Source organism: Photinus pyralis, unplaced genomic scaffold (assembly GCF_008802855.1).
Source record: "Photinus pyralis isolate 1611_PpyrPB1 unplaced genomic scaffold, Ppyr1.3 Ppyr1.4_LG1, whole genome shotgun sequence".
Classification (NCBI taxonomy): Eukaryota; Metazoa; Arthropoda; class Insecta; order Coleoptera; family Lampyridae; genus Photinus; species Photinus pyralis.
This window is the reverse complement of record NW_022170249.1, coordinates 40,940,734-40,996,657: the sequence shown is the minus strand read 5'-3', so window position 1 is coordinate 40,996,657 and position 55,924 is coordinate 40,940,734. Positions and strand designations below refer to the sequence as shown.

At 34.6% G+C, this 55,924-nt stretch overlaps 6 protein-coding genes across 9 annotated transcripts; all 6 read left to right on the top strand.

Annotated features, from left to right (window-relative positions):
• Positions 1-804: 804 nt before the first annotated feature.
• Positions 805-2,134, top strand: LOC116158945 (putative nuclease HARBI1). The gene is made up of 3 exons (XM_031471822.1): positions 805-834; positions 890-1,103; positions 1,166-2,134. Exons 1-3 carry the CDS (start codon positions 827-829, stop codon positions 2,057-2,059), a joined length of 1,116 nt encoding a protein of 371 aa, XP_031327682.1. The 5' UTR covers positions 805-826; the 3' UTR covers positions 2,060-2,134.
• Positions 2,135-7,413: 5,279 nt separating this feature from the next.
• LOC116161296 lies at positions 7,414-9,037 on the top strand. Its single transcript, XM_031474616.1, has 7 exons — positions 7,414-7,600; positions 7,658-7,774; positions 7,873-7,986; positions 8,094-8,315; positions 8,451-8,653; positions 8,708-8,867; positions 8,919-9,037. Exons 1-7 carry the CDS (start codon positions 7,414-7,416, stop codon positions 9,035-9,037), a joined length of 1,122 nt encoding a protein of 373 aa, XP_031330476.1.
• A 2,271-nt stretch (positions 9,038-11,308) lies between these two features.
• On the top strand, positions 11,309-15,151 carry LOC116158962. Of its 2 annotated transcripts, none has more exons than XM_031471841.1 (4): positions 11,309-12,782; positions 12,850-12,859; positions 14,630-14,699; positions 14,966-15,151. In XM_031471841.1, exons 1-4 carry the CDS (start codon positions 12,052-12,054, stop codon positions 15,133-15,135), a joined length of 981 nt encoding a protein of 326 aa, XP_031327701.1. In that variant the 5' UTR covers positions 11,309-12,051; the 3' UTR covers positions 15,136-15,151. The 2 variants fall into 2 exon arrangements, 1 of the variants encoding a protein (XP_031327701.1); XR_004142867.1 differs by having other exon boundaries at positions 11,313-12,782; positions 12,850-13,308.
• Positions 15,152-15,713: 562 nt separating this feature from the next.
• LOC116161285 (KRAB-A domain-containing protein 2-like) lies at positions 15,714-16,676 on the top strand. Its single transcript, XM_031474604.1, has one exon. It carries the CDS (start codon positions 15,714-15,716, stop codon positions 16,674-16,676), a length of 963 nt encoding a protein of 320 aa, XP_031330464.1.
• Positions 16,373-17,689, top strand: LOC116161277. The gene is made up of 4 exons (XM_031474593.1): positions 16,373-16,968; positions 17,040-17,345; positions 17,409-17,445; positions 17,497-17,689. Exons 1-4 carry the CDS (start codon positions 16,779-16,781, stop codon positions 17,687-17,689), a joined length of 726 nt encoding a protein of 241 aa, XP_031330453.1. The 5' UTR covers positions 16,373-16,778.
• A 16,121-nt stretch (positions 17,690-33,810) lies between these two features.
• LOC116178053 lies at positions 33,811-40,038 on the top strand. Of its 3 annotated transcripts, none has more exons than XM_031497344.1 (10): positions 34,086-34,186; positions 37,472-37,696; positions 37,986-38,132; positions 38,187-38,265; positions 38,318-38,448; positions 38,498-38,596; positions 38,838-38,909; positions 38,966-39,180; positions 39,639-39,798; positions 39,850-40,038. In XM_031497344.1, the coding sequence occupies exons 2-10, from the start codon at positions 37,480-37,482 to the stop codon at positions 39,948-39,950; spliced, it is 1,221 nt and encodes a 406-aa protein (XP_031353204.1). In that variant the 5' UTR covers positions 34,086-34,186; positions 37,472-37,479; the 3' UTR covers positions 39,951-40,038. The 3 variants fall into 3 exon arrangements, with proteins under 3 accessions (XP_031353197.1, XP_031353204.1, XP_031353212.1); XM_031497352.1 differs by lacking the exon at positions 34,086-34,186 and adding an exon at positions 34,215-35,285; XM_031497337.1 differs by lacking the exons at positions 37,472-37,696; positions 37,986-38,132; positions 38,187-38,265; ... (4 more) ...; positions 39,639-39,798; positions 39,850-40,038 and adding an exon at positions 35,101-37,460 and having other exon boundaries at positions 33,811-34,186.
• The last annotated feature ends 15,886 nt before the right edge of the window (positions 40,039-55,924 follow it).

Sequence of the window (55,924 nt, the reverse complement as noted above, 5' to 3'; positions counted from 1 at the left end):
AATATTGCAAAAACATCTCGAGTAGAACAATACGAGTATCACCTGGTATAGAGATGCTTCTTTGGAAAGTTCTCATCGTTTCTAGAGCTTCATTTTCATAAGGCCATCGTATAATACCATACAATCTATTCACCTCTAATAATCTATGTGCAGTTCTTTGCAGGACATCCCAACATGTCGATTTACTTACATTGAATCTTGAAGCCACTGACCTAGTCAAAATGTTATTCCTCAATACACAATATTTTTTACCTGTACTTACCTGAAGCTTTCCATATTCGCTAAGTACCAAATGGTAATTAGTAATTGTTTATCTAAATTTAGTTCAGGATGACCATCAATGCGTTTGTGTTCTGATAATCTTACTCGATGTAAGTACCCCAATAACTTGTCAAATGTAGCAGGCAGCAATCGAAAGTTTTGCTTGAAATAATATGATTGAAATCGAGGAACAATTTCTTCCACGAAATTTGGAACCTTTGGGATTGTATGTAGCTTTTCCCCATTTTCTTCGTCATCAGATTCATCATTAAAAAAAATTTCGTTCGAGAAATTAATTAAAAAAGGAAGGAGCTCGCGATTCATACCACGTACGTTCAAAACAAAATAACTTATTCTAACCCTACTTCCTTCAATCAGCTGTTTGAAATACGTGAGCTCGCTCAAAAATATCGGAGCAAACGGAGCGCGATCTTTCTGCTCTAGATCTAGTTATCGAACGATGCGCATCTGATCCTAGAGGTAGTTTCCGAACGATTTAGAGCAAAAAAATCGATCCGCGCTCGAAACCGAACGCACCTTGTGTTGTATCGTCCCTAGTTAAATTATGGAATGGTATGTTCATTGATTTTTTCTTATTCCAAAATGATTTCCTACATATTACTTACAGGAAGCGAAAATTATCTGCTGCCCTTGCGGCGGTAATAGCTATGTCCAGCTCAGAGGAAGTATCTAGCTCCGATGAAAGTTACTCAAGTGATCCTGATTCTGTAGATGAACAGCAAAGTAAAAAGGCTAAAATAACCGACTATATGACAATTATACATCAATACACAGATACAGATTTTAAGTCACACTTCCGTTTGACTAGGACTCAAGTTGAGGTACCTAATTATCTTGGTGCATCAGCATATGGCAGGATTAGTGTGTTCAAATTCTGTTCCAGATGCTTATATGTTTAACACAACAAAAATATGTGTCACTTGGAACGAAAAGTGTACTTTCTTACGAAACGGCATTACTAACAACAATTTGGTGTCTTGCAAACCAAGAATGTTTCCGAGGCATTGCCGATAGGTTTGGACTGGGAAAAGGAAATTGTCATGAAGTGGTTATGAGGGTAATGAAAATCCTATACAATGAAAGAGGCAGGTTTATACTTTGGCCAAACGATTATAAAAAAAATGTAGACGAATTTAACCAATGTCGAGGGCAGAACAGTTTTCCTGGTGTGATAGGATGTGTAGATGGAACACACATTCCGATACCTGGATCAGGAAGTGATAATTCCTATTACAACAGAAAAGGTTTTCATTCTGTCATCTTACAAGGTGTGTGCAATGCCAAACTGCAATTTATGGATATATTTTGTGGTTTCCCGGGATCATGCCATGATGCGAATGTTTGGAAGCAGAGTCCAGTGTATGAGTTATTGAAAAGCTCTAATATACCTGCAGATTTACATCTATTAGGTGATTCCGCTTACCCTTTGGATACATTTTTAATGTGCCCATTTCGAGATAATGGCCATTTAACTAATGCACAAAAAAAATTTAATGTCACATTAAGCTCGACCAGAGTTGTGATAGAAATGGCATATGGCCGTTTAAAACAGAAATTTAGAAGATTAAAATATTTACAAGTTGAGAAGGTAGAATATGCAAAATACTACATAATGGCTGCCTGTGTTCTACATAATGTTTGCATCGATGAAGATGATAATCAAGATTCTTCATGTAGTAATGCATCTGAAGATATAAATGCAGATAGTGTTGGAGAGGAACTAGTTAATAGCGCAGCAAAAGAAAAGCGTTTAGAAATTATGCAAAACCTTCTGTAACACACTTACTTGTCTATATTATTTTTATTAAACTATATATCATAACAAAAAATATACTCTATCATAAATAAAAATAAAATATCATTTTGACCCAGAATATAAAATAAATACCATAATTTATAAGCTGTCACTAATTTTTTGCAATATTTGTAATTTTTTTCTTCTCTTTCTTCTTTCTTTTGAATATATGTTTCATAAATTTTCAATTTTTGCCGTAAATACTGTTCTTTGGAAAAACGTTTTTTAATTTGAGGTGTAGGTATGGTAGACTCGACTTCTTCAACGTCAATTGTGGATGCTAAAGTATTTTCAGGAGGTTGAATATTTGCTTTACAGCCAAGAACGCTATCGAAGGTATCAAAAAGTGGCCAGTGAACTGTACCCTGGCCAGTGGAATTCTTTTTCTTTTTATTTGCCTTATAAGTATATAACAGGTTGCGATATTTGTTGTCACATTCAGTGCCTGTAAATTCTATACCACATACATTGGTCATTTGCCTTGCGATGTCATTCCAAAGTTTATTTTTTTTTACATTTGGGATTTATGAAATCCCTTTCTTCATCTAATCTTTTTGTCACAAGCAATATCGCTCTTTCTTCGGTCCACTTTTTTCCAGAATCTCCTGAAGGGGTTGGAGATTGCTCCTTGAACTCTTCACTCTGTTCTGCATCTACATCTTCCTGCAGGGGAGATGAATTTTCCTAAATTATTCGACTAAATTGTACTATATCCTTTGGTGATATTCCAAATTGTATTAATTTCCCATTTTTTACAATCTGTGTAATGAATTCTTGAGCAAATTGGTCATCTAAAAATATATTTCACAAGAATAAATTTGATTTTTGGACAAGTGTTGTAAAAACGCAATAGCATTTAATACTTAATAATTTATATTGTACCATTATTAAAACGTTGTACAACAAGTGTGTCTTCATTCCACTGCAATATTTTTCCATTAATTTGGACTTTTAACATCTTTTCTGTTGTAATTGTTGTATACTTCGGCGCCAAAAGTTTGATAATAGTGAGGTTAGTTCAGCTTACATCAGTTCCATCTAAAAAATCGCGGATGGATTGATGCATCAAACGTTTTCCCGCCAGTTGAGAACGGAACGCGTTGCCGTTGCACAACGTTTGACAACAGAACCCAGTAAACAAGTATATAAATTTTATATACAAATTACAGATTTTTCATGTAATTTACTTTATATAATAATATTTATATAGCATATCTATACAGTTTATAGATGATAATATGCCTACATGAACTGTATACAGGGTGTTACACGACCGTTCGAAAAAAAAAAATCGGGTTGTAGAGGGCATCAAAACAAGCACTTTTTCCAAATAAATCGAGGGTCCAACGTGTTTCGTTTGGGAGCCACCCCCCAAAGAGTGTTGAAATCTGCATTTCTTCTTTAATTTTTTTTCTCAGCAACCATAAGAGTTACAAAGTCGGGTGGCATGTCTTTGAATAGGTTTTTGGGTATGCTCTTTCCGATTTTGCAATTTTTTTTCAAAATTCCTACCCCTAAAGGGCGCACCCCTAAACTAGGGTGCAAAAAAAAATTCTGATTTCGACGAAATTTGGTATCTGGGGTTTTTTTAACATGAAAATCACGAATCTGAAATTAGTTTTTGAAAATTCGAAAAAAAAAAAGTTCCACTGCAATTCTTGGCGGGACAACGAAAATAGAGATAATTCCACGAAATTTGTTGTGTACATACTAAACGAGTTAAGGAACGAAACTGTCGAACAGTTTTTTAAAATAACTTTTCAAACAAAAGCTATACTCATTTGAATGTTGGTCCTTCGGGTCGCGAAGTGTCCCAAGCCTACTAGTAAGCCATAATTTCGCATGTGTTGGTTGACAATGTCGCAAAAACAAAAGATTAACGGTTTGAGTCGATATTTTGTTATTTGGAATTAATTCGTAATCGTAATTCATTAAATGATTAAAAAATTCGATGTATCGATTAAAACACCTACCAAGGTATCTTAAAGCGCTGATCGATTATTTATTATCTAAATAAGGTAGGGGAAAAGTCAAATCACTTTCCGTATGATACTTTTTCACTATGATCAAAAATTTTCATAATCTTAGGTTGAAAAATAACTTCCAAAAGAACACGCTCCTTTCACATGCGAAATTATGGCTTACTAGTAGGCTTGGGACACTTCGCGACCCGAAGGACCAACATTCAAATGAGTATAACTTTTGTTTGAAAAGTTATTTTAAAAAAACTGTTCGACAGTTTTGTTCCTTAACTCGTTTAGTATGTACACAACAAATTTCGTGGAATTATCTCTATTTTCGTTGTCCCGCCAAGAATTGCAGTGGTACTTTTTTTTTCGAATTTTCAAAAACTAATTTCAGATTCGTGATTTTCATGTTAAAAAACCCCCAGATACCAAATTTCGTCGAAATCAGAATTTTTTTTTGCACCCTAGTTTAGGGGTGCGCCCTTTAGGGGTAGGAATTTTGAAAAAAAAATTATTAAAAATTCAATTTTTTTCAATATTCATTCATTTCAAAGACATGCCACCCGACTTTGTAACTCTTATGGTTGCTGAGAAAAAAATTAAAGAAGAAATGCAGATTTCAACACTCTTTGGGGGGTGGCTCCCAAACGAACCACGTTGGACCCTCGGTTTATTTGGAAAAAGTGCTTGTTTTGATGCCCTCTACAACCCGATTTTTTTTTTTCGAACGGTCGTGTAACACCCTGTATATATTATATGTAATATGTAAAACATATTAAATACATAAAGCACGTGATGTATATTCTCTGCATCTATATTTACATAAACGGTATGCGTTACTTATTACGTACACTGTACGTAATATTGCCTACATAAAATATATCACTAAATACAGTAAAACTTTAAGTTGGTAACGTAGTGTGTTACGTATGTTGGCTACTCTGTCGACTGTCGTTTTTGCGGTTTTAACGGTTATTTTTATTCAATGCGTTTCGTGTTTTGTGGTTATTATTGTTAAGGCTAAAGGCGCCCAGCGTATCAATTATTGTGTGTTTTACTGAAGCGGTTTTGTTAGTTGTTTCAAGGTAGGTAGTATACCTATTTCTTATAAGTATTGAATGCGCTGCATGTATTGTCATAATTGAATGTTTCATTCGCGTGCAGAGCACCTTAGATGCGTCTATCGTTTTAGATCAAAAATGAATCGAAAAAGAAAAACTAAAGATTTCGCTGATTTATCCGAGCGTCAAAGGAGGCGTAGAATTTCTAACCATCACCTATCACACAAACTGAAAGATAATAAATGTAGTAAAATGGTTTCCGATAATATAGCAACTCCCTCAGCATCGAATATTGATATCTACCTCTGAAAGTGTGAAGTTAATCTTTGATAATGAGATTTTGGATGAGACATTATCTGATTCCTTAACATCTTCATCTTTTTCGCCGTCAACTATAAACTCTCCACCATATGAGTTTTCAAGGGCGCAGACATCACAATCAGTGTTTGAAAATGAGCTACGTTCTTTAATTTTAAAATATAATGTAACACATGGCTTTGTGAATGAACTGTTACCTTTGTTACGAAGTCATGGACATGTATATTTACCTAAAGATGTGCGCACTTTTATGAAGACCCCTTTAAAAACTTCAAATCTGATATCAAAAATTGCAGGTGGTGAATATATACACTTTGGATTAGAAAAAATGTTGATTCAATCAATGCTATGTCATAATTACAAAACCGAAATCGTGGATGTAAACTTTAATATTGACGGTCTTCATATTAGCAATAGTTCAGGTGCACAATTTTGGCCAATTCAAGGTGCAATTGTTACAAAAGATTTATATACCTAGCCTTTTCTTGTGGGAGTGTATTATGGGACAAAAAAGCCTTCAAATTCAAATGATTATTTACAGCCATTTTGTGATGAAGCTCAACATCTTTTAATAAACGGTTTTTATTTGGATAATAATCACCATTGTTTTAAAATAAATTCATTCATTTGTGATGCACCCGCTCGAGCTTTTATTACAGGAGTTAAAAATCATAACGGATATTTTGGATGCTCAAAGTGTACAACTGAAGGGATATTCGTAGATCATCGGGTTACATTTCCACAAACAGATTCAAAGTTGCGCACCGATAATTCATTAAAAAAAGTCCATGAAGAGTACCAAGAAGAGCATCACACATATGATAGTATTTTAGAAAACTTAAATATAGGCATGGTTTCTCAAATTCCAATTGATTACATGCATCTTGTATGTTTGGGAGCTATGAAAAGATTGATTCAATTTTGGATTAAAGGCAAAAAAGATTTGCGCTTAAATGAAGCAGCTATAAAAACAGTTAATGCAAGATACATATCTTTCCAAAAATTGATACCTTGTGAATTTAGTAGACGGCCAAGAAGTTTGTGTGATATTGATAGATGGAAGGCTACCGAGTTACGGTTTTTTTTGCTGTACGGCGGACTAGTGGTTTTAAAAGATATTTTAAGAAAAAAATATTATGAACATTTTTTGTGTTTAAGTTTAGCTATAAGAATTTTAAGTAATATAATGAACTAATACAAGAGTATAGCCACTATGCCCAGGAACTGCTTGTTTATTTTGTGAAATCATATTCAACCTTATACGGACCACAGTTTGTTTCCTATAATGTCCATAATCTTATGCATATATGTAATGATGTTAGAAAATTTGGATCATTGGATAATTTCAGCGCTTTCAAATTTGAAAATTATATGTACAAGATTAAAAAGAAAATTAAGTCTAGTCCAAAGCCATTAGAGCAATTATATAATCGTGTTATTGAGGGTAATTATGTGCATCACAAACTAAACCCTGCTCATTATCCTGTGATTTTGGAAAACAATGGTCAAATCGATTGTATTCATTTTAAAACGTTTACAATTTCTTCAAAAGAGCCCAATAATTGGTGCATATTAAAAAATGGAAACGTTGCAAATATTAAACATACTTTTAAAACAGATGCCAGCATTAGTGCATCTGTTAATTTATATACTAACGTTAAAGATTTGTTTACTGTACCATGTGAATCTCGAAATTACAATATTTTTACATTCCCTTTACATCATACAGCTTCAGTCGAAGTGCCAATAAATCAGATAAAATTGAAATGTGTTATGTTAAAAATAAGTAACAATAACAATATTGCACTCCCTATTTTACATACTGATCAGTGATACTGATAAAAGAAAAACTTTTTTACTTTTAGGAATTCACTAAGTTTAAGGTTTTTAATAATCATTTATGCTTAACGCTTTAGTTATGGATTTTTGTATAAATTGATGTTATTTTATTGTTTTATTATTATTGTACAACTGTATTTATGTGCACTAGATGTATGCTGTTGTGAAATTCATAAACGAAGAAGAATCATATTCTGAAATTCCCTCAGCTTGGATTGCAGAAGATAAATCCTTCTGCTACTGGCCAAACCAAAAGAATTGTGGACAGTTGATGATCAAAAATGTTCTACCAGAACAAAATTGGAAAAAGGAGCCAATAAATATCGAAGGGCTTTATGGTTTGTTAATACAACTAGTCTGTTCGTCTTTTGTTAACACATCCTATTTTCATGCAGATACTTTGGAAAAAGCTAGGCGAGTTGCCCAAGATCCTGACTATACGTCACAGGAGGAGGAGAGTCGAATAAGACATAAACCTAAACGTTGGGTGGACCTTGAGGGAAGTGACGAAGGTAAAAATATTTTTATTTTCAATCTTTTATATTTAAAAAAAATTAATTGGGTTGTTTGTATAAAATATATTGTTCATTGTAACAATTTATTTTTGTAGATTCTTGTGATGATTTTGATAAGCCTCCACAATTACCTAAGAAATACAATAAAGGTAATAAAAATACTCGACCCGTTACATCAGCATCTGTTGTCAAAGATCAACAACAATCAAGTATGTATCCAAAATATAATTTTCACTGTGCTTTCCAATAGTGTAACCAAATAATCTGTTAGGTGTAGGCAACAGATGTTCATAATATAGTACCATTTTATTTGCAGGTATCGTAGGATGCTATGAAATAATTGATGGGATATTAACCAATATTAATAATAATATAGAAGTGACTCCAGCTATTGCAAAGCAGGTCGTTTCCCTACCCCTAGATGGAAAGAATGTTACTCATCAAACACTTGACGTAGAAGATGACAAAATTGAGGAGGAGCACAGTACGGAAGCAAGTGCTGAAGCTGATGATTTTGAATTATTAACAGCACAATTAGGTATAGGATATATAAAGATTTATAAGTGAATGTAGAAACATATATAAATCAAGCAAAAAGTTAAGTGCATAGTGGGCACGATTGTGACTTGGAATATATAAATCTAAGTTTTCAGTTTTGTATTTGATTTTTCAGAAAAAGTATATAAACTGCAAGTGGAAAACAATCACTATTTAAAGGCTATCATGACAAAACTAAATAAAATAGAACTGACAAGTAGCAACAAAACTAAATCCTTGAAAACGCAAGAAGCAATTATCGAAAATTTACCATTTACAGATACTACCAAATGGATAGATTTTGAACAAAATTTAAGTGGCAAGGCGAAAGAAGCTCTGGTATGTGGTTGCAACACTTTGCTTTTTAAATTATTAAATTAGTACCTTCTACAGACAGCATATATTGAGAAGATTGGAGGTAGAAATGTTAAAGACAGCATTCATCGATGTCTGAGGGCAGTATATTCAAACGAAATGGCGAAACATTGCTCATGGTTAGGACAACGTGGTAATTTTAAAATAAAAGGAACCATAACAATGGGTATCATAAAAGGTAACTGGCTGTTTTAGTTTTATAGAAATTTTGAGAAATTGTTTGTTTTAGCAATAATTGGAGAGCACTACCACACCATCACTGATGCAGATTTTGAAGCTGTGGTGAGCGAATGGTTTCGATTGGCCTCCACCAGGCTAAAAATGAAGAAACTACGAGATGAAATATAGTTGTATCTCGAGTTGTATAAATAATTGAATATATATTGTTGTTTAAGCTTCCACGAGTATTATTATTGTATAATCAAGACAATTCTGGAGCAAAACTCGTGTTTTATTGTTAAAGTAACAATGTTGCTAGGTTTCGGTGGATTATCTTCACCATGTTTATCTCTTTTTGATAAAGATGGTGAAGGTAAACCACCGAAACGTAGAAGCATTGTTACTTTAACAATAAAAACACGAGTTTTGTTTCGGAAACGTCTTCTTTACATCATATCTACATCATACACATTACATAAAATATATGTAAAGTAAGCATGAAGATGTACCTCTTATATACATACATTATACCATTGTATATACATTGATTATACATAAAAGGTACATTACCTGTACATATATGAATGTATGGCTCCATACATCAAATATCTACATATATAATAGAGGAAGAAAAATGCGGACATTAAGATGAAAAATATACTTACAAATCTACCTTAAATTGATATACAGATGTATGAGTAGAGATATAATTATTACATATAATATCTGTAAATTTGTTTACTGGGAATGGATTGATGTGGCATCAGTGGTCCACCAATAGACAACAGAACGCACCCATGCTTACGCGATCCAGTAACTGCTGACGTAACAAATGACGTTTTATGAACTACAAATTGAAAAATTCTTGAAAGTAGTTGTTCGCCAAAATATAACTTAAACTTAACTTAAATAATTTAAATATGTAGTCATCTCAATAGTTTCAATACTTTTATAAGTTTATTTTTCCCCCCGGTTCTTTTGAAATGTGTAAGTACCCTTTAGATAATTTATTTTTTAAATCTAAAACTTTGTCTATTTTTAGGTTAAATTCAACTTTTAATGTAATAATTCAACCCTCCGGTTGGTTGTCTTAACAAGGCTTGATAATAATTCGTTTTGAAACTTAAGTTTCCTAATTAGGACAACCTTTCCGGTTTAACCACCCTTCAGGTTTTTTCACTTGGCTTCGGCCAGTTAATAATTAAAAAACAACATGTTCGTCTTATTCGTCTTCAACGTTTGTAACTTACCGTTTTCCTGTTAAATTTCACAATAAGTACTAGCTCTTAATGTTTTCAAATTTGCTATATTGTGATAAACTTCTAGTCGCCTGATGATGGCAGTACGCCGAAACTATAGTCGCTTTTATTTTTAAAAACTTGAACGAATAAAAACTATATGGGGAAGGTTTAGAGAGTTTTGATCACACAATACAAACACCAACTTTGGAGGAGCGAAACGTAAGGGTACAGGAAACGTTTATACTAAATTGCAAAATAAATGAAACCATAAACTGATAGGAATTGGGTGCGCGGCACATATTGTGCACAACTGTATACAAAATGCAGTAGACAAATTGCCTGTTTTAGACGTAGAATGTATTGTTGTCAAAATATTTAAATATTTTTCTATTTATACAGTAAGGACATAAAGACTAAAGGAATTTTGTGAATTTGCTGGAGTGGAGTACAAAAAAGTCCTTTGTCATTCAAGCACAAGATTTTTGAGTCTCCTTCCAGCAATTCATAGAATTCTTGAAATTTTTGATGGCCTTAAGTCGTTTTTCTTATCTGAAGAAAATTGCCCTAACATTTTAAATAATTTTTTTAAAGATGAAAACAATGAATTTTATTTGTGCTTTATACATGGTATATTGGAGCTCTTTAACAAAACTGTTTTGAAAATGGAAGGAGAACAACCCACCGCAATTGAAATATTTCTATGGTACAAAGATTTACAAAATAAAATAGAAGAAAGGCAAAAGCAAAGATTTGTACCATTCTTGGCTCAACAAATAATATTAAAAAATAAAGACCTTGATTCTCAAAAGTTACTTCTTGTAATTGATACTTTTTACCAAAACTGTTTAACATACTTGAGTTTATGGGAGCATAATTTTGAGGAAATTAGGAATTTTGACTTCGTGTTATTAAAATCAATAAAACTGGAATGGCCTTCTGTAAACCGTGCCGCGGGAATAATTAATACATATTTTAATAACAAAACACTAATCAACATTGATGATTTATTTGATGAAGTCACTGAAGTTAACAATATTTTGGAAAAAATTTATACAGAATTGCAAAATTTAGATATTCCTGCAAAGAAGTGGAAGAGCCTTTTTGATGTTTCGGAAAATAATAGTTTATTAAATATAAAAAAGCTTGTTGAGTTTATAATTTGCCTTCCCGGCACATCTGCTACTGTTGAAAGAATTTTTTCATTGATGAACAATATTTGGAGACCAGAGAGAGGTAGACTTGCTATTTCAACAGTAAAATCATTAATACAAATAAAAGTTAACAGATATGGACTGTATTACTTACTATAATGAAATAAAGATCAGAAAAGATTTTTTAAAAAAAGTGTTATCATCTGAAAAATATGAGCATTGATACTTTTAAGTTTCTCCTTTCACTATTTTTGTACATCACCATGTACATTTAATCAAATTGCGTTATACGAAGCCAACGAAATTTTTTCGTGCCATCTAACTTTGTACATCACAATGTACATCATAGTCGAATGTTTTTATGTGGGTAGTATACATGCGGCAAACTGTTAACATCAGGTCGGGCAAATTTTATGCGTGGTTATGGTATTCTAACATAAACAACGTTTGACGTGACATTTTATTTTTGCAATTGCTGTTGAATTTTTGAAAAAAAATTAGTTTTGTGATTTGTTACTGGTAAGTATGCATTGCAACGTCAAAGTTCACAACTTTTTAGAAATTTTTATATTATACTTGATGAACAAATGAAGTTTGAATTAGTATGTACATCAGGAAGGACAAACGCAGTTCAGTGGGTCTAATGTTTGTTGTTGTAAAAAAGTTACATTTTTCACAAATGAGATAAATAATTTGTAGTACTGTAAATACTCGTAGCATAATGAACTGATTTGGTTCTATCCCTTCAAATTTGGCTATACTTTGTTTTTTATCGAAGAATTTGTTTTTTTTATCGTATTTTCTTCAGATAATGTCAAATATAAGAAAAGATAAGGACCCACACAGAAAACTTACAGAAGCGGAACTTCTTTATTACCTCGAAAATGATATTTCTGATATCGAATTTTTGTCAGATGATGAGTTGGAATTAGACGAAGTGTGCAGAGACCAAACAAATGATAACGTTTTAGATGGAATAAGTACTGAAGATCGAGAAAATGAAGATGAAGATTTGGCAGATGAACAAGAAGGGCCGGAGGAAATTGTAATTGGGGAAAATGACAAAGATGATAGAGGGCAATTCGAAAAAGAAAAAGAAAATTTTGCGAAAATCCATAACCTAACTGAAAAATCAAAAATAAGGTGGATACAGAAAGACAATATAGAATACGAAACAAGGAATATTCACTGGCATGCAAGTCAACCATCAACCTTAGTTGTAGATTTGCCAGCTCCAGTAAAATTTTTTACTAAATATATTCCCGATAAAATACTGCAACAAATGGCTGATATGACAAATTTATACGCCACGCAGCAAAATACTGCTAGGTTTCCCTCAACTAGTTTGACTGAAATCAAATCTTTTATAGGAATCCATATTATTATGGGAAATTTACAGTTTCCTCGAGTCTCCATGTATTGGCACCGTAGTATGGGAATACCATTAGTGAAAGATAACATGCCTCTATCTAGATTCTACAAGCTGCGCCAGGCAATACATATAGTTGACATTACCAGCCGCGAAGAAAACAACCAAGATAGGTAGGTATTTACTAAGACCACTAAATTGGAACAAATATGACATTTCATTTATGTTTTTTTGTTACAGATTGTGGAAGGTAAGATGTTTGTACGAGTCTGTAAGGAGAAGATGCCTCAAGCTTCCACTAGAAACTAATCTGTGTGTCGATGAACAAATAGTTCCATTCAAGGGACAAATCAATATCAAACAATATGTAAAAAACAAACCCACAAAATGGGGTATCAAAATCTACGTCTTAGCCGGCCAAAGTGGCCTGATATACGACTTTCTAATTTATCAAGGTTCGACAACGCCCTTCAGTCCTATATATGTAAAATATGGGTCGGCGGCTGCCGTGGTTATGCAACTTAGCGAAAGAATATCTGAATCGAACCATGGCCTTATGTCAGTTTGACATTTACTTTCACACCATTTAAGGAAAGAATCATATGCGGCTTCATATCTACTTTTAAATTTTTCGGGAATGATCGATGCGCAACCAATACTCCATGCATCTTCTATTTCGAAATCTTCTGAATCATTTAGGTATGTTCACTTAGTCTCAACCAAACCACGTTTCGCGCACGTGTTGTTTTGTTTTCAAAAACAGAAACGTAACTGTAGCAACCCACAAATTACTGAACCCATTGTGATGCTACCACATTGATACATTCGAATTTAGTTTATATCAATTATAAATTGATCGTGCAAAAAATAGCGTAAGCACCACGGTCAGTAGGTGCTTAACCGATTTCGGATAATATTGCAAACCTCGAGCTGCGCTCTCGGTTTGCAATTATTATCCTCAACCAGTAAAGTACACCTACTGACCTTAATACTTAATATACTATTGCTGTAATTTTGAGATAAGGAATCCCGATTCTTACAATGACGATGTGAACTTATCAAACATCAATAACTTGCCATTTCGTGGAGTAAAAATTGAGTCAATATTTAATTCTTTGAATTATTTTCACGTGGATGCACCCGGTTTACCACCTTGTATGGCACATGACATGCTGGAAGGAGTAATACAACGAGATGTTATGTTAATTCTTAATGATTTGTTAAAAAGTAAAGTAATTTCTTTTGACATTCTTAACGATAACCTAAAATTGGTTAAATTTACCAACGAACCGACCGTTATTCTTCCAGATGTAAAAAAACACGATAAGCTTGTTGGTACAGCAACTCAGAACATGCGGTTTTTGCTGGTTCTTCCGTTCTTTGGTATTGGAAGAGAACACGTAATTCAAACAGAATTATGGAAGATTATACTTCGTTTACATAAGATACTGTTAATTCTTTTAGGTTTCAGAATTAGCACAGACCAGATAGCTCTTGATAACAATAATTTATGAAAACCTTACATTGCACGTTGTGTTTAAATGTTGCTTCAGTTGATCCACCTATCACCATTAGTATGTCGGTGTTTAGTACACACAAATTTCCCTCGAGACCATTTTTTGGGTATCATAACTATGATACAAACGAGGATACAGAAATATGGACTGAAGGTCAAATTTCCAATTTTTTGCAACAAGTTTGAATTTTATGAAGTTGTTCAGCTTTTTATTGGAGGGTATAGGTACTTATATCTGATTGCAGGTATGTACAGTCTGAATAAAATTTTTATTTTTAAATTCTTTATTATATTTTCTTTAATCAAAAAAAGAAAGGTTCAATTCAACCTGTACATACAATCAAATATAAGTCCCTACTTTCAAGCATTTACTTATACTACTGTACACTGATACAGATGGGCCTCTGTCTACTACTCGTATATATCAAATAAATCAGATTTGAAATTTTCTCCCTCCTTGTGATAGTTTCGTATCGTGGATGCATAAATTTTTTTTTGTTTCAGGAAGAAGATTTTGCCGAAAACAATATAAATAATTTAGTCGAGATAAATTCTCCCTGCATTATTGAAATAGGTGAGTTTCTGCCAAACAAAATTAATTACCAGCATCCCCCTGAGTAGGGGTAAAAAGTTTTCTTGTCCGTTTCGGGTATCACACCGGATGATTCAATAGAAGTGATGATCGTGTTTTGCCCATGCGCAATAAACATTTTATTTGTTGCTGTACGGGCTCGTAACGTCTGTACGCAAGTGCGGTTTTGATTATATATTGTGTGGGATTGTTTGTTCTAGGTTTATTTTACTGTTTCCGTATCTTAACAAATTCTTTTTTATTTTTAGATAAACCAGAACCGAAAGAATATTGGGTCATACTGGAGAGGAAACCATTCAAATGTGTATGTGATTTAATAATTGCAATTGAAATTGCTTTCGGATTACACTACATCTTTAACTTAGCATATCCAAATGAGGTGTCCAACCTCTTGGAAAAAATACAGATATTTTCTTAAAATTAACCCCGACCAAGGAAGTCGTTCTAAAAAAAAACAGTCTTCTAAAACAAAAGTCATTAGTCTCCTACATAAATTATTATAATGTTAAGTATGTACCTATACCTATATTATCTATACTCTAAGAAGTTTTACTTTTATTTTTGTAGATTGTAAAGAGAGAGGAACACTTAATTTATGTGTTTTTTTATCACCATTCACATATATATATATATATATATATATATATATTATTATATATATATATATATATATATATATATATATATATGTTACGGGCAAAGACGATAATCCGGCCAATGACGATATTGGCCGGTCAATGACGATAAGGACCAGCCAAGTTGGACATTCTCCATAATTACCGGGCGATAACGTTAATGACCATTAGATTCGGCCAATGTTGTTAATTCATTACACAAGCGCGCTATTAACATCATTGCCCGGGCAATGTCGTCATTTCCCGTTGGTTAACGGCCAGTGATGATAAATCAAAAAGTTAGGTTATATGTTTCTGTTGTGTTTATTGTGGGGTTACTCTATCAGTGTAGTTTAGTTTAATTTTTTAAATCGAATTCGTCATGGATCACAATGAAATGCGCCGCAGGTTTACTAAAAATATAAACGCTATCATAGAAATCAAACGCGATGACAATAAATCTTTTTTAAGCGTTGACGAATATAACAAACGTATTGATGAAGTTAAAGAGGCAAAAGCTTTACTGTCAACACCCGGCTCAGAAAAAGGCATGAAGCACTATAGGCGGGTGCGTAAATATGACGTCATTACAATAGGTGGAAAAGACCGTCTAATTAAACCTGTTGCTCAAACAGCTGAATCGAAGGTCCTGTACTACGTCACTAATGGAGAATTGTTTGATATTATTCATAATGCTCACTTAGCTATAGGACATGGTGGAAGAAATCGAATGATTGCTGAGATAAACAAACTCTACTGCAACATTACCAAAAAAACGATAATGGTATACCTACGACTCTGTACTCAGTGTCAGAAAAAAAGTAGTACTCCAAAGAAAGGGTTAGTTCCTCGACCTATCCCGCATTCCAATTTAAATTCACGTGCTCAGGTTGATTTGATTGACATGCAATCGCAAAGTTACAACGATTACCGTTTTATTATGGTCTATCAAGACCATCTTACAAAGTTTGTTTTGCTGAAACCGTTAAGAACCAAAAGGGCAGAAGAAGTCGCGTTTAATTTATTAGAAATATACACTACCTTTGGAGCACCTTTAATTCTTCATTCAGACAATGGTCGAGAGTTTGTCAATTCAGTTCTGGTAGATTTACATGCGATGTGGCCAGAGGTAAAAATTGTTCATGGCAAACCTAGACACAGCCAGAGTCAAGGATCGGTTGAGCGTGCCAATAGGGATATTGAGGAAATGTTAGGCGCGTGGATGGATGAAAATCAAACAACAGACTGGCCTTCAGGAATGAAATTTATCCAGTTCAAGAAAAACCGTGCACTTCATTCTGGTAAATGGGTTTTATGCAACACAACAAAGTTCAGAAAAATTTAATCACCCATTATAATACATTTTCTTCAGGTATTGGGAGATCTCCGTACGAGGCCATGTTCGGATGTCCGGCTAGAGTAGGATTAGCCTCAGCTGGCATTCCCCATGATGAAATTAATCATTTGTCCACTGAAGTCTTCTGAAACTTTGATAGAAGAAATGGGACGAGAGTCTAATGACCTCGAGGATCCTAATCCGCAAAGGGAAAGAGGAGATGAAGAAGGGATAGTTCCACAAATCATCCAATTCGAATATGAAAATGGAACTAATGATACTGGAAGCGCGACTGAAAGCAGTAAGTTAATTCATTCAATACAGTTTCAACTTATTGTAAATAACTAGCTATACCCCCCACCGACATTGTAGCGTACGAGGATAGAATAGTTTGCAACCAGTGCTCTACAGTCTTACCACTTGGCGAAGAAGCTAGTAATGATGGGAAGTGCATTCATTGCGAACGCCAAGAGAACATTGTTAATGAGCGTAAAAGATCCAGGGAATGTTTAGAAAAACAAGCCACCAAAATGCTGAAACTGTCTAATCGAAAATTCTCCGACGTTCAAGCTGGAACTACCGTTCGTGTACCCATACCAGACGTAGATAGAGCTCGTGGTTCTCCCCGTAATGTACTGGCTGTTGTTAATAGTGTAGAAGACGGTTTATATAAACTTGGTGAGTTTTACCATGTTTTACTCAGTTGGCAATGTCAATTACGCAATAATTCCGACATTTTAGGTACACCCCATGGCGCGTTGAAGCATAAATTTACCAGGTCAGAGTTTAATCCTTGCATTGAAAAGTTTATTCTATTAGAGAACCTTAGCGATTCCGCAAAAAATAAAGAAATTTCCCTGAGAGAAGTGGCCGCTGAAAATAGTGTTTTAGGGGGACAGGGTTACAAACGTTGTCACTGCAAGGGCGGATGTAAAAACAATAAGTGTGCTTGTCGCGCTAACAAGAAAATTTGCAATTCGAAGTGCCATGGATCTCTCTCATGCCACAATAAAAATGATTAATTATCCTTCTTATATTATTTTGTACAAACTATTATTATATAAACTTTTTAATACAGTTCAGAATAAAAATAAAAAATTGTAGTGATAAGTACCTACATTATATCTTACCTGATGTTACCATCAACCATGATTAATAATTATTTAAAAAAAAAGATAATCATACCTAACAACATTCTCCAGAAAATCTTGGGCATTATCGTTAATGACCGGGCACAGACGTTAATATGAAAATAAGATTGGAATAGTAACAACATTACCCTTGCGCAAAGGTCCATAACGTTAATTCCCGGTCATTAATGATAAGGACCAGGAAAAATGGGCATTCACATCATTGTCCGGGCATTATCGTTAATGTCCAATTATCGTCTTTGCCCGTAACATATATATATATATATATATATATATATATATATATATATATATATACTTAATAAATGGTCTCCTTATATCAATATTTTATTGACTATTCAATTCATCTAACATTTGTCACATTTCAACCAGTGAAATGTCTCGATTTCAAATTGCTGCGCCAATGGGAACGAATTATAGTGATAATTGCACGTGTGGTATTTCAGCGATAATTTCACGTGTGGTATTTCAGCGACAATTCAATGCGATTATTCAATGACATTTGTCAAACTTCCACCAGTGAAATGACGCGAAATTTTGTCGTATTAACCGGAACATTCTTCTTAGTTTGTTAATCAATTTCGACAACCGACTTATCACCACATCTTTTAATTTAATCACTCATAACGAATTAGTTTGGAGCACAAAAGTTCGAATAGAATCAATAGCAAAATGAAAAGCAACTTCCATAATTTATTTTGACGTTTATTGTTGTCATGGAAATACATTCGCGTGGGTAATTATGCTTAATTTTTCTTTTGATTCATTGAATAGTCCTCCGAATACCATTCGTAGTCGAAGTATTTGTAGATTATTTTTGAGCTGCTGCTCCACTCATGCTAGTTACGCTTTTTAATACCACTCGCGCAAGCGCTCGTGGTATTAATCAGCGTAACTAGCATTCGTGACAGCACCTCAAAAATATTCGACAATACTTCGACTACTTATGGTATTATATATGAAAATTGCCCCCTATCAATTTGCCACCAAATTTTTGCACAAAAAATGTAAAATTCCTGGTGAAATTAAAAGAGAAAATTACAAGTATACTGGAAAGATACTGTGTAGTTTTACGGAGCACGAGTAAATACCCATATGAACATACCACAACACAATTAATTTTAAAGATGACTTTTACATGTAATATGGTAAAAAATATGTAATGTTACATGATTGCTGTATTTGATTCGATTACATCATGTCAGGAAAATTACATTTTATGAACAAATGTTACACAGGGACAGTAAATTTACTAAGATAATAATAGGCAAGAATTAAACCAATGATTATTATGGTAAATTTACAGACACTGTTTTTTCAGTGTGCGCTTGTTTTTCCTAGAAAAAGAATGCGAGAAGAGTTGTACAACGGGGCTCCTGCTGGAACCTTGCCTCTTATATCGGATTCCGGATTTATTAATAGTGAACTGTTTTTACAATGGATGAAGCATTTTAAAGATTATGTTAAACCAACTGAAGAAAGTCCAGTCCTGTTAATTTTTGACAACCACGTTTCTCATAGAACATTGTGATTAATTATTACTGCAGAGATAATTTCATACACCTCCTCTCAATACCCCCACATTCAAGCCATAAAATCCAACCTTTGGATAAGGGATTTTTTTGGACCATTGAAATCGGCTTACAGCCAACTGTGCGGTAACTGGTTGGTAAACAATTCTGGGAAGGCGATTATCCAAATGCAGGTCTCTTCCCTATTCAAAAACGCTTACTACAGGGTATCAAGCGTTGGAACTGCAGTGAACTCCTTTCTTTCGGCTGGTATATTTCCGTATAATCCACAAGTATTCACTGATGAAGATTTCGCACCATCTCTCGTCACGGACAGAATGGAAGAACCGGTCATCATCAACAGAGTGGAGGAACCGGTCGTCACCGACAGAATGGAAGAAAGGACCGTCACCGACAGAGTGGAGGAACCGGTCGTCACCGACAGGATGGAGGAACTGATCGTCACCGACAGGATGGAGGAACTGGTCGTCACAGACAAAATGGACGAACCGATCGTCACCGACAGAATGGATGAACCGATCGTTACCGATAGAACGGAAGAACTGGAAAGACTAGACCTACACCGTATAAATGATGGGACTATCGTTTTAGAAACGCGAGAGACTCTTGGTAAAGATTTAACTATTAGTAATAGGCAACATACTGTAAATGTGTCAGCTGAACCTTACACTGTCGAAATAGATGACATTGAAATTTGCAAATATGACCAAATTATACACGATAGGAGAGAAAAAACCCCAGAAATGCTTATACTTCCAGTGGAAACTGACGTGTTGGTTAATTCACGCGGTAATGAAGAAATGAAGGCAAAAAATATGTCCATAATGAGTCCACACGAACTTCGACCATACCCTAAAATTACGACAAAAAAATGCTCAGAAATCAGAACTTTTAACAAGCACTCCGTATAAAACCATGTTGGAAGAAAAAGAAAACATTAACCACGATGAAACTTTAAAGAATAATAAACTCTCGAGTAAAGTTAAAACAACAAAAAGGCAAATAGCGGAAGGTACCTCAAAAAAACGTACTACGATCACTAAAAGGAAGAAAGTGCGTGAAAAAAAAAGTGTGGAATTAGGTGCAAAGAGGAAAGATTCCCATGAAGAGATTCATTGTCCAGGTTGCAATGAACAATTTATTGAGCCACCCACAGAAGATTGGATTCAATGCTCTAAATGTATGCAGTGGTGGCATGAGGCATGTTGTTGTTATTCCGGAGGCGAATTTGTGTGTGATATTTGTTAAAATTATACATGCGTACTCTTAAGTGCCCTTGTGCGTACTCTTGCATGCAAGTACTTACAAGAGTACGCGTTTGTGGATTTGCACAAAAACTTTTTTATTTAGAATTTTGTTTCCGTTATGTTGCTTTTACTAGTAAAAATAAATAGTAGATAAATGTAGTTAATAGCTTTTATTCTAATGCCTCACCTTATACCAAACATTAATATGTACTATGGCATAATGTCTTAAGTGCGTACTCTTAGGCTCCTTTAGACCTTTACCCTACTAACTTAACCTCAAAACGTAAATAAACATCTATCAGTGCTCCGCATCGTTCCATTTGAAGCTCTACTTCCTCAAATGGAACACTATTTCTGTAAGCGTTTGCAGTAAAGCATTTGCATTTTTGGTAGCGCCAAATGGAACGTACCCTATGAAGAAACCAAAAATGTAGAGGAAAGTCCCCTAATATGAGGGTACCTCCTAATATGGGGTACTGTGGTTTTTAGTTTACTATAACCATACATATGCCATCTATGGCATAATTTTTGCATCAAATACTTTGAAATGAAGCCAATTAAAGTAATCTACATTGTCATTATATGTACGGTTTGGGCACGGGAGGCCGCCACATAATTACGCATGAGTTAATGTTTTACGTGCACGTTGTTAGGAGCAATTTAACTTCTGTGTAAAAGTAAGTATTTACATCCATTATGCATGTATGATAAACTTCTTTTTACGTACTTCACGATAGTACATTAGTTCTTGACTAAGTAATGTTTGCTTTCGCAAAAATTTAATCTAAACATAAAATTTAATTTGCTCCCAATATGGGGTACCAGCTGGTTATTATTTTGGGGTACCCCATATTAGGAGATAACCTTTTCGGCGCTGCATTTTTTTTTGTATCTAATGGGAGCATCTTTGCAGATGCCACCTAAACGTAAGTCTTGGGATAGAGCCAAAATGTTATCAGCAATTAGTGCGTGTAGGGATAAGAGGATGGGATATTTAAAAAGTTCACGTGCCCATAATGTGCCTCAAAGTACCTTAGAAAGGTACGTCAAAAAGGAAGGAACTCCTGAGGAAGTGGTGGATTCCAGTTTAGGTAGAAAAGTAGTTTTTTCGCAAGAAATGGAAGCTAAACTAGCCGAACACTGTTTAGAATTAGAAAGGAAATTTTTTGGTATCACAAAGAGGGACGTCTGTAGACTTGCTTTTAGTCTATGCAAAGCGAATAAAATAAAAAACCCATTTAATTCCGCCAAAGGATGTGCTGGGAAAAAATGGTTTGCTGGTTTCTTAGCAAGACACAAGGAGTTATCACTAAGGATGCCCCAAGGAATATCCTATGCTCGAATTAAATCGTTTACGAGAGAAAACGTGGACGCATATTTCCAATTGTATGAACCTCTGCTAGAAAAGATAAACTACAATCCAGCAAGACTCTTTCACTGTGACGAAACTGGGCTAACTATAGTTCAATCTTAGGGTGGTGGGTAAAAATGGAAAGAAGCAAATCGGCGCCATAACATCGGCAGAGCGGGGCTCACTGTTAACTACGGTGATGTGCTTCAGTGCGGCAGGTCAGTACGTGCCTCCTTTCATAATATTCCCACGTAAAAACATGAAATTGGAATTAATGAACGGGACCCCACCTGGTACACAATATGCGTGTCACATCTCTGGGTGGATCCAACAAGAAATATTCGTTGACTGGCTTCGCCATTTTATTAATTTCGTTAAACCATGCCCTGAAGATCCCGTCGTACTAATACTTGATGGCCACTATTCTCATACAAGAAATTTGGAGGTTATAACTGTTTCTCGTGAAAATTTTCTTCACATTATCTGCTTACCACCCCATTCTACACATCGTATGCAGCCGCTGGACGTGGCATTTATGTCACCCTTCAAAACATTCTACGCCCAGGAAATATCAAATTGGCTCAAACTCCACCCCCGACGAGTTGTAACGGCATACCAAGTAGGGGAGCTTTTTGGTAAGGCATATGTAAGGCCGTAAGGGCTGCCACAATGGAAACAGCCATCAATGGATTTCGGAAAACTGGAATGTTTCCTCCCGATAAGAATACATTTAAAGGTTACGAATTTGCAGCAGAGATGAACGAGGCTCCTCTAAGGACAGATGTGAACGAGAGTCAGCATAGGGAAAATACTCCTGAAAATGAGACTCCTTTAGAAGATGATGCGATCGAGATTCGGCAAGGAGAAGTCACCCCCGAAAAAGAAATCTATCCTGCAAATATTATGCCAGTTCCTTCCATCACGAAAGATATTGTGGAAAAGAAAAATGCAAGAAAGGGTAAAGCGGTTGTGGTAACTAGTACCCCCTACAAGGAAGAGTTGGAAGTTAGCCTTAGCAAGAGAAATTTACCTTCTACTTCTGGAGTTAAGAAAAACCTAAATGGTCCGAAGGCAAAAGCTCGACAAAAGCAGACAAATCCAACATTACAAAAAAGAAAACAATTGGCCACCAAGAGCAGAAAAAAATCAACAAAACCATGTTCCCCAAGCTCTTCTTCTTTAGATTCGGGATCTGAACCGAACTATCAAGATTCTGACGACGCATCGGAAGATTTTCAGGAAGACGCTATTTGTATTTTCTGCGACATTCCGTTTTGTGAAGATGTACGAGGAGAAGAATCGGTAAAATGTCAACAGTGCTTTAAATGGGCTCACGTTGAATGTGCCGGTTTCGAAGGATTTAAATATGTCTGCGATTTTTGTCTTTAAAATAAAAAATTGCCTATATCTTTTCGTATGTTTTGTGAAAACTCACAAAATATAAGACCCCATATTAGGCACTTAGTGTGCCCCATATTAGGAGCCCATATGATCCCAATATGGGGTAGGTAGGGTTTTTTTTAAAAAATCATAATTTTTAAAATTTTGTACTTTTGAGGACGTTACTGAACATATGCCTCAAGGAAAAGCTAAAGTAACACCCTATCATACGGAGTCCTTTAAATACAAAGTTAAAAATTTTTTATGGCCATTTAAAAAAAGTACCCCATATTGGGAGACTTTCCTCTATTTGAGATAGTTCGGTTCTCTTAAGTTTTGTGCAACAAACGACTTCAGATGAAATCAAAACCATTGAAATAATTGGGCAAAAGGATCACCATGCACAACAGGAACATGGAAGATAATGAGCCTAAGATGTGGACCGAGGCCAATACAAAATTGCTAATTGAATTGTATACCCGCTTTTCAAAAGAATTCGACACCAGCATTAAAAAAAATGTTTGGGTGAAAGTTGCTAAAATTATGTCGGAGAAGATAGGTACACAGGTCTCAGGTGTACAATGCGATACAAAATGGAAGGGTTTGTTGAAGCAGTACAAATCAGTAAAAAAACATAACGATACTTCAGGAAATGAACCCAAGTATTGGAAATTTTTTGATCTTATCAACAATATCCTCCACAGCAAACCGGAAATAGCACCTGTGGCCACATGTAGCAGTGCAAGAGGTTTACAAGTAAATGTGGAAAATGGTAAATATAAAATTAAGATTAACACCTTCTCACTTCATTTGATTACAGATGCAGGTAGTGAGTATGCATCCACTTCAAGTGGGTCAAGTACGCCAACCTTTAAAAGTAGTATTAAAAGAAAAAAAAATGTGGATAACAGTATAGAAAGACGTCACCAAGAAAGAATACAACGTCAGGATAGATTCCTAGATATAATGCAGGATATTGCTGTTAACATAAAAAAGACAAAGTGTGACTGTTCAAAAAAACAAGAACCATCTGATAGTTAGGTTTATTATACATATTTATGAGTTATAACGTTTGTTTTTTTCGTTAAAAACACGTGAAAAATGCAGCACAAGTAAGCGTTTATTTTAATCTATTGTATCGCTACAAGAAAGGAAAACTCTATTCTCTAAGCCTGCGGCGTGCTCATGGCGTACATCTACACAAAATTCCCCTCTGTTCGTGTCCCTGGCTAAGTTGGTTCCAACATCGCTCACCGCAGAGTTCAATTTAGCGCCTTAAATTTAAACTTAGCGAAGTATTCTTCACACTCCCTCCCTTCGCTATATTTAAACACAAATATTTTAAAATATATAATAATTCTAACATTGAACAGAAATGAATATAGTATTCTTATAATAAAACTATAACATTAAATAAATCTAAAGAGATTGTATAATAGTTTTAGAGTGTCTTAATCTTTGGATTTCTCGGAGCCTGTAAAGAAACTTTAATTATTATTTATGGTTTTTAAAGTCTAAAACATGATTTAGAATTAACTCTCTAAGATAAACGTGTGCAGCTGATGGCAAAGGTTTAGTCATTATATCGGCTAAGTTCTCTTTGGTATTAATCTATTAATTCTACTCTAACAAGCATTTGATCAACACATGATTTCACAAAGTCACCATTGTATCGGCCATATGCTTTCGATTACCTCTAATTTCTCTTTCTTTTAAGTCTTTATTGATTTGATTTAAATTGTCATCGAACATTTTTAATTTATCATTTCCGTCTTTCTTTGTGCAATCTCGAGCTGACCGATTATCACACCATATAGTCACAGGAAAGAATGTTTTTCCAATGATATATCTAATACCTTTATCCAGCGAGATAAGCTCTTGACAAGCTTCACTCATAGCTAAATATTCGACCTGGCATGTAGATAGAGTGACGTACGATTGTTTATGACTTTTCCAGCCAATCGTATCGCCAAACAACCGCACAATAAAACCACTGCCCAGGTAGCACACTCACGTCATGTAGACGTTAGATATTGGTAACTTTTGGTCAATGACGTCACTTTCCCTAATGGGTATGTCTTGTTGACGTCATTTAGAAAACGTCAAAATGATGTCAGTGTGATGACGTCTTATTTTGGTTCCATATTCGTAAGTTAATTAAAGGATTATTTCGAATGGACTACCAAATTATAATTAAAGTAAATAATTGGTGAACAGTTGGTAATTACTAACTACCAAAGGTCAAAAGTCTAAAATGCCGGCTCTGTTACTTAAGCTTCCCGCGCATTTACGTTGCGCACATCATTGTGCGTCGCATCGCATGGTAACCTCCCGGCCGGCGACTGCATGGTCTGTGGCGACTGCCATTTCCCATTTCAATTAATGCACGTGCTCAACGTGTTTTATTCTTTTTCCACGATAAAAATAAAAAGTTCAAATGCTTCAAACTTCAAAACCAAAACCTCTTGATGCATATCTGGAAGAATCCCAGCAAACATTCATTGTTGCTGTTATATAACTGGAAAGTACCAAGTTATATAACGGATAATAGATAACATACACATATCTGCAATTGTTATGAAGTAATATAAATATGAATTATGTTGTTCGATTATGGAAAACGATTTTTAAAAACAATTTTTATTTTTATGACAACGTTACAATGAGAATCCGGACTGAACTTGACTGACTACAATAATGAAAAACTACATATAATTATAAGTTTCCTTATCGAAGGAATGTGCTGATGTCGGTGCTGATGTCGTGTGAAGGGCTACCATAACTCCTCCATCCTTAAATACAAATCCTAGGGTTAGGATTTGTTAACTTTATATCGGGGGTTTCTTCTTTGGGTTTAGAAACCTTAATTGGCAAAATGTTATTTTTGTAGGCATAAGCTATGAAAATCACAAGTAAAATTATAAATACATATGTTAATATTGTCCAGATACTAATGTTATTAAAATGCACTGTTTCAGTTGACATCGCGTCGATTTTGTTGTGTTGCACTTCTAGAGCACTTTGAATGTTTTTTACTTCGTCGAAATTAATTATGTCCATTTTTATAGGTTTAAATTGTAGCTGTGATTCTTGCAATTGAACTGTATCATTTATTTTTAATTTTGGAAGTTTGATTATTTTAAAGTCGTTTTTATAGTTTTCGTTGTTTTTTATTTTTATATCATCGATTTGAATTTCACAAACGCGGTTTAATTCTAAAACATATGCTCCGTTAAGCGGTATGTTGTCTTTATTTTGACCACACTGTTGAATGGCGACAATGTTCGTGGGCGTAACGACGATCCACTTGTTATCTTCCACTTTTTGGACTTTTACATTAGTGATTGACACGGGTATTTGGCGGCAATTTGACGTATTTTGGGAATATGTTAGCATTTGGACCTCACATGGGGCATCTTCTTCTTTCTTGATTGTTACTGGGTTGGCTTCTTCGCAGATGTATTCTCCTGACGTGATTTCTCGGCACTTGTTGTCGAAGAGCATATAGGATTTTTTGTTAAGGATTAAATATTTGGATTTTGGAAATATTGCTTGGAATAGATTAACTGTGGGTACCGGAAGGGAATATAGATGGTAATAATTATAATTTTCTCTTTCTACTAAAGGAACTTGTAAAACAAAAACGGTTTCGTTTCCCTTGCTATAGCTTTTAACTTCAATGATTTTTTCGAACAGTAAAATATTGACTAATGTGGGTTCAAAGGGGAGTTTGTTTTGATACATTTGTTGATTTATTAAATTCATTTCTTGTAATAGGTCATTTGGATCGATAATTGAATTATGAAAAGTATTTAATTTCGAAAACGTAATAGCTGTCTCGATTTTCTCTAAAACATCGTATATAATTTGAAAAGCTGTTATTAATTGAGATATTACCATTTGAATCAGAAAATAGCTGTGAGTTTCAATTTGTCCTAACTCGATAGTTTTAAGAACGTGTTCAATTTGCATTATTCTAGATTTCAAAATATATTGATTATGTGCCAGTTTTTCAACATTGGTCTTAAAAAGGTTAATTGAATTTTGTAAAAGTGTTATTTGTTCATGCATAAGGGTTTTTATTTTTTGTTGGTTATCTGATAAGGTCGAAATCGATTTATCGTATTTTTCCGCGTCTTCTTGATCAAGGTTTCCTGTCAAAGCTTTTATTAGTGTTCCTAAGCCATTAATTAGTCCACGTCTTTTCCTTTTATGATCTGAAGGATTCAGTTGTTTAATTTGTGTGTAAATTTTTTCTTCTAAATTATTAATGAGATTGTACGAATTGTGAAATTCGTTCCTATACCTAATCGTATTACTAGTGTTGGATTCTAAAGCATTTTTAAGCATTGTGAAACTATTGCGAAGCGAAAAATATTCCTTAATAACTAAGCTTATATCGTAAATTTGAATAAATGACCAATGGTCTATTTTATTTTGGGCGTTACCTATTTTTAAAGGTAGTAAGCCAGGGTTGTCGTTCATTGGGATGAATTTGGGGGGTTCTTGTCCGTTTGTTCCGATGAGGAACCTGTAACAACAGGGGGTCTTTTAAGTTCTTTTATATGCACTATCTCCCTTTTGTTTTTGTGATTTATTTCGGCACGGTTTCTTTCTAAAAGTCTAGTTATTGTAAATGGTCCTAAAAATTTGTTATGCTTTTTACCGCGGGAGGATTTTGGATTTTGTTTGAATACTTTCTGTCCGACTTTGAACTCGGAGTTGACGTTTCCTTGGTTATTATGTTTGTCTACTATTTCTTGCTTTTGTGTTTTAAGTTTTTCGGTAACATTTTTGTAAACGTGTTCTAATTTTTGTTTGTGGTTCTCTGCATAATCAGAGTAAAAACTTTCGGGTAAAAATATTTCTTCTGGATTTCGGGATTTTGTATGTCCAAAGGTGAGTTCGAAAGGTGTAAAACTTGTTGAGCTGTGTATTGAATTATTATAGCCGATTATTGCATAATCTATCAAATTCTGAGTATCGTTTGGATATTTTTCTTGTAAGATTCTGAGATGTTCAATTAATGTGGAGTGAAAACGTTCTATTGGGCTGTTTGATTCGTGATGTTGAGGAGTAGTAAAATGAACATTTATTTTGTGCACTTTTAAAATTTCTTTCACTGTGTCGTTATTGAATTCTGTGCCTTTGTCAATTATAATTTTTTCGGGTACGCCAAAAGATGTGAAAAATTTGATTAAAGCGTTACTGATATTGATCGCGGTTTTTCCTTCAATTGGAATCGCTTGTGCATACTTTGTAAATGCGTCTATTAGGGTAAGAAAATTTTTGTTGTTATAAAAGAATAAATCCAAGTGTATATTTTGAAAAGGTTTACTAGCAGTTTCGGTTATCATAAGTGGAGTGTAAGGGGGATGTCTACCATATTTTGTGCGTTGGCATATTTCACAAGAATTGATAAAGTTTGTAATTGTGGGTTTCATATTTTTCCAATAATAATTATTTTTAATTTTTTCGAAAGTCTCATTTATACCTCTGTGATTGGTTTTACCTTCGTGGTAATTTTTTATTAACATTATTTGTTCGTCTGGGTCTGTTATCGTATTGACCATTTTTAAACAACGGAATAATTTGGGGCCTTTTTCTGAAAAGTTATCTATAAATACTTTACTAAAATCTTCGTACAATTGGTCTGTATGGAAGTACATGCAATATGTTTTTTCTGACATAGTGTATTCTTTCAAAAAATCTAAAATAAATTGATAGTTGTTCTTAGGCGGGATTTTAATTGTTATTATCTTATGGTTTTCGTAATTTGATAGTTTAACATTAAGTTTAAAGTGAACATTTGGGTATACTAAAATTTGGTTTACCTTGTTATTAATAATTTCGTCAAAAATTTTGATTCCAGGATTTGTTGTTTCATTAAAGGTACTGTGTTGGGTTGTTGAGATATTATCACTAGGTTGAACAGGGGGTTGTATTTGTATATCTGATAAAATTTGAATTTTAGGATTTTGTCGTTGGTCATTAATTGTCAATTCACTTGTACTTGGTTGTGGTCATCAGGAGGTGCGGGGAATTCGTCTAAATTTGTCATTTGTTGTTCCACGTAATTTCTTAAAAATTCTAAGGATTCTGCGTCTATGTCTCCGGGGTTATTAATTACTGATTCGGTTTCAAAAGCGTTTATCTGCACGCGCGACAAGGCGTCTGCATTGGTGTTTATTTTGCCGGGTTTATAAATAATGTCATAGTCATATTCTTCTAGCTTTAAGCGCCATCTAATTAATTTGGAATTTGGTTCATGAAGCTTAAAAAGCCAAGTAAGGGGACGGTGATCTGTATATATTGTGAATTTTCTTCCGAAGAGATAAGGTCTAAAATATTTACATGCCCAAACAATGGCAAGTAACTCTTTTTCTATGGTGCTGTACCGTTGTTCGGATTCGTTTAGGGTTCGTGAGGCAAACGCGACAGGTTTGTCGGAGCCAACTGTTCCTTGGGAAAGAATAGCTGCAATTGCGACATTACTCGCATCTGTAGTTAAAATGAATTTTTGGGTGAAGTCAGGGTATTGAAGAATAGGTGCGTTGATTAATAAATTTTTACAAGTATTGAAGGCGGAAATGAATTTGTCATCGTGAATTATTTTTGAGTTCTTCTTGAGTGATTGCGTTAGTGGTTTTGTAATTTTGGCAAAATCTTTTATAAATTTCCTGTAGTATCCTACAAGACCTAGAAAACTTTTAATTTCTTTTTGAGTGTTTGGAATTGGGAATTTTTTTATAGCGTCAATTTTGTCTGGGTTTGGTTTTACTCCATCTTTAGTGATTTTGTGTCCTAGATAGGCGACTTCTTGGTGTAAGAATTCTGATTTGTCAAGTTGTACTTTAAGGTTGGATTGTCTAAGTCTGTCAAAAATGTGTTTTAGTCGATCGATATGTTCTTGTAAGCTTGTACTGAAAATTATGATGTCGTCGAGATAAACAACACAAATTTCGTTTTGTAAACCTCTTAGAACGTTGTCCATAACACGTTGAAATGTGCTAGGAGCGTTTTTTAAACCAAAGGGCATTCTTTTAAATTCGTAATGTCCATTTTCTGTAGAAAAGGCTGTTTTTTGTATGTCTGTCGGTTCCATCTCGATTTGGTGAAATCCATTTGCCAGGTCGAGTGTACTAAAATATAAACTTTTACCAAGTTTGTCTAAAATATCGTTAATGTTGGGAAGTGGGTATTTGTCGTCGATAGTCTTTTCATTTAATTTCCGATAATCTATTACTAAACGCCACTTGCGCTTACCGGACGCGTCAAGTTTTTTTGGTACTATCCAGATTGGACTGGAATACGGTGAAATGCTGTCTTGTATTATGCCTTGATCTAGCATTTTTTGAATTTGAGATTTCACTTCTGGTTTGTGAACTTCGGGGTATCGGTAACTTTTGGTAAAAATAGGAGTTTCGTCAGTTACATTTATTTTATGTCTGATTTGATTTGAAAAGGTCAAAGGTAATTTGTCACAGTAAAATATGTCTCTATACTCGTAACATAATTGTCGAATGGCTTCGTTTTCTTCACGGTTGCAATGATTTAAACGGAGGTTTTTTAAATTTTGTTTTTGTAAATTATCAATATGCTGATTTAATTCAGTATCGGTTTCCATTTTTTCTATAAAATTAAGTTCGTTAATGTTAAAAATTTCGATGTCTAAGGGTTGGTTAATTTTTATTTGAACGGGGTGTTCATTTGAATTTGTTATAGTCGTTATTGCGTGGTTGTCTATAATGTTGACTAAAGCTCGGGGTGATTCTACTCTATCTTGATATTTTTGGTACTCTAAATAACCTACTTGATTTTTTAAATGGGGATTGCAATTTTTTATGGGTACCTTAACCACTTGTTTTGTTCTACTGGGAATAAAATAGTCATAATCAGTTTCATGGGTTTTGTTTTTGATAGTGTCGATGTTTACATTTCGAATTTGTTCGTTTTCAAAAATGATAGGTATTTTAACGCATGGTGTTACAAGTAATTTTGCATTGATATCTACATTCGCTTTAAGTTGTTTCAAGAGATCCATACCAATTATACCATCGTATTTGTTACTAAAATTGAACAGATAAAATTTGTGTGTTTCTTTTAAATTGAAAATTTTGAAGATCGGTATTTCCATTACTTCGTTATGATACGTTATGTTATGGGCGGTTTGAACATTGAAATCTTCATTATAAATAAATCTATGATAAAAGGTGTAAGCTAATTTTGGATTTATCATACTTCAGGAACTACCTGTATCTATTAGAAAATTTGCATTTAAGTTCGGTATGAAAATGTACGGTAAGTTGGATTTGATATGATTAAGATTAATTACGTCGGGTTCTCGGAATGGCTGGCCTGATAAAAATTTTCATGTGAAAGTTCTTCTGCAATGTAATTTCCAGGTAAATTGTTATAATCGTTATCGTCTGCAGTAACATGATATTGGGGTTCATTACCTTCTTCCACAGAACTGCTTGTTGCGTGGGAATCATAAAAATCGTTATAGGAATTTTCGGGGTGGTCATAAATTGAATATTGATCAGGGTGATTTAATTGTTGGTCATCGAAATTTTCGGAATTATTGGTATCTTGTAGAAATAGTTCGTTAGATGTGAAATTTTTACGGGGTTGAATTTTTGTATTGCCTGAAGATGTATCCATCGGTTCTGGTTGGTAATTTGTATTAGGTCGATTTTGGTGATTAGTTTTATTTAAATAAGGGTTTCTTGAAATTTGGCTGGGTCTTTGCGAAAAATAAGGAAGTTTCTGTGTAGGAAACGGATTGTTTTGCTTCCAATTCATTTGCGAGTTTTGCATATGGGGTCTCGATGTTTGTAAATTATTTTGTCTTGGCAGTTGGAAATTTTGATGTGGTTGAAATCGAGGTTGAAATGAACTTGTAGGAGGTCTCCAATGATTATTAGTAGGTCCTACATGGCTATTATTGTTCTGAAACGGTGATGTATAGGGTGATTGATTTGAGGGCGTTATACGCTGTGTTGGTTTATACATGCTTTGCGTATTTAAAAGGTTACCTCTATTTTGACTATATAAAAAGTTTTCTTCTTCTATTAATAGTGACATTGCTTTTTCTAAATTTTCGGGGTCCCTAAGCCTAACATTATTTTGAATTTGGCCACTTAATCCACGGATAAAGGTTTTTAAAGCTAATTCGTCGTAATTTTTTAATCTGAGAGTTTTTTCTGGGACGGTTAAATCTGATGAATTTAATTTTGAAATAATGAGACTGCGTGCGTCTTGACATCTCATTCCAAAATTGTAAGGAGTTTCGTTTTTATTAGGTCGTAAAATAATTAAATCTTGTACGAGACAATCAATGTTGCGCTGGTCACCAAAGCTTAAGTTTAGTGCGTTTTTAATTTCGTTCCACGTTCTTAATTCTATTCTGGAACCTATGAGACTCAAAGCTCTACCTGTTAATTTACTTATTATTGCTCGTAACATAAAATTATTCAAAGTTTCGTTTACTGGATCATAAAAATTCAATATTAGGTTTTCGCAATTATCGATAAAAATGCCGAATGTGTGTGGGTTACCATCAAAATTTGGAATAGTTTCTACATATAATTTAAGTAATGAGTAATTTACGGTTTTTGGCTGCGCTTGGGCCATTATTTCTGGATTTTCAATTTCGTCAATTATTTCACTTTGTTCGCTACGATAAGTTGTAAAAGCGTTAGCAAGTTGTTCTGTTAGTTTTTCTAATTCTGAAGGCATAAATTACGTTTTTTACTAAGTATAAAATGATTTTAATAAACTTTCTCTTTATACCGCTTGAGTAGAAAAAGAACTTTGTAGGGGATACTTAAAATATTAGAATAAAGGAATTGTTTGACTTACAGGAATATGATGCTGATTTTCATGCTCTTTTCTTAAATTACGTTGCTTATCCTACGGTTTGGGTGAATTCGGCGATGCGGTCCAAATTTTTCCCAGGATTGAAGTTCGGCGATGTTGTCCAAAAATCAATTTGCGAGGTTTCGGCGATGCTGTCCTACGTCTCTGGTGTGTGTCAAGTTTTCGTTCGGCGAGGTTTCGGCGATTTTGTCCTACGTCTCTGCGTTTCTCAAAACGTTGCTCTTCTCGTAATCCAATTTTGAACTTCACAAATAAATCGTTATGACGAACCGAATTTTCCGGACGCGATTTTTGTCGCCACACTAGTGGAAATTTCGTTTTGTGAATCCTACCGACTGCGCCAATTATGTTGTTCGATTATGGAAAACGATTTTTAAAAACAATTTTTATTTTTATGACAACGTTACAATGAGAATCCGGACTGAACTTGACTGACTACAATAATGAAAAACTACATATAATTATAAGTTTCCTTATCGAAGGAATGTGCTGATGTCGGTGCTGATGTCGTGTGAAGGGCTACCATAACTTATGAGAACATTTCAGTAATGTAAATAATATATAACATTCAGTACTGGAGTTATCTATATCTAACATATAGTTACATAACATATGCTACATTTCCTAAACATATCTGCAACCATAGCCATGGTACATAACTCGAAAACATTTCCTTGATATATATGTTATATAACATTTAAGATGCAGGTAAACAAATTACGAAACGAATGTATCTCCGTCCTTAACCGAAAATTGTATAATTGTAATTTTCTGTTAATTTCTCGTTATTTATGATCAATATAATGATGGACGTGTTAATTTCTCATTTGTGTTGCATGTATGTAGAGCTGCGCCTACTCGACGCTAATGCAATGCAAGTTGCCGCATTCCGCTGGCCGTTGCCCGCGTTTTCTGTATTCTGTTTTGTTTAATGTTTATGGTGATTTGTGAATTAGCTGACGAGTGACACGTGAAAGTAAGTATATCCTAGTTTATTTATGTTGTTAAGTGTTTAATTAAGTGTTTAAGTATAGCTACATTGTAGAGGTTTGTTTTATAAAACGACGAAACTTATCACAAATATCATAACTTTACGAACAATTGAAAGTGGAGGCGACCTAACCTATAAAGACATGCTTAAGTAAAGGAAGATTTGACCATGTTTAAAACAATTCTGCAACAGACTGCGATTTTATTGAAATTAAATTAGGTATTTCATAGAACTGCAGTAAGTCAAAATCAGCTCACATGATAAAAATGGTTTGGTCTATCCTGCACATGTTATTACTGAAAGCATCGTAAAGAGCCCCATAAAAGGTACGATTGATCTGTTGAATCCGTCGGTTCCGACCGATTGAAACCACGATATCGGTACGGTGTGTCGAGATCGTTAACGATCTACTTAACCCTCGACTTAACCTAATGGGGTATTGGTAAACGCAATGAAAACTCATGAAATGGTGAATATAATTGTATTGATGAATCGACAGTATATGGTCTCTTTGCGGTCAATCTCGTTTGCACATATTGAATTATGTGAGCACAATACTGTTGCGTTTCAAACATCTGAATGATCGATCATAACGACCAATCATTTTGTGTGTGAGTGGTAACCTTTGACCAATCTACCGTCATGATATCCTTTCAGACTGAACGCTATATGGGGCCTTTATGTGTTTGTTACCATTCGCTTACGGTCATCTTAATATTTTTTTGTATTGTGGAGATTGAGGTAATTTTGTAGGAGGCGAAAATTCTTCACCGCCTCTTGGTAGTGTGCATTTTACGTAAACTGGTTTGTTCACGTTATACTAAAGAACAACTGTAATCACTGCTCTTTTTTCCGTAACTTTAGAGACAGTGTGCCAATGACACTTTTTTAAATTATAGGCCCTAGGACCAAACCAACCGTAGTCATGCCCAAAGACTTTCATCTTATGAGCAAAAGGCGTAAGAATCAGTTGATCCAATTAGGAGTAGACCAGATTCTAAATACTGATAAAGATGAAGATATTGGACAAACATCTCCTTCTGCATCTACGACATGTAGTTTATTCTCTGATACTTCACTTGAGGTAGAAAAAAATATTGCATTTTATAAAAATATACCTATCGCAATTACAACTGAAAATGAAAATAAAGCTTTTGTTAGCAAAAATTCTGACACAAGTTTACCCACTGATTCTACGGATGGTGCTTCCTTTGTTTCTCTACCAGACTCATTCAATCACAGTTCTGTTTCATACAATGATGTATTTAATAGTTGTTCATCTTTGAGCTCAAGTTTCAATGAATCCGTATCAGGGGAGGAAAATCTTAAAAAAGAATTACGTACATTTATCATTGAATGTAATGTAGCACACACAACTGCGAATAAATTATTGGATATCTTAAGACGCCACGGGCACGATTTACCCTCAGATGTGAGAACATTATTAAGCACCTCAACACACACAACATCTAGATATGTGTCGACACTGTCATGCGGAGGACAGTATTGCCATTTAGGATTATCATATGGGATTGAGCTTTCGATAAGGAAATACTTTTTAGAAATACCAAAAATAATTAAATTCAATATCAATATTGATGGATTGCCATTGTGTAAAAGCTCGACAAGTCAATTTTGGCCACTGCTAGGATCTATAGTAACTGATTTTCATACTGAACCATTTTTGATTGGAGTGTATTTTGGAAAAAAGAAACCTGGGAATGCTAACGAGTACCTTAAACAATTTGTTGATGAATATTTACAAATTACAGAAAACCAATTAATTATCTGCGGTGTAGAAGTAAACGTGAAATTAAATGCATTGATTTGTGATACCCCTGCCAAATCTTTTGTATGCGGTACTAAAGGTCATACAGGGTACTTTGGTTGCGGGAAATGCATTCAAGAAGGTGACTTCATTCAGAACAGGGTAGTATTTCCGGAAATAAAGAGTCAGTTAAGGACTGATAGTTCATTTAGAAATAAAAACCATCCTGAACATCATGTAAGAGATTCTTACTTAGAAAAGTTGGGCGTTGGAATGGTATCTCGTGTGCCCTTAGATTATATGCATCTAGTATGCCTGGGGGTGATGAAACGTCTTCTTCAATTCTGGATAAAAGGTCGAATAAATCTTCGGTTAAAAGAAGTGGACTTGATTTCTGCAACATTTGTGAATATGAAAAGATCTATAACAAAAGAATTTGTTAGAGTGCCCAGAAGTCTTTTAGAAATTGACCACTGGAAAGCCACAGAGTTTAGGCAATTTTTGTTATATTCGGGGCCTGTACTTCTATTAAAAAGATTACCCGCAATTTATTATGAACATTTTATTTCACTAACTGTTGCGTTAAGAATCCTAATTGATCCAGAATTGTGTGTGACATTAAATAAATATGCAGATTCGCTTTTAGTGTGGTTTGTTAAATATTATGGAGAGTTATACGGACATGAATTTTTATCCTATAATGTTCATAATTTGGTACATTTAGCTGGGGATGTTATAGAACTTGGACCTCTGGATACATTTAGTGCGTTTAAGTATGAGAACTATATGCAAAAAATCAAACAAAAACTTAAAAACTCTGGCAACTATTTGCAACAGCTTGTAAACAGAGTGCATGAAGAGAATAATCTGCCTGCAGAATACAAGGTTCCCAAGAAATACCCTATTATTGTATATTTTAAAAACGATTTACAAGTTATTAACTGCATTAAGTTTAACAGGTTTTCAATTTCTAAATCTAAATATGATAACTGTGTTCTGTTAGAGGATGGCACGTATGGTGTTATACAGGATTTTTCTATGAAGGACAATAAATGTGTAGTGCATATACTCCGGTTTAGAAATGCCGTGCCCTTTTTTAATTTACCTTGCGACTCGCTTAAGATTGGAGTTGGTGTGATACATATCCAACATGGTGACGTAGAAACCATTTTTTTAGAGCAGATTAAAAGAAAGTGTATTATCTTTGACTATTCTGATAATTGCAATAATCAAGAGTATGTTGTAGTGCCATTATTGCATTCTGAATAATTTAATCATATTTCTTTCATTTTTCTTTTGTGTATATTTGACCACCTCCACTGTGCAATACAATATATGATGGAAATATTTACGTAATTATTTAGGTACATTGAAGCATATTTTGTTATTATGTTTAGTTTATATAGTTATAGCTATTATAGAAAAATTTGTACATATGTATACCTATTGCATATTTTAAAAGTTGAAATTGTGTATAAATTGTCTCAATAAGTACTGTTAAGTTTCCAGGATGTCTTATGCGGTAGTGACATTCACAAACAGTAGCGACCATCCAGATGAAAATGACTATTGTACGTCTGAAATTCCAATGTCATGGTTGTGTAATAATAACACAAAATGTTGGTGGCCCACTTCGAATAAGAATGTAGGTTCGCTTATTTCTAAAGGTGCACCGCCAAATACAGAAAAGTGGAGTGTGGAAGATGTTGTAGTTGAACAGACGGGGGGTAATTATTTCAACTTCTATACCACTTGATCCAAAATAGATGAGAACAGTTTGAATTACGCGCCTACAATTTTTGGGGTATTTTGCTTTGGACATTGGCGATCGTAATTTGAATTTTCTCTACATCGTGTACCTACTTAATAATCAAATTACTCCGCCTGTTTTTAAATCATTATATTAATATCTTACTAACCTTACAATTTTTTTGTTTTTGCGGGAAATTCAAACTGTCCTTACTCTTTTTGGATCACCCGGTATATCTACACATTATTAACGATGAGTAATTGTAGTTTCTCTTGAAAAGGGCAGGAAGATTGCTAATGATCTAGATTATGCATCATCGGATGATGCCAGCAAGGGAAGAGGAAAAAGAAAAATTATTAATCCTAGGAAGTCCACCTCAGATGAAGAATGCAATACAAACATATCCTCTAAAAGTATGGTGATATCATTTCTGTTTAATTTTGGTAGTGACTACATATATGTTATAGACTGGAGAAAATTAACAAATATTGCGTTACCACCTCAGTTGCCAGGTTCAAAAGTTGATAATTATGTTCTACCAATCAGGTAAGCCGACTAGTGTTTTGCGGTACTTAATGACAATCCTTTATTTCTTTAGTCCAATGATTGCAGAAGAAGCTGGTGTGAGTGGTGATCAGGAAAATGAAATCCAATGTATGCCAATAATTCTTGCAAGTGAAAACCAAATTCAGTCAATGCCAATAATTCTGTCAGATGAACAAAATTTGTGTGAGTTTTAATATTTTTCAATTAACTCATTTTTATAGTTGATGTCAAGTTCTAGAAAATAATGAAGTTAGAGGAAGTGATGCACATGTTGAAGAACAATTTATAGATTTGGATTTATCTATTCAGCATTCTCAGTCTACTATGAGCAGTAAGTTTTTTTGACACTGTTAACTAGTGGAATAACAACACTTAAACTTCTTGTACATTTTTTAAATTGAGTTGATCAGTTTAAAATAAAAGATGTATCAAATTGGAAGAGAGCTTGCATGATCAAACTTTATTTAATAATTGATACTTCAAGTGCATAATACATGTACATACAATTACATCCTACTTGTTCCTTAGTTTTCTTTTATTTGATCATTTTGACTCTTACATGCATGTTGCAGGGACGCAGAATGTCATAGAAGATCCAAATACAATAAGCGACTATATCGGCAGTTCGAATGCTAATATTGGCGGTATGGTATCTACGTAATATATCTTTGCAACAAATTTTGACAATATAAATTTGTAGAACACCTCACAAAAATTACGAGAATGTTCGTATCTATCAATATGGCGCTAAAAAGCATTGATCAAAGACTAGGAAGACTAGAAACTGGGCCAGAAGGAGCAGTATGTGATAATGAAGGATTGGAACTGATTAAAGGATCTCTTCCATTGAACGACATCGAAGCCATAACAGCATTTGATAATTTGTTATCCAATAAAGAAGTTTCAAAACAATTTGTAAGTTTAACGTAATTTAGGTTTTTTTTTGTTATTTCTTAAAACAGGGCCAATTTTACAATCAGCAGTTATTGTTGACAGAGAACTTTCATACACGTGAATGTTTTTGTTGAGTAAATGTCAAAATGGGCCCTTTAATAAAATTAAGCTTTTCGATTAGCTCGTTGGTTAATACATAATTTAATTGCTTCTAACCAATCAATAAATGAATTGCGGTGTTAATGAAAAGATAATCGAAAAGCCTTGCATACAGTATGGGTTTTATGGACTAAATGTCTTTCTAATTTGCACAGTTCTTCGATAACGTTATCCTTGTTCCTCTGCGCAATGATGTCAAACAGACAAATTACTGAATTGAAGTATTAAAGCACATAATCCCTTTGCGTTGTTATTCTCGCGTTTTTCAAGCATGTACAGCTGTATGTCGAAAATTTAAAAGTGCATTCTTTATATTGCAGAAGAAATATGTTACTGGAATTGGAGGAAGCTGCGGCAAGGATAATATCTCCCGCATATTAAAAAGTGTATTTACAAATGCCTGTGCTGTGAATTGTTCCTGGATGGGTCGAAAAAACAATTTTGCTATGCACAAGTTGCGCTGCATTGCTATAGTAAAAGGTACATGTTTAATGTTCTGATCGTTACAATATTATAAAATATATTTTTCAGATGTGGTTTGCTCAAGTTTTTCCACTAAGGAAAATGAATTCGAGCAAATGTGTAGTGAATGGTTACGTTTTGCGAAACAGAGGCTCAACCGTGAAAAGTAATCTATATGTATTTAGGCATTACTTTTATTTTCATTAGATATTTTGGAAATTTGTGTAAATGTATGGAAATAAACTTAAAAAAATCTTTCTTAAATTTTCATTATTGCGTTTGTAAGATAACAGTTATTGCATTATGCAATGTTGCTGTTATCTTAAAGAGGTTATGGAACAGTTACGTTATTCTGTTATATAGACGTTATCTCGTTGTGTTAGATAACAGTTACTTATTTTGTTATATAACTGCAAAGCAACCTCGTTATATAGTCGCAATATACCTACAATGTGTCTTTGAGTGGGAAATAATAACTAACGTGAACCTTACATGTGATACTCAAGTGATGTTACTTTAACATAAGTAAAGTAACAGGGTTATATAATATCTCTATAACAGTTATATAATGGTGTTTGCTGGGATGTATCAAGGAATTAGAACATTTATTGAAAAATGGTTTAAAGTATTTAAATCTGCATTACACCATAAAAATTCACAGTTTTGTATGTGACGCACCTGCAAAGGCGCATTTTTAAAAGGCATAAAAAATCATACAGGATATGCATCGTGTGAAAAGTGCAATGAGGTTGGTGAATATGTTAATGGCAGAGTTATTTTAAAATCTACATGTTCCCCAAAGCGCACTGATGATTCATTTAAGTTACACCTGGACTCGGAACATCACAATATCTGTCTAGGGGTAATGCGCAAATTATTAAATTTTTGGATGAGTGGCCCCTTACCAACAAGATTAGGTTAAAAACAATAAATGCAATGTCAGCTCGTCTTGAATCATTACGAAAGTACATTCCTGTGGAATTTAATAGAAAACCGCGCTCATTGTCAGAATTACAGCGATGGAAGGCCACAGAGTTTCGATCCTTTTTACTTTATTTAGGGCCTGTTGTACTAAATAACTTAATTGATCCTTCGCTTTATGAACAGTTTCTGCTGTTGCACAGTTCAATTACAATTTTGATCTCTTCCAAACATATTTCAAATCTTGGAACTGCATTAGCAAAGGAACTATTAATTTTGTTTATACAACATTGTGAAAGTGTGTACGGAGAAGAATTTTTAATATATAATGTCCATATGCTTTGTCATATCAGTGATGACGTGGATTTATTTGGAGCACTGGATAACTTTTCAGCCTTTCCCTTTGAGAATTGCTTAGGGAGGTTAAAATCTTTGATAAAATCTCCTCGCAAACCATTACAACAACTATGTCGTAGACTTTTGGAGCTTGAATTTAGTTTTACTGTGCAAGAAAGTAATCCATTACATTCCTTATTAGTACAACATGATCATTACAATGGTCCATTACCAAGTGATAAATCCATCAATGATTTTAAGCAGTTTAAACGACTTTTTCTAAAAACATTTACTCTCTCTGTTCATTCATATTCAAATGCTGATTCTTACTGCATCATTGGTAACAATGCCGTTGTGCAAATTCATAACATTCTAGTTAATGTAAAAAATGAAATATTTGTGGTTGGGAAACAATTTAAATCTAAAACTTCATTGTATAAATATCCATTTGAGTCGAAAAAATTAAATATATACGTTATTAATAATTTGTCCAATAAATATGAAGTTTGGTCTGCTACAACATTAATAGGGAAATGCATAGTATATCCTGTTCCGTCAAAAAACAGTACTGTATCTTTTCCAATTATTCATTCATTGTGTGAAACTTAAACTCTATTTTTTTGTATATATGTATGTATATATCTTATTATTACTGTATTGAATCAATCATTTTGTATTTTTTTAAATAAATAACGTGACTTGTGACCATAGTTTTTAATGAGCTGAAACCGTTGCCTTGACGCGAAGTATAAGCAGTATGTCGTTGACAAATCGTCTTTTTGGCCTTATTTTTAGGTCTATTTTGATGTGTTAAGGTCATTTTAAGGTGATTAGTATCGTCATATGTGACGTCATTTCTGTACATCATTACCACTTAATATGTGGCGTCATGGGGCTGTGACATTAGGAAGTCATTATGACGTTATACTGACTTCAAATATCACGTGAATAGGACAAAAAGGATGACCACAATTAAACGTCATAAAGACGTAGTCAGGCTGGGTGGTGGATGTGGAATCTTGACAGTCTCAGAAACTTGAATCAGTAAAAGCCTCTAGATTGTCATATAAACCTCTATAAGTTAATCCAAAATTGGACGTGCCTCTTAAATATCTAAAAAGTCTCTTAACACTTGACCAGTCATCTTCGGTCGGCTGTAATTGTTTTCTGGCAAGATAGTTTACAGAAAATGCAATATCAGGTCTGGTTGCATTAGCCAAATACATCAGGCTACCTATTGCTTCTCTGTAAGGTGCTTTACTAGGTTTGGATTCTTCGATTTGGGCTGTGTTTAGTTTTGGTTCGTTTGATTTTCGTCTTTTATTTTGTTTAGTTACTTGTGTTGTAACCATAGGTGTACCTTGTGGTTTAGATTCATTCATATTGAATCTCTCTAAAATTGATTCTATGTACTGTCGTTGATGTATTTTCATACATTTCTTACTTCGATCTCTTTCAATTGACATTCCAAGAAAACTTTTTGGTTCCCCAAGGTTCTTCATGTCAAATACTCTACTTAATTGACTAACAATTTCATTCAATTTATGTTTGTCATTGCTGGCAATCAGCATATCATCTACGTACAGAACAAGTACAACAAATTTGCCTTCTTTTCTCCAACTATACAGACAAGGCTCATGTAGATCATTCTGTAAACCAAATTTGAGTACTTCCTCTGTAAATCTCTTATTCCACTTCTTAGGACTTATTTTAATAATAATAATAATAATCTTTATTATTCTGGCGAGGATCAGCATAATGCTGTTTTTCCTAACCAGCACGAAATAAATGACACAAAAAAAAACATTAAACTGAAAAATACAGATTGGTTGTACTAAATAATACAAAAAAAATTCGTGTTATAGAGAAGAACATTAACATTTGTATTAACCGAGAAGCACCGTTTAGCCATCTAAGAGTGAATCTCTTTTCAAAAGATTTTTAATTTTCCTTTTAAATGGTTGCAGAGGTAGCGACCGATAAACATGAGGAACCTTGTTGTACAAATAGGCAGACAGGTAACTAAACGAAGCTTCGTAACGTGTGGCACTGTGCGCAGGTGTTGAAAATATAATACAACATCATAACATTGAAAAACAGTGTGAAGCGTAGCTATGGTAAATATAGTAGTTACTCCAATAATTGAGAATTTTTCCTGTTAGAAACTTCACTGTCGTTACATATTACTATCTTTAATAACTCTGCGTGATTATTACAACAGGTTATGGGCCCAGACTGTTTTTAACTGCACAAGTGATATCTGTTGTGTGAGCGCGAAGCGTGGAAATTTATTTGCATCGTTTGTCATACTCGTAAATGGAAAAACGACGGGAAATGGATTTCAAAACACACGTTGAAAAACTTGAGGGAGCTAGTAATTGGTCCAAGTGGAGACGACAGATTGAATTGTTCTTACGACATCATGAGGTGGTTGATGTGGTAGATGGTACGCTTTCTGAGCCCGTTGCACCAGAAACAGGAGCTGCAGCTGATGTACTTAGTGTCCACGAGAAGGAATTAAAAAAATTCCAGAAAGCAGATGCATTGGCACAACTTATTTTATTTTAGTCACGTCAATGAATGATGCCAATATTGATCTGACAGCTACATGTCGGACTGCAAGATTAACGTGGGAAAAACTAACTTCAGTGTATGAACAGAGTTCAGGTCAACGAGTTGATAGATTGATGAAAACTTCTTTACATGTGAAAAGGATTCTTCGGAAAACATCACAACGCATATAGCTAGATTGCAGCGTAATTTCAGCGAATTAAATGATGAACTTAGGAAATTAGTGAAAACTGAATTACCTGATTTGCTCTTAAGTCGTGTAATGTCTACATTGCCTCCTGACTATTTTGAGTTTAAGAGCGTGTGGGAGTCGGTTCCTTTAGTGGATCGTACGTTGAATAAACTTACAGAAAGGCTTCGACTGATCGAAATGAGGTTACCTGAAAAGAAAAACGATTCTACGGCATTAGTTGTTAAATCCGGAATTAACAAACATAGTGGAAATCGTTGTGGAAAAGAAAAAGTGGCGAAAGAGAACTTGAGGAGATGTTTCAAGTGCAATAAGGTTGACCATTTTGCCAAAAATTGTCCAGGGAAGTTTAGGGGAAACTCTTCACATTCGGCAGAGAATCTGGTATCTATGAAATCTGAATTTGTTGGTGATGCGTTCGTTGGAACTTCTGGTTTGTTGTTCAACTGCGGGATGGAGTGGATTGCAGATTCAGGTGCGTCTGCACATATGACTATGCAAAAAGACTGTATTGTTGATTATACATCTTTTCGTGAACCAAAATCAGTTCAAATTGGAAACGGGGAGGTCATATATGCTTACGGTTGTGGACGTGTGAATGTTGAAATGAGGGTAAATGGTGTTTGGGAACGAAATTATTTAAAAGACGTTTGATATGTTCCAGACATTGGTAAAAACTTATTCTCAATTGGGGAAACTGTGAAAAAGGGTTTCGAGTTTAAGGTAAATGGAAATAGATGTGAACTTTCGAAAGACAATGTGGTGCGTCTAATTGGTAAAAGAACTATTAGACCGGGAGGCAGTGTACATAGTAACTAAACCATAAGCGACAAAAAATTCGACAATACAGGCTGAAAGTACGTTGAAAACTAATAATAAAATCACTAGTCTGCCAGTCGTAAGTGGCAGCATTAACTTGGGGCGGCGCTGAATAGGTGACTTCTTTAGGGGATCAACTAAATTCCCAAACTATTACGGTCACGGAAAAGATTGTATCAAGAAATCCCATTTTTTCCATAGTTTTCAAATATGCTATGACAGATGATTTCAAGTGCAGCGTTGGTAGCGAAAGACGCCCTTCAATGTAGGGAAAAACACCCCTGAACTAAACCATGAGGACCGTATAAAAATTATACATAAAAAATTCCTCTTTTTGTCACTACTTTAAAATATATCCTGGCAGACGATATTAAGTGTAACTTTAATAGTGGCAGACGTCTTAGAAGTTAAATAATTTAGGTATAGTAAATCCCAGCGAGTGCGAGCGTGTGAGAGATAAGCGCGCGAGAGCATAACCAACAGAGATAGATTTGATTCTAAACTTCTGATTCACATATAGTTCCATCCACTTCAATCAAACGGATTGTAGAAACTCAGACATTTTTCGGTGGCATTCGCCCAAATTGCGATGAACTAAACCATGAGGACCATACACAAGTCATACATCCGGTAAATGCGTGGGAACCCGGTAACGCGTTACCCTGCGCGTTACACACATCAACACCCAAATTCACGAACATCTTTCGAAGATTTATGAATTTCTGCGTGTTATTGGAAAAGAGACCTACTTCCATCTAATACCTTGATGGTAGCGTCAATTTTACATTTCCCAAAGCAATAACAGCAATATCCCTATCGGAAGCGCTAATAATGACTTTGCTACTTGTTGGTAGTTTACCAAGATGGTAAATTATTCGAGAATCTGCCTCTTAGTGACTGCAGCACAATTCAGTTTTTACCACATCATCTTCCCTTGTCACAAATTTATAGCACTTATCTTCATATGTGGCAAACACAACTTTCCTTCCAAGTAAAGCGCAACAGGTCTTTTTTGCCTATGAACGGTATAAGTAATCTATAAGAGAGGCTTTGAGCTATCATTGCGAAGTGGTTTTATGAAATTTGCAGGCTGCTTCTGAGTGGAAACAGAAATTGAGTAGGATTGTAATCTTTCCTTATTTTGATCCCAACGATCATGTTCTGCGTGCTTCATGGAAGGGGTAACTATCTGTCAAAAGTAAGATGTACTTCTCTCGCTGACACAGCACAAATCTTGCCGAGGATATGTTCAGAAAATCGCTCAAAGGTTTACCGGAGATCTTTTAAAAGATGCAAAAAAAATAATCCATCGATTAAAACAACATCTACAACTGGCGATGGACTAGGAGCACTTGAAGAAATCATACTTCCGAAAAAGTTTCAGCAAAACAAACTTGTCGATTTTAATCATCGATCCATCAATGTTGCATAGAGACAACGGAACTGGAGGATAGTTTAAAACGAGCTGAAGATCTATCTTCTTTTCTCTTCAAGTTTTCTGTTTCTCAGTCTGAGAAGAATTCAAGAAATACCGACAATCTTATCGCGAAATAAACAATTTATTATTTTGCCTAATTTAATTCGTTTGGTAACTCCAAGCGGTGCGTAAATCTATAGCTATCTCTGTTCGTTGTGCTCTCGCGCGCTTATCTCTCACACGCTCGCACTCGCTGGGATTTACTATACCTAAATTTTTTAACTTCTAAGACGTCTGCCACTATTAAAGCTACACTTAATATCGTCTGCCAGGATATATTTTAAAGTAGTGACAAAAAGAGGAATTTTTTATGAATAATTGTTATACGGTCCTCATGGTTTAGTTCAGGGGTGTTTTTCCCTACATTGGAGAGCGTCTTTCGCTACCAACGCTGCACTTGAAATCGTCTGCCATAGCATATTTGAAAACTATTGAAAAAATGGGATTTCTTGATACAAATCTTTTCCGTGACCGTAATAGTTTGGTAATTTAGTTGTCACCTAAAGAAGTCACCTATTCAGCGCCGCTCCAAGTTAATGCTGCCACTTACGACTGGCAGACTAGTGATTTTCTTATTAGTTTTCAACGTACTTTCAGCCTGTATTGTCGAATTTTTTGTCGCTTATGGTTTAGTTACTATGTACACTGCCTCCCGGTCTATATAAACCGGTTGTATGAACTAGAAATGCGAGTGTGTAAACCGGAAGGTGATGCTGACGTGTTAATTGCTTCAAAGACAGACACCCTTCAGGTGTGGCATGAAAGATAATGTCACCAAAGTAAACACCATGTTAAGAATTTTTTAGAAAAACGGGGAATTTCTGTGGAAGTGGATCAGGAATTCTGTGAAGCTTGTGTCGTGGATAAACAACACCGGAAGAGTTTTGGTACTAGAACTATTATATTTGATCCAAATTCCAATGAGATTCTATAAATTGAATACGAAGGAAGAATATTTTATTTGACTTGAAAATTACAACTTGACAATATCTCAATTATTTTATTCAATCCGATTGCTCTGATCTTAATACCCCCTCTCAATCGACTAATCCAATCTTGCAAATTAATTTCTCAAACTGAGTTACATCAGCACTTAATGCTACATATTCTGCTTCACTAGAAGATGTTGCTACTGTAGATTGTTTTCGACTAGACCAGGAAACAGTGCATCCAAAAACTTTAAAGACGAAACCACTTGTCGATTTCCGATCTGCAGTATCTCCAGCCCAGTCAGCATCCGCATAACCCACAAATGGAATGTTACTGTTAACAGAAAATCTTAGTGCCATTTTCTTGGTTCCTTTTAAATAACGAACAACTCTCTTCAATGATTGGCAATGCTCTTCTATAGGGTGCTGTTGAAATCTACCAAGATAACTGATAGGGAAACAAATATCAGGACGAACACATAACATCAAATACATCAAACTACCCAGCAACTCTTGATATGATTTCCTGTTATTATTGTCGTCAGAATTTGTACAAGGCAACTTTAATCCTTTCTCCATAGGAGTCTTCACTGCGTTGCAATCCTGTAAACCAAAGTTCTTCAAAATCTTTTCAATATGGTGGGGCTGAGATAAGTTTATGTAATCTGAACCAATCTCAATCTTCATACCCAGGAAATTTTTCAACTCTCCGCAATCTGACATTGAAAATTGTTCAGACAATAACTTCTTCACATTTTCCATATCTGAAAGTGTTTTTCCAACCAAAAGCAAATCATCTACGTAGAGAACCAAAAAAATATGTTGACCATTTTCATTGCGTGTATAAAGACAATAATCATGTTTTGACCTTACAAATCCAATTTGCAAAAGATAACTATTCAACTTTTCATTCCAACATCTAGGAGCTTGTTTTAAACCGTAGAGTGTTTTGAATAACTTGCACACTTTGTTTTCTTCATTTGTAACACCATCAGGTATGGTCATGTAAATCTCTTCTTTTAGATCTCCATGCAAAAAGGCTGTTTTCACATCCAGCTGTTGAAAAAAATATCCAAGACGAATACCAACAGCTAACAAATCTCGCATTGTAGTGAGTTTCGCAACTGGTGCATAAGTTTCAAAATAGTCGAAGCCATGCTTCTGTAAATATCCTTTTATAACTAGTCTTGCCTTATGCTTCTTTGGAACACCATTTTCATCATATTTTATACAAAAAATCCATCTTGACTCCATAATTTTTTTCAAACCGGGCTTTTCGACAATCTTCCATACTTTGTTCTTCTCCATTGATGTGAGTTCATCTTCAACTGCTTTAATCCACAAATCTTTATCTTCTCTTCCAAAAATATCTCCATAACATTCCGGAACATCTGGAAGAACATTACCAGCAGTACTTGCTCTATAAGTAGTAAAGAAATTTTTCAACTTACTCGGTCTCTTGCGCTCCCTATCGCTCCGCCTCAAGTGCATTTCGTCACATTGATTATTTGGGGAAGGGAGCGCCTCAGCATTAGACTAATTTTCTTCTTCAGTTGTTTCTTGTTGATTTTCAATAATTGAATTTTCCGAGACATCTTCAATTACATCAACATTCTCGACAAAACCATTTTCCCCCTCTTGCTCGAGATCTTTGAAATATGTTTTCCTTGGTTTTTGTATATGATCATTTTCCGAACTTTTCTCAAACGGAAAACCTTCATCAAACTTGACATCACGTGCAGTAAAAACTCGCTGTTTTTCTATATCCCACAATCTATACCCATTAGGAGCATAGCCAATCATAACTGATTCCCTGCATTTTGGAGACAGTTTTCTTCTCAGCTGATCAGGAATCCAAGCAAATGCTTTACACCCAAACACCCTCAGCTTATTTAAATCTGGTGAATGGTCATACCATTTTTCAGCCGGTGTCTTGTTGTCATTCAGTGCAGCAGTAGGACTTCGGTTGATCAAATATACTCCAGTTAAAGCAGCTTCACACCGCAGTCTTTTCGGCATCTGGGATTCCATCAATATCATTCTAATTTTTTCAGTGAGAGTTCTATTAAACTGTTCTGCCACTCCATTCTGCTGAGGCGAATATGCAACCGTTGTGTGTATTTGAATTCCTTTCATTTTATACCATTTATCCTGTTCCTTAGACAAGTACTCTCCACCTTGATCTGTTCTTAATTTTGAAATAGGCAGTATACATTTAGCTGTAGCCATTGCTTCATATTCTTTCATAGCATCAAATACTTCTGATTTCTTTTTAATCAAGTAAATATTTGCAAAATGTGTAAAATCATCTATGAAGGAAACGAAATATCTTGAACCATTCCAAGCAACTGGGTTAATCGGTCCACACACATCTGAATGAATTAACTCCAATGGCTGTTTAGCTCTTTCTCTTGTATGATTGAATGGACTACGTGTCAGTTTACCTTTGATACAAATTTTACATAGTCCAGACTCTTTTTCTTGCATATTTTCCAATAAACCTTCTTTAACTAATTTCAACATGTTATCTTTACCAATATGACCCAAACGTTTATGCCACAAATCAAATTTACTATTAGTACTCACAAAGGCGCTACTGCTCACTAAATCAATTTCCAATTCATAGAGTTCGCCATTTAAGTACGCAGTCGCAACAACTTGTCCATTTTTCAAAATTATCGCCTCACTCTTCTCAAATACCACATTTAAACCTGCTTTAGTTAATTTTCCTAACCGACAGCAAATTATCACGTAGATCTGGAACGTACAGTACATCCTGCATACAAACTTCAATGCCCTTATTGCTCATTCCATTTACTTCTCCGGAGTGCGTGGAGATCAGTGATTCATTTTCCTTTGCAATACATATTGTGATTGGTTTCCTCGGCTGTTTCATATTGGCAAAAGTACCACTTCTCATTTGCCAAGTGATCACTCGCTCCTGAATCTAACTTAAATACAATGGTGCGGTTTCCTTTCTCCACAAATTCTCGATTTGAATCGGCCATGAAACAAATACTGTTAGAATAATTACCACTAGTAGCACTCCTCGCTTCACCTATCCTGCAATCCATAGCTTTATGACCAATTTTATTGCATTTGTAACACTTTCCATGGAATTTAGTATTCCTTTGAAAACGTTTCCAGTGCTTCTTCTTTCCTGCAAACGCTGTTTTCTGTTGCGGTTCATCCTCATGACGCTCAGCAAAACGGGTTTCCTCTAACAGTAGTCTCTCCTTAACTATACTGAATGTTAGTTTATCCAAATTTTGCAACGCTGTTATTAATGGGTCATATTTCTCAGGTAACGTTAAGAAAAATTGAGCTAATAAATCGGTTTCTTCCATTTCAGCACCACTACTTTTCAACTTTCGAACCAAGTTTTCAAAATTGACCAAATGAGACGTAACTTTGTCATCATCACCCATTCTAAGTCTCGCTAATTGCTTCCTTACTAACAATTGATTAACAGCAGACTTTTTTGCAAACATCAAGTGGAGACTTTCCCACATTTCTTTAGCAGTCTCCTTGTCACGTACATATGACAAGCATTCATTATTTATGAAACTGACCAGACGGTCCTTCGCTTTCTTATCTCTTTTCAAGAAGTCACTCCTATCCTTTCCTTCAGTGGGTGGATCGCCCGTTAAAACGTCCACTAAATTCAGGGAGTCCATATGAACCTTGACCCTGAATTGCCACTCATCAAAATTGCAGCCGTTAAACTGCTGGATCCCAATATTATTATTGTTGCTTTCGCCCATAACCTATTATATTTGATCCAAATTCCAATGAGATTCTATAAATTGAATACGAAGGAAGAATATTTTATTTGACTTGAAAATTACAACTTGACAATATCTCAATTATTTTATTCAATCCGATTGCTCTGATCTTAATAAGAACACTGAGAGATACAGTTCCGGGAGAGAGAATACATGCTGACGTCTGTGGTCCCATGCAAGTACAGTCCATTGGTGGTGCCAGTTATTTTGTATGTTTCAAGGACGATTTTACAAAGTTCAGGCGGGTATTCTTCATGCAAGCTAAAGGCTGATTCTCACTATACATAACGTTTCCATACCATATCCATTCCGTAAATTATTATAGGCTACGAAATTGACCTTTAAGTGATATGTGCGTAAGACATTCAGTCGCGCGCTAATACACATTCGCCTTCCATATGTGAACGGAAAGGAGAATGTGTATTAGCGCGCGGCTAAATGTCTTACGCACATATCACTTAAAGGTCAATTTCATAGGTATAATAATTTACGGAAAGGTTATGGAAAGGATATGGCATGGAAACGTTATGTTAAGTGAGAATCAACCTTTAATCGGAAGTTTTCGAGTGTCTCGAGACATTTGTAAATGAGGCAAGCACAGCGGGACACCGAATAAAACAGCTGTTATGCGACGGTGGTAAGGAATTTGATAATACCAAATTAGTCTTTTTTGAGGTTAAAAGGAATCAATCATCGTGTTGCGATGCCCTATACACCACAACAGAACGGCGGGCCGGAACGTGAGAATCGCACCTTAGTTGAGAGCGCAAGAACCATGATACATTCAAAAGGGTTGCCGATTATGCTGTGGGCGGAAGCTGTCAACAGCATGTTACATATTAAATCAAACTGGACCTACATCGTGTCCAGACAAGTCACCGTTTGAATTATGGCATGGAAAGGATGCTTTAAGTCCAACTCACTTTAAAGTTTTTGGTACAGCTTGTTTTGTACATGTTCCCAAGGAGAAGCGTAAGAAATGGGATAAGAAAAGTGTAGCCGGTCACTTTGTGGGTTACTGTGGTGATAATAAGGATGGTTTTCGGATATGGATTGGAAAGAATGCGGTGGTTTTAAGTCGTGACGTCATTTTTAAAGACGAGTCAGTAAGAAACCAGCGGGCTGCAGCAGAGGATGTAGAAGTGTTATCAGTAGAAACTGAGGGAGAAATTGTACAATGGGAAATATCACGTAATACAAGCAATGAGCGAGGTGATGAAAGTACGAGGGAAATTCCAATTCAAGAGGAAGTTTCTACTGATATTAGTCAAGAGTTGCCAGTGGAAATGATGCAACCGTCTGCGTCTGAGGCGAAAGTAACTGAAATTCGAGGAGTTAGTCGCAGAGAAATTAAGAAGCCTGGGTATCTGGATGACTATATACTTCTAGCAGAATGTTCAACAGTCGACAACTTTAATGGAGCAGTGAACTCTGAATATTCCGAGAAGTGCTCATACAGCACACAAAATTTTAGCAACATTTCTACAATGTATACAATAAGTTAAAATTATATGTGTACGTACGTATCATTTGTTTATTTATAATTTATGTATACATATTTGAATCACATTGGCATCACATAAATGTATATGTGTTACACCGTGTTATTTAAATATAAACGTTTATAAACAGTAGTTACAAGTTACTGTTTTAATGTTAATATGCTCTTTTAATACAAATGTTGCTACAAAGGGTGTAAATAGTAATTACGTTGACGAAAAATTAGCGGTAATCGACTCTTACATAAGCACATTTCTACAAAAGTTCTACTGAGTTCTTGTGTTAACATTTAGGTTATCTCTTAATACAAGCGTTGTGACAACGAACGCACATAATCATTATGTGGGAACAAAGCTAATGTAATTGTTCATGTTAATGGTAAACGTTTCTACAAACTATTCCATGGATTCATTAAATTGATATTACTGTGGTCACTCAATACACATGTATGCACAAACGGATTTTATTTATACATTTTTAATGTGCATGTAGTCATCATATATATACTCTTCCACACAGCACGCACAAAATCATCGAGTTAATGTTAATGTGCTTATTTTGATATACTTTTTTTACAATGTGCGAATAGAATCGATTGTTTAACATAAATGTGAAATTTATTAACAAATATATTCACAGAATAATTTTTTACGTTACACCACTGCTTTGGGTGCATTCCGTAGTGATATAAGAATCACGTATCACGTTGTTGAATGCTACTTTTATTTTTAGCGGGTTGCTCTTGCGTATTACACGTATAACCTTATTAACAACGTGACTTGTCTACGTCTGTTGTACAAAGCAAAGCAATTGAGTTGTGCAATATTATATATGTAAGTACAATTTTTCTTATAAGTATCTACTCATTTTAATAATTATGTGTAATAGTAATATTATCAAAATCTACCCCCCTAGTCTTTGGTATTATGATACAAGTAATAATTATAAATCCACTTTTGTACATCATTAATTGAGCCAATGTAATTTGCAGGCGTGCACTTGAATGGTTAAAAATTTATTTGTACACTGTATATGTTAGTGCGTTATTTTTTATTCACTAGGTAAATCAACACAAAATCTTGTAAACGATATTTCGTAACATTTTGTGATACTTTGTATAAATCATTACGAAACAGTGGAACACAACCTTCTATAAAAATATTTTTAATTTTGATCGTATTTTTATATTAATATCGTATTATTCTTTTAGATGCAATGAAGCCAAAAGCTCAATTGGCGAATTTACAATTAGATCGCGGTCTTACAGACTCGGCAGTAGGAGAATGGCTGCGGTTGACAAAGAATCGGCTTGCAGAATCGAAGGAATTGAAACGTCTTAAAATGGCAGAGAAAAGAACCGCCAGCAAACTACAACAGTAATGTTTGTTACACATATCTATGTAAATATATTATATGAATATAATATATCTATATGATGCATTTATTTTGTGTACATTCTGGGCACTAGAAATGAAATGGAGTAAATTTTACTCTTATTGTGTATACATAAGAATTATTCTCGTTTGGTTACATATCACATGAAGTGTGCGCGCACATTTAGTATACGTTCCACATATACTACTTGGTTCCATAATCTTACTGTATCACATTAATGTTGTGACCACATCATTACATTGTTTGCATATGTACCTTGTGCATATGTAAACACTGATGTTGTGTATACATTGTGAGGCGGACGTTTAACCTTTGTGGAACCGATACTGATGATGCTGTAGACACGTTATCACATGCCACCTCATGTTATTGTGTTACATTGTGTATATATAGTGAAACATTATTTTAACAGATACACATGAGAATTGTGATGAATGTGCTGTATGGGTGGTTACAGGCCATGCAAGGGGAAATGGACTCCTTGAATGAAAACCACACGTGGGATTCCGAGTGGGATTCAGTTGATTTGCTGTATGGTAATAAAGTAAGTAAAGTAAGAAAGAAAGTTGGAAGTTGCTTAAGTATTGCGGCATATGAAAAACAGCATCAAAAGCATTTTGATGTAAAAACTGCTTTGCTAAATAGTGAACTTCAGGAGGAAGTATATATGAAACAACCAGAGGGTTTTGAAGATGGAACAAACAGAGTTTGTAAGTTAAACAGAAGTGTATACGATCTTAAACAATTCCCTCGTCGTTGGAATAAGTACCATTTCACCAGAGAAAAGTATAAAGCGGATAAAATCACAATCAAACAAGTTGATGGAGCACAGCAAGTAGCAGATATTGTTACAAAATCTTTACAGCGAGTGAAATTTAAAAAACTGCGTAAGATGCTTGGATTAGTCGTGTATGGTGATTGTATTGAGAGGAAGTGTTGAAAATATAATACAACATCATAACGACATTGAAAAACAGTGTGAAGCGTAGCTATGGTAAATGTAGTAGTTACTCCAATAATTGAGAATTTTTCCTGTTAGAAACTTCACTGTCGTTACATATTACTATCTTTAATAACTCTGCGTGATTATTACAACAGCAGGTATTTGGATGTCCATAATATTTCTTAATCTACGATCATGAAGATCTCCACGAATTTCAATTTTAAAATACAAATATTCAGGAATACGCGTTGTTATAGTTTTGTGAATTAAACAAGTATAGTGAAGTTCTCTCCTTTCTCGCATACCCATAATATTATGTTGGTTGTAAAACGGTGAAACATGATCATATTTTCTAATGCCTGATACATACCTTATACAACAGTTCTGCACTCTTTGAATTCTAAGACCATATAAAGCCTTCTCTAATTTACATACTTTAAGTTGTTTTGTATGTTCATCTACATCAGTTCCATCTGGAATTTCCATGTAAAACTCTTCATCTAATACCCCATTTAGGAATGCAGTTTTCACATCTAATTGGTAAGCATACAGATCATACTTGTTAATCGTAGCAAGCACTGACCTGACAACAGGTAATCTAGAAACAGGAGCATACGTTCTTCTGTCTTTAAAACCTCTTATAACTAATCTAGCTTTAAATCGTGTAGTCCCATCTGCCTCCAGTTTTCTTTTAAATATCCATTTTGAGTCAATAATAGAGGAACAGACCCAAATTTGAGATAGGTGCCTAATTTGAGATAGCGTCTTATATCAGATATCATCATACATGCAATGCCATCTAAGAGGAATGGCGCAAACTAAAAGAAATAGACTGCAAGAAAGTGGTACAGTGGTCGTTGAGTGCGTCGGAAAGTTTATTTTTGTACAACCGCATGTTTGGTGTAATTTGACTGATAAAGTTTTTTTGATTATACGATTGAACCGGCATTTACAGTCAAGGTAAGCGTAAATAAAATATATTATGTGTAGTAGTAGTTAGTATAGGTGTTGTTTAATGATGTCACATAGAAATATGGCAATAGGCAGTAAGCCAACCCAGTAAGCAAACGACGTCCTCATGACGTGAAAAATTGGTGATACTACGTCGAAGACGTCGAACCACCAATAAAGGACGTCATATTGACGTGATCTTAAAGACCAATTTTTACGTCATACTTTGACGTTACTACAACGTGATAATCAGGCCGTGAAACAGACCCATAATTTATATTTTTTGAAACTTTCATCTATTAAGTAAATCAGTGATACTGGATATAA

Excerpts from the sequence above, each read along its gene's own strand:
- LOC116161296 (XM_031474616.1), top strand. The coding sequence starts at position 7,414 with ATGTATGCTGTTGTGAAATTCATAAACGAAGAAGAATCATATTCTGAA. Across the intron at positions 7,775-7,872 it reads CCTTGAGGGAAGTGACGAAG|ATTCTTGTGATGATTTTGAT; the intron begins GTAAAAATATTT and ends TTATTTTTGTAG. Across the intron at positions 8,654-8,707 it reads GCAAGGCGAAAGAAGCTCTG|ACAGCATATATTGAGAAGAT; the intron begins GTATGTGGTTGC and ends TACCTTCTACAG.
- LOC116161285 (XM_031474604.1), top strand. The coding sequence starts at position 15,714 with ATGGATCACAATGAAATGCGCCGCAGGTTTACTAAAAATATAAACGCT.
- LOC116178053 (XM_031497337.1), top strand. The coding sequence starts at position 35,127 with ATGCCCAAAGACTTTCATCTTATGAGCAAAAGGCGTAAGAATCAGTTG.
- LOC116161277 (XM_031474593.1), top strand. The coding sequence starts at position 16,779 with ATGATGAAATTAATCATTTGTCCACTGAAGTCTTCTGAAACTTTGATA. Across the intron at positions 16,969-17,039 it reads TGGAAGCGCGACTGAAAGCA|CGTACGAGGATAGAATAGTT; the intron begins GTAAGTTAATTC and ends CCGACATTGTAG. Across the intron at positions 17,346-17,408 it reads AGACGGTTTATATAAACTTG|GTACACCCCATGGCGCGTTG; the intron begins GTGAGTTTTACC and ends CCGACATTTTAG.
- LOC116158962 (XM_031471841.1), top strand. The coding sequence starts at position 12,052 with ATGTCAAATATAAGAAAAGATAAGGACCCACACAGAAAACTTACAGAA. Across the intron at positions 14,700-14,965 it reads TCCCTGCATTATTGAAATAG|ATAAACCAGAACCGAAAGAA; the intron begins GTGAGTTTCTGC and ends TTTTATTTTTAG.
- LOC116158945 (XM_031471822.1), top strand. Across the intron at positions 1,104-1,165 it reads TGACTAGGACTCAAGTTGAG|ATGCTTATATGTTTAACACA; the intron begins GTACCTAATTAT and ends ATTCTGTTCCAG.